The sequence below is a fragment of the Giraffa tippelskirchi genome, chromosome 4 (genome assembly GCF_054371585.1).
Source record: "Giraffa tippelskirchi isolate mGirTip1 chromosome 4, T2T-mGirTip1v1.2.pri, whole genome shotgun sequence".
NCBI lineage: Eukaryota > Metazoa > Chordata > Mammalia > Artiodactyla > Giraffidae > Giraffa > Giraffa tippelskirchi.
The window spans coordinates 170,157,935-170,230,023 of NC_137278.1; the positions used below are offsets into that span (position 1 = coordinate 170,157,935).

The 72,089-nt window shown below is 43.5% G+C and overlaps 1 long non-coding RNA gene across 1 annotated transcript; it reads left to right on the forward strand.

Annotated features, from left to right (window-relative positions):
• The first annotated feature begins 5,821 nt into the window (after nt 1-5,821).
• Nucleotides 5,822-56,725, forward strand: LOC145545955 (uncharacterized). Its single transcript, XR_014082365.1, has 3 exons — nt 5,822-5,960; nt 31,466-31,586; nt 56,588-56,725. It is a non-coding gene; the product is annotated as an uncharacterized LOC145545955 (long non-coding RNA).
• The last annotated feature ends 15,364 nt before the right edge of the window (nt 56,726-72,089 follow it).

The window sequence follows — 72,089 nt, forward strand, 5'->3', positions numbered from 1 at the left end:
TAGTTTATCCACTTCCTAGGAAGGAGGAGAGGTGTGGTTTCACAAATCTCTAGTTTAATCACAACCTAAGGATGCCTTTGGGCTTCATTGGTGGCCCAGTGGTAAAGAATCCACCTGCCAATGCAGGAGACCTGGGTTCAATTCTTGGGTCAGGAAGATCCCCCAGAGAAGGAAATGGCAACCCACTCCAGTATTCTTCCCTGGAGAATTCCATGGACAGAGGAGCCTGGTGGGCGACAGTCTATGGGGTCACAAAGAGTTGGACCCAACTGAGTGACTAAAAAACAACAATAAGGGATGCCTTTCCTGCTTTTCTTGCTCGTATTAGTAGTTCAGTCATGTCTGACTCTTTGTGACCTTATGGACTATAGCCCACCAGGCTCCTCTGACCATGGAATTCTCCAGGCAAGAATACTGGAATGCATTTCCATTTCCTTCTACAGAGGATCTTTCCAACCCAGGGATTGAACCCGGGTCTTTTGCATTGCAGGTAGGTTCCTGCCCTTCTGAACCACCAGGGAAGCTTATGTCCCAATTCTAGAAACCAGACTTCTGCCAGCTTCTATACCCCACCTAGTGCCTATTACCTGGCACCTGAGCCTTGCCTGGGTGATCTGCCATGTCCCAGCTCCAGAGTCTAAGATATTCTGCTTTGAAGCCTACCACTGAACTTAAGCCACCATCCCCATCTCCACCCTTGTTGAAACCTGTTAGTAGGCTACCTATTTCTCCTGGACATTAAGATACTACATGGGAAGCTCAAGGTCCTACAAGAACTGGCCCCTGCTCACCACCACACCTCACACCACACCCTTCAGTGCCCAGATGCTCTGACTTCTCAGTTCTTGGAGAGCACCTCCACCACAGGGTTTTTATACATCAAGGTCTCTCTGATGGAGCCTCGTCTTGGAAATACCAAGCTGGGGGTTGGGGAGATATTTTAAGGTTGAGAAAGTAAGGCCAATTGCTCACAAAAAGTCACAAAGTTTATTTACTTTCTTCCTGTGCCAACATGCATTTGGGAGTATGGGAGGCAGAATGACAAGTTTAGAAAATGGAGACAGAGTAATGGAACTATTAGACACCTGACTCAAGAGAACACCCAAGGGGAGAGCAGGTCCCTGAAGTATGATTGTCCTGCCACAAAGCAGCTGTTGACCCTCTCCTCTGTTTTGAGGTGAGATGATATATAAAGGCATCTTCCTTTTGGTTTTTGATATTATGGGGACTAAGGCAAGCTGATGCTGGGAAAGACTGAAGACAAAGGGAGAAGAGGGTGGCAGAGGATGAGATGATTAGATAGCATCACCAACTCAATGGCCGTGAATTTGAGCAAACTCTGGGAGATAGTGGAAGACAGGAAAGCGTAGCATGCTGCAGTCCATGGGGGTCACAGAGAGTCAGATGCAACTTAGCAACTGAACAAGGGAAGCTGATTCCAGCCACAGCAGGTGGGAGGGCCAGCTCCCCTTCCCACTCCATCTTGCAATTAGCTTAGTCAAGCTCTTGGAGATTTATGAAATCTGTCTATCACACTTAAAAGACACTAAGAAGAGAAGAGAAAGCTTTTAGCTGCAATGTGATCTGATAGGCATTTTTTTTTTTACCCCTTCTATCTGATCTAATGGAATTTAGAAGAAAGTTATTGCTTGGCAGAGCAGAGGATGAAAATTGTGGAACGTCCCTCTAGAAGGATCTGTTGAGTCCCTATTCTCCCTTGCATGCAGAAGCCCAGAGAGGGATAGTTCCTTGCCCAATACCACACAGCATGTTGGTGACAGAGTCAGATCCGAAGTCAGATCAGACATTCCTGACTGGAGAGCCCTTGCTGGCGGTGGGTTAAGTTCCTAAAACTAGTGGGCGATACTTTGCATCTATGGGTCCATGTGCATTTGCAGGGCAGGAGCAGCCATATTTTTCATTAGATTCTTAAAGATGTCTATAACCCAAACCAGCTTAAAAGTCACCAGCATCCCAATGAACAATTCTTAATGTTAAAGAGTTTGTAAAATGTAATGGAAGCGACAAAACTAACCCATAAGAAACAATCAGAGAAAAACAGCAGACAGTGGTTTGGTATTAAAATGTATTGTGTGGACTATTAATACCCTGAAACAGAAGGAAAGGGGTCACTAAGAATTATAATGACTAACAGTGATATAGAGCTTCTCCCTGCCAGGCACCATTTTGTCTTTACATTTATTGGCTAAATTAATCTTCATGGCAACCCTATTAGGTATATACTATTATCCTTCCCCATTTTACAGATGAAGACACTGAGGAAATGGAAGTTAAGTCACTTGCCTAAGATCAATGACCAGTAAGAAGCAGAACCAAGATTGGAATCATCCTGTTAAATTGTCACATGTAAGATTCCACACAGGACACAGGGCATAGAAGAAATTAGATCACATAGCCCTTGCCTCTGCGAGTTAATGGTTTTTTGGAGGAAAGAAAAAGTGAAAGTGATGTTGCTCAGTCGTGTCCGACTCTTTGTGACCCCATGGACTGTAGCCTACCAGGCTCCTCCATCCATGGGATTTTCAAGGCAAGAGTACTGGAGTGGGTTGCCATTTCCTTCTCCAGGGGATCTTCCCGACCCAGAGATCAAACCCAGGTCTCCTGAGTTATAGGCAGACTCTTTTACCATCTGGGGCAAAACACTGATGATGCTTATAAAAGTTCTAGCTCTAAGCCACTTCTTCAGATATAGTGGATGGGCAGGGTAGAGAGGAAACGTGGACACAACCAGAAACCCAACAGGCAGGTAGCAGAGAGACAAGAGTTTAAACTAGTTATGCAGGACAACCTGGCCATGTTCTGTGGCTTCAGTTTGGGCAGCTAAATAAGCCTTGTTTTCTGAAACAGACCATCTCTAGCCAGCTGATGAGACAGGCCAAGTAGCAAGCCCAGCCAATGGCCTAACACCTAGGAGCTGGTGGTTCTGTTCTCATTCCAGAACACCCGTCTCTGCAGGCAGCAAAATTTGGGACAGCACAAAGACTGGCAGTTGGGCTACCTGAATCCCAACCAAATGGTCTGAGATCTGGCCAGAGATGGATAGTGAGTAAGGGAAAGGAATTTTCCTGGCTTAGACTGAGACAAGAAAATGGTACCACGTAGGACCTGCCCCTACTGGCTGTGAGACCTTTTGTGATAGAACGTGCACCCACCTTAGTTTTCTCATCTGTGGACTGGGTGCTCCTATCACCTCTCATAGGACGGTTGTGAGGCTGAAATGAAATGGAGCATTCATCACAGTGAGTGGCACAAATAAAGCCCTCAAAACACTTATTTCTTCACGGAACAGCAATTTGTTGAGTATCGATTATGCATCAGGTTCTGGACCAGACACTGCTGGTACTCAAGTTTATAAACTAGTGTGGCTTCTGCTCTTAGAGAATTCAAAATTGATCATCCTTCCCATTGAGAATGGTTATCAGTGGTAAGTGTACTGTTATCACCATCTTTGTTATGAATAAATAAGGAGGACTCACTCTCTCTCCGTTCCCCTTTTTCTCTCCATTCAACCTCCAAGAGTGTCCACATAACAGAATACGTCACCATCTTTTTGTCTTCACCTGGCACTAGGGCAGGCCTTTTATTCTTATTCATTCCTATATTCCTAAAGCTGCATCCTATTCGTTCCTACATCCTACAGAGTCTGACCCAGAGTAAGACCCAGGTGTGTGGATTGGCTTGGATTGGATGAAGCGTGGACAGGGGCCCAGACCCTTGATCACAGCCAATCTGGTCAGGATTGGGGGATAGACTAGTGGGGTGCATACATGTTTGGGGGAGGGGCTGCTGCCTTCCTAAATTTTAGGGTTCATCTCCCCACTGCTAGATTTAGACCTGGATGGGATGTGTGGAAGCTCTGGGGCAGCAGAAGACTCCAGTCATCATCTGGAGCAGATCTGAAAGTGGGATTGCACCCCAACTTCTGCAGACATGAGGAAGGGCAGCAGCTATTACCCCTGCTGCTGGGATTTGCTGAGCCTCAGGGCTTGGCTGCAGGCTACCATGGAATATTTTGATGGTCACAGCTGTGATGTGGCTGGATCCACACTTTATGGGATGTGGACAATTTGGGCCTTCTTTAAGAAACAGAATGCAAGATTAGGTTAAAATGGAATTAAACATTTAAAAATGGTACAAATTAACTTATTTACAAAACAGAAATACAGTCACAGATGTGGAAAATAAACATATGGCTACCAGAGGGGCAAAAGGAGAGAGTGATAAATTGGGAGACTGGGATCGACATTAACAGACTACTGTATATGAATTAGAGGACCAACAAGGACCTACTGTATAGCACAGGAAAATCTACTCAGTACTCCGTAATGACCTATATGGGAAAGAACTTAGAAAAGAGTGTATATATATGTGTAGCTAATTCACTTTGCTGAACACTTGAAACAAACACAACATTGTAAATCAACTATACTTCAATAAAAAAAAAATTTAAAGACACACATGAAAGACACCACAACATCAGAGAAATCACAGAGTATTTCTATGAACTGACCACTGCTACAATTCTCCTTTTGTTCTAAACTTTGGGCAGCGTACACTGCTCTCCGGGTGGCAACAGTTTTGTAGCATTATTCTGCACAAAGAACAGGGGAATGATCGGGCTTCACTTCAGATCAAAAAAATTTCATTAATAGTTGATGAAAAGGCTTCTAACTTCACAGCACAATGTTGTTAATGTCATGTAAATTATTATGATTATAGTCTAAAATGCAGTAAATCTTCTGTCATGTGCTGCATATATGAGCTGCTAAGGTTGCACTCACTGTGGTACTGCTATAGGTTTTCTCCCTAAAAATATGGAAATTGGTCTTTTAAAATATTTATTTATTTATTTGGCTGCTTCAGGTCTTACTTGCAGCACACGGGCTCTCCAGTTGTGGCGTGCAGGCTTACTTGCCCTGCAGCACGTGGGTTACCCAACCAGGGACCAAACGGGTGACCCCTGCAATGGAAGGCAGATTTTTAGCCACTGGACCACCAGGGATGCCCTAAAACATGGGAGTTGTGGTAAAGCACATTTACCACAAATCCCTTCCAAGAATAGAAGAAGATGGCATCCTGAAATGTGGAAGAAGGTCTTTACCAAAACTCAGAACAAACAACTCCCTCCCCAAACAGAGTTGCGTAGTGTTTATAATTGTATGTGCTGAGTTATCAGGTCTGTTTCTGACAAGGGGGCTTTCATGCTGAAAATGCATTCATAGGAAAGGAATCAATCCTTCACTCAAAAATTTACATCCTCTGATGAAGGGAAGAATCTTCCACACACTAATTTCTGACTTCGTACATTTCAAACCTGTTTTTTGCTTCCATCACCATGCACCTCCAGAATCCAGTGCTGCAGGACACTTTCATTCACAATATGCCCCAGTCTGGGTCTCCTGGTTACACTGCAAAGTGAACTGACACAGCAGGAAACCATTCCTACACCAGAATGACCAGCACTGCTGTGATTATATACACTAACGGTTGCAACCACATCAAAATACCTCACTGGTACTGACCAAACATGTCCCTTCATCCTAGCACTCCCTTTGCCAATGCCAGAGATGTTCAGGGTCCCTCCAAACCAACAAACACCCAGCATGAGGGGATATCAGTCTTAACCATTTGTGGCTAATACTTCTTACTTTCACAAATTTTACAGCAGTACATTTCTATGAACTCAGTGTTCGAGTCCTTCCAAATCCCTGTGTTGAAACCTATTCCCCAATGTGATGGCATTGGAATGTAATTAGGTCACAAGGGTGGAGTGGTCATGAATTGGATTAGTGCCCTTCTATGAAGAGGTCAGAAATCTACTGGCTTGATTTCCACCACCTGAGGACACAAGATGTCAACAGCCTGCAATGCAGAAGACAGTCTTCACCAGAACTCAATTGTGCTGGAATCATGACCTTGGGCTTCCAGACTTCAGAATGGTGAGAAATGAATTTTTTTGTTTATAAGCCACTTGGTCTATAGTACTTGGTATGGCAGCCTTAACAGATTCAGACAGCAATACTCATGCAAGCATATCGCAAGGGCTTCCTCCAAGCCTCAAAATGATCTTGGGCAAGTAGGGGTCCTGAATCTTTCATTTCATTTACTCCCTTTGAGGTAAACCCACCTCTGGTTGTAAACCCTAGGGAAGAAAGAGGCTTAGGCTGGCACCAGTGAGGTGTGACTCCTTAGCATGCAAGCACCAGGTAAGGGCTACTCAGGACAGTCTGTGCCTTTTGTCTGTTGTGTCCCTATTTGTGACAATCAGAACCCACGTGTCCAGAAGAAGACAGTAACTCTGTGCCTCCTGAAAATAAGACAGGAAAACAATAAGAGAAGAATTCCTCCTGTTCACAAAGGCATCTTCCACATTTGCAATAGATATTTCCATTTCTCTAAGAAATGATGAACTAATGATAAGGCCAATGGTGGTACCCACTGACCCTCCCCCAACTGCTAAGTCTGAAGCTTATAACCAAGTGGCCAATTGACCACCAGTCACCATTATTAAAAAATCATATTAGTTGCAATAGGGATAAGGTAGAAGCCTGTAAGTTGGGAAAACAAATGCAGTTAATGTTGAAAAATCTGTAGGGACATCCACTGTCACAATCCTCTAGGAATCAGAGCCTCTGCACTTTACGAGTCTACCATTCTTCAAGCTGCCTTCTGAGTCTTCAGTGCAGAAGCTGAGTTCAGAGGGAAACAGAAGCAGAAATCTGATGGAATACCTTGAGTCCAATGGGCCAGCCCAGTACCATCCCTAAGTTCCATGTTTTTTGCAAAAATATGAGTTTTATGTCGAGAACAGGAATCTGAGAACATAGATAGGACCCCTCCACACCTCCAGCCTGCTCCAGACACAAGAGGTCAAAAGCAGGACTGAGCAAGCCTGACCTAGTACCCTCTGGGACACTCAGTGCTGAAAGAGATGATGCTTCCTGATCATCCTTTGTATACTTCTCATCTTCATGGCATCCTATTAAACCTCAAAGAATCCCACAGAGCTCTGATTACTCCCCATGATAGCAACTTAGAAGCATCTGTTGAAATATTGAAATAACTAACTATTTGGAAAAACAATTTTTATTGCTGCCCATTTGTTGCAGCTGCTCTATGTAGGGTTCAGCTCACAAATTGAGTGCTAAAGCCCTGGCAACAAGGCACCTGCCAGGAATTTCAGAGTTCATTCAATGCCATGCCTCCTTTTTTACAGAGAGGATAAGGCCCAGAGAGGGGGAAAAAATGACTTGGCCAAGATCATAGAGTAAGATGGTGGCAAAAACAGTGTAAGTACTTAGATGGCCAAATTCTTGATCCAGAATTCTACAAAAACTGCATTTTCCCCATCTGCTCTGCCAGAAACTTAGCCAGTATTCCTTGCAAAGACCTGGCCTCCCACACAATCTCCTGGACAAGGTCTGTGGTCTTCTGAGCAGCAGAGAGTCCTTCAGCCTTTTGCCATAAGCTCTAGTGCCTCATTCACTCCAAAGACACCTGGTTACATATTTGCTCCCTGAAACTTGGCCCCCAACTCTGACAGAATTAGGAAATACACGTTTAGCTGTTCAAAGCTCAGACTGCATACGTGTATCATTAAGTTCTCAGCCAGAGCACCAGGCCAATGAATATTAGCCAGAAATGGCTGGGACCTGGGGAGAGGGGTTGCAGGCTGGAGCCCAGGACAGCTATGCATTGAGGTGGGGTCCGGCATCTTGCCTTGATACCACTAAGGCTTAAGTCTCCTTTGAAAACATCTCCAGCCCAGCTCTCCTCTGACCTGGGCATTCAGCCCCGGAGACAAACTGCATTGTTATTGCTTTTCTCTCCTTCACTCTCAGTGGCCCAGTGGAGGCCATTAGACCCTCGTGCTGGGACCATTTCACGCCAGATCTTCCTCATCATTCAGACCTCACTGGAACATCACCTCCTGAGTGAGGTGTTCCAGAGCCATCTCGTCATACTGACACCACTCCACCCTTCTCTTCACTCTCTATCCCATGGCCCTGGTTTGCTTTCTTCATGGCGCATCTTATTTCCTAACATTTCTCTATTCAATTAGTGAAGAGGTCACTTGACCTGATTGTGAAGACCTTTATCTCTGAGCTCCAGCCATCTAGGCTCAAATCATGGTTCCACCACTTGTTAACTGTAAGATCTCAAGAAAATTATCTAACTTTCAGCTCCATGCCTCAGTTTCCCATCTCCAGAAGGAGCTCCCAATGAGCTTCAGGGATAAACTTTGAGTCACTCAAAAGCATGAGGCCACACGGAGCCAACCTGCTTGCTGTGAGCAAAGGAAATATCATAAAAAGAAGTTACAAATATCAACTACTGTCACATGACCAGTTGAGAAACAAAGGCTGTAATAGTGATAAATATTTATCCCTTATTTTGATATGAATATCATGTATACATATTAACCATTTTTTTCCTTCCCTTGCTCATTTCCCTACCATATAATATAAAATGCATTTGTAGTAATTTATCTTATATCTCCGGAGAAGGCAATGGCACCCCACTCAAGTACTCTTGCCTGGAAAATCCCATGGACGGAGGAGCCTGGTAGGCTACAGTCCATGGGGTCGCTAAGAGTCGGACACGACTGAGTGACTTCACTTTCACTTTTCCCTTTCATGCACTGGAGAAGGAAATGGCAATCCACTCCAGTATTCTTGCCTGGAGAATCCCAGGGATGGCGGAGCCTGATGGGCTGCAGTCTATGGGGTCGCACAGAGTCGGACACGACTGAAGCGACTTAGCAGCAGCAGCAGCAGCAGCATCTTATATCTCAATATTAAAACTACAAATGGACTTAACTGGAAGAAGAATGGACATCACTCAAAGGTGGGCAAAGCAATATACATCCTTTTTAAAGGAGAAGGTTAGTGTGTTTTCAGTTCAGTTCAGTTCAGTTCAGTCGCTCAGTCGTGTCCGACTCTCTGCGACCCCATGAATTGCAGCATGCCAGGCCTCTCTGTCCATCACCAACTCCCGGAGTCTACCCAAACCCATGTTCATCAAGTCGGTGATGCCATCCAACCATCTCATCCTCTGTCGTCCCCTTCTCCTCCCGCCCCCAATCCTTCCCAGCATTAGGGTCTTTTCCAATGAGTCAACCCTTCGCATGAGGTGGCCAAAGTATTGGAGCTTCAGCTTCAACATCAAACCTTCCAATGAACACCCAGGATTGATCTCTTTTAGGATGGATTGATTGGATCTCCTTGCAGTCCAAGGGACTCTCAAGAGTCTTCTCCAACACCACAGTTCAAAAGCATCAATTCTGCGGCCCTCAGCTTTCTTCACCGTCCAACCCTCACATCCATACATGACCACTGGAAAAACCATAGCCTTGACTAGACGGACTTTTGTTGGCAAAGTAATGTCTCTGCTTTTAAACATGCTGTCTAGGTTGGCCATAACCTTCCTTCCAAGGAGTAAGCGTCTTTTAATTTCATGGCTGCAGTCACCATCAACAGTGATTCTGGAACCCAAAAAAGTAAAGTCTGACACTGTTTCCACTGTTCCCCCATCTATTTCCCATGGAGTGATGGAACTAGATGCCATGATCTTAGTTTTCTGAACGTTGAGCTTTAAGCCAACTTTTTCACTCTCCTCCTTCACCTTCATCAAGAGGCTCTTTAGTTCTTCTTCACTTTCTGCCATAAGGGTGGTATCATCCGCATATCTGAGGTTATTGATATTTCTCCCGGCAATCTTGATTCCAGCTTGTGTTTCTTCCAGACCAGCGTTTCTCATGATGTACTCTGCATATAAGTTAAATAAGCAGGGTGACAATATACAGCCTTGACGTACTCCTTTTCCTATTTGGAACCAGTCTGTTGTTCCATGTCCAGTTCTAACTGTTGCTTCCTGACTTGCATACAGGTTTCTCAAGAGACAGGTCAGATGGTCTGGTACTCCCATCTCTTTCAGAACTTTCCACAGTTTGTTGTGATCCACACAGTCAAAGGCTTTGGCATAGTCAATAAAGCAGAAATAGATGTTTTTCTGGAACTCTCTTGCTTTTTTGATGATCCAGCAGATATTGGCAATTTGATCTCTGGTTCCTCTGCCTTTTCTAAAACCAGCTTGAACATCTGGAAGTTCACGGTTCACTTATTGCTGAAGCCTGGCTTGGAGAATTTTGAGCATTACTTTGCTAGCATGTGAGATGAGTGCAATTGTGCAGTAGTTTGAGCATTCTTTGGCATTGCCTTTCTTTGGGATTGGAACAAAAACTGACCTTTTCCAGTCCTGTGGCCACTGCTGAGTTTTCCAAATTTGCTGACATATCGAGTGCAGCACTTTCACAGCATCATCTTTGAGGATTTGAAATAGCTCAACTGGAATTCCATCACCTCCACTAGCTTTGTTCGTAGTGATGCTTTCTAAGGCCCACTTGACTTCACATTCCAGGATGTCTGGCTGTAGGTGACTGATCACACCATCGTGATTATCTGGGTCGTGAAGATCTTTTTTGTACAGTTCTTCTGTGTATTCTTGCCACCTCTTCTTAATATCTTCTGCTTCTGTTAGGTCCATACCATTTCTGTCCTTTATTGAGCCTATCTTTGCATGAAATGTTCCTTTGGTATCTCTAATTTTCTTGAAGAGGTCTCTAGTCTTTCCCAATCTGTTGTTTTCCTCTATTTGTTTGCACTGATCGCTGAGGAAGGCTTTCTTATCTCTCCTTGCTATTCTTTGGAACTCTGCATTCAGATGAGAATATCTTTCCTTTTCTCCTTTGCTTTTCGCTTCTCTTCTCTTCCCAGCTATCTGTAAGGCCTCCTCAGACAGCCATTTTGCTTTTTTGCATTTCTTTTCCATGAGGATTTTCTTGATCCCTGTCCCCTGTACAATGTCATGAACCTCTGTCCATAGTTCATCAGGCACTCTGTCTATCAGGTCTAGTCCCTTAAATCTATTTGTCACTTCCACTGTATACTCATAAGGGATTTGATCTAGGTCATACCTGAATGGTCTAGTGGTTTTCCCTACTTTCTTCAATTTAAGTCTGAATTTGGCAATAAGCAGTTCATGATCTGAGCCACAGTCTGCTCCTGGTCTTGTTTTTGCTGACTGTATAGAGCTTCTCCATCTTTGGCTGCAAAGAATATAATCAATCTGATTTCGGTGTTGACCATCTGGTGATGTCCACATGTAGAGTCTTCTCTTGTGTTGTTGGAATAGGGTGTTTGCTATTATCAGTGTGTTCTCGTGGCAAAACTCTATTAGCCTTTGCCCTGTTTCATTCTGTACTCCAAGGCCAAACCTGCCTTACGCCAGGTGTTTCTTGACTTCCTACTTTTGCATTCCAGTCCCCTATAATGAAAAGGACATCTTTTTTGGGTGTTAGTTCTAGAAGGTCTTGTAGGTCTTCATAGAACCGTTCAACTTCAGCTTCTTCGGCGTTACTGGTTGGGGCATAGACTTGGATTACCGTGATATTGAATGGTTTGCCTTGGAAACGAACAGAGATCATTCTGTCGTTTTTGAGATTGCATCCAAGCACTGCATTTTGGACTCTTTTGTTGACCATGATGGCTACTCCATTTCTTCTAAGGGATTCTTGCCCACAGTAGTAGATATAATGGTCATCTGAGTTAAATTCACCCATTCCAGTCCATCTTAGTTCGCTGATTCCTAGAATGTCAACGTTCACTCTTGCCATCTCCTGTTTGACCACTTCCAGTTTGCCTTGATTCATGGACCTAACATTCCAGGTTCCTATGCAACATTGCTCTTTACAGCATCGGACTTTGCATCTATCACCAGTCACACCCACAGTTGGGTATCGTTTTTGCTTTGGCTCCATCTCATCATTCTTTCTGGAGTTATTTCTCCACTGATCTCCATTAGCATATTGGGCACGTACTGACCTGGGGAGTTCATCTTTCAGGGTCCTATCCTTTTGCCTTTTCATACTGTTCATGGGGTTCTCAAGGCAAGAATACTGAAGTGATTTGCCATGCCCTTCTCCAGTGGACCACAATCTGTCAGACCTCTCCACCATGACCCATCCGTCTTGGGTGGCCCCACACGGCATGGCTTAGTTTCATTGAGATAGACAAGGCTGTGGTCCGTGTGATCAGATTATCTAGTTTTCTGTAGTTTTAGTTTTAGTGTGTCTGCCCTCTGATGCCCTCTCGCAACACTTACCTTTTTATTTGGGTTTCTCTTACCTTGGGCCTTGGGTAATTCCTCTTGCCGCCGCCACCGCCGCCGCCGGCCCCAGCCCTCGGCCTGGCCTAGCCCCTCTCGCCTGCCACCCCCGGCCCCCCGCCCCCAGCCTAGGCCCTGTCAGCCGCTGCCCCCAGCTCCCGGCCCACGGCCCGGCCTAGCCCCTGTCGGCCGCCGCCCCCAGCTCCCGGCCCCCGGCCCGGCCTAGCCCTGTCGGCCGCCGCCCCCGGCCCCCCGGCCCGGCCTAGCCCCTCTCGGCCGCCGCCCCGGGCCCGAGTGTGTTTTCAGTTGTATATAAAAGCATGTTAGATGGGAGCAATTTTCTGCTATTGTCATTGTTGAAGAGTTAACTATGGCTAAAAGAGATATGAGTGCATGACAGGTTGACAAAGGATGGGGTCTCCTTTGAGCTAGTAAGCTAGAACTGGGCTTCCCAGAATTCCCTGTGTATCTCCAGGTCACATTGACCATCAAAGGCACGTGTATGAGACTGAGAAGTGGAAGGGGAAAAAAATGGTAGCTCTTTTTTCCTTTTCTTACCCCATGAAGATCTGTATGGAACCCAGGTGTTATTACTGTTCACATAAATGTTGTTCCTGGTCTGCTGCCTCACCTAACGACATGGCTGGGCCAACTCCAGCACCCACTTGATGCTTCCTTTAGCTCCTCCAAACCCTGGTCCAGTGTGTGCAACTCCATGGCAAAGGGTGCCAGCTGCTGCTGGTCACATACGTCCCTGCTCTCTCCCACTTCATGTCCACCTTTCCTTCCCACCTGTCCTGTTGACTTCAGACCCAATACCAGATGTGGAGTAACAGCCTTATACAAACTCTTCAGTGAGATCCTACAATTACACAAGGTTAAGTCCCCATAATAAATGCTCTGGCTGTATAATTCTCAGTGTTTCTGCTTCTCTGATCAAAGGGGCCTTTGTGACCCCTCTGACATGATGCCACAGCCACAGTGGCCTTTCTCTTGCCCCTTGAGCATGTCAAGTTTATTCCCACCAAGGACAGTTCACACTTGCAGGTCATCTACCTGAGACACCTTTCCCAGACATCCCCAGGCCCAGCTCCTTCCTATCAGGACTTCTCAAATGTCACCTCTATTGTGAGGCTTGCCCTGATCACAGCAACTAAAATAAACCCCCAGTTATTCTTAATTACATTCCATCATTATTGTTTCCATGGCACTGATCACTCTCTAAAATCACATTTGTATATCTTTAGATACTAGCTGCCTATCTGTTGAAGCATTTTAACAGGGAGGATCTTGCCTAATTTGTTAACCATGGTATCCCCTTGCCCAGGGCCAAGCCACACGCTGAGGCTCTACATAGAATGAATGGATGACCTTGTTCCAGCTAATTACCTCTGCTGCTGCTGCTGCTGCTAAGTCACTTTAGTCGTGTCCGACTCTGTGCGACCCCATAGACGGCAGCCCACCAGCTCCCCCGTCCCTGGGATTCTCCAGGCAAGAATACTGGAGTGGATTGCCATTTCCTTCTCCAGTGCATGAAAGGGAAAAGTGAAAGTGAAGTCACTCAGTCGTGTCCGACTCTTAGCGACCCCATGGACTGTAGCCTACCAGGCTCCTCCGTCCATGGGATTTTCCAGGCGGTAACCTCAATTCCCTGCGGGGTTCGGGGTATGATCAGGCCTTTCTCACAGAGCCTCAGGGCACTGGTCGAGCCTGCAGATGAAGAGCCCCAGCTCAGCACCTGGCAGGGAGTTGGCTCTCAGAGCCTCCCTGTATTCATGCCCTGCTGGGCACCTCTAGGGCACCTGAGAGCTGAGCTGGACTCACCAGGGTAGCACCAGACCTCTCAGATTCCTGGAGGCCAGAAGGGTACTTTTACTTTATGTTCTTATTATTTTTTTACTGTTTTCAAAAGATGTCAGAATTGTCTTCTGCCAATAGGTCTAGTGTGCTGTGTGCCTTCATGTTAAAAAAGACTTTGGGGACTTCCCTGGTAGTCCAGTGGGTACGACTCTACTCTTCCACTGCAGGGAGCATAGTTTTAATCCTTGATCAGAGAACTAAGATCCCATTCCTTGTGGTGCGTGATGTGCCAAAAAAATAGAAGAGGGAAAAAAAGACTTTCTCAGCAACCATGCCTGGTAATTCTTATTTCTCCTCCTTTTGCTTCCTCCTCCACACACGGAGCCAGTGACAATACCCCAGCCTCTGCCCAGAGCCCACTGAATCACGCTGTCATTGGGCTCAATTGATTTCCTTGCCTTACAGACTTGGAGAAAGAAACACTATTTCATCTGGCCTGGAGGGATGCTGGGTACTGCAGGAGACATGCAGAGGGATATTTTGGAAAAGGATGCAGAGATCCTGCACATCAGTAAAATCCGAAGAGCAGGGTGATTCCTGCTCACATATCCTAAGTTGGATCTCAAAAAGTAAAAGATAAAAAAATCCCCATACAGACATATAGTTAAAATAAGAAGCCCCAGTCAGTGATACTACAATTTACTTTCAACTCCTAATTTGGGAAGTGATAACCTCATCTCTGGGCTTCCTTGGTGGCTTAGTGGTAAAGAATCCACCTGCCCATCCAGGAGATGCGGTTTTGATTACTGGGTTGGGAAGATCCCCTGGAGAAGGAAATGGCAACCCACTCCACTATTCTTGCCTGGGAAATCCCATGGCCAGAGGAGTCCGGTGGGGTCACAAAGAGTTGGATATGTCTTGATGACTAAACACACACAAAAAAATAGTACATTATTTATTTCCTCCTCATTCTCCTCCTCCTTCTTCCTGACAGAACCCATTAAGTTCATTCCACAGCCAGAACTAATGGGTTGTGACTGTACATTCTAGATTGTAAGCCCACAAGAGCAAGGATCAGAGCTATTTCACTCACAGCTCTATCCCAAGAACCTACTGAAATCCCTGACATATATTCATTACTTAATAAAACTTAGCTGAATTAATGAATAAATACATTTATCTAGTTTCTTTTGTGGCATCTCCTAACAAGTTCTCTCTTCTCACAACTAAAGCTCTAAGACCAACTCTATCTTTTTTTCCTGACCCTTTTCAAAGTCTCCTGTCTTCAAAGCTAAGTAAGTAGATTGCATTCTTTCTATATTCCTCTTAATTGAACTACACCAGGCAGTTCATCATCCCTCCATACACTATGACATGCTTTCGTGTCCATGCCTCTGCCAAGCTTCCCCCTCCACTCGGAATTCTTGTCAATCCCTTTGCATATCTCACTCAGTTGAAGTAGAAACTCTTATACATTCTAACAAGGAAATTTTCAAATAGAGCCATCCCCATAGACAATGCCACCATGAACCCAGATATAGCATTCCTTACATTACTTTTTAGTTACCTATAGCTGTCTATTTTCTCCTTGGGTTGTGAGCTCCTTGAGGACAGAAATGAATGGACTGTTATTAATCTTCATCTTGTATCACTGGCACTGAGCACATAGTTAGTGTTGAAGGAAAAGAGAACAGGAGGGAGGAACAGAGGGAAGGACTCCAACAAAGGGCCTCTACTTCCTTACCACTGCCCTGCTCTGTGTCCATCACTGCTAAGTTCACTGCATCCCTCTTCTTTATTGCTTATTCCAGCCTCTGAAAAATGAAATGATTGTTAGACTTTTACAACAATTTACCAGTTGATGCATTTTCACAGGGTTAGACATCCAGCAGATGTCTGCCTGGTTGAAATTCCCACTGGTAGGAGATCTTAATTCTTTGAAGATTTTGAAATCCACATAGAAAAAGCATCATCTGTTATTTTGAGTCTGAAAATCTCTAACCCCCTAACCTTCTTTTCCTGTTGAAATGATACTTAAACAACTTGATTTTTTTATCACATGAAGTTTTTCAAAAACATTGCATTCCTGTTCCAAAAGAACAAAGTGCATTGTCTCTTTGCTTTCTTTGGATTCTACACACTGTTCCCTTGGTGTGGACTCTTCTCACCCTCCTGTATCCTTCCTCCCCACCCCTGCTACTCTTCAACTCACTTGCTCCTATTTATTCCTCATGTCTTGATCTGGCCAAACGATCTCCTCCAGATTCTCGCTAGCCTTCATCTGTTCCTTCTTCATTTAAGCCTCATCAAAAATCTCTTCTGTCAATTCACTCATTCAATCAGCATTTTTAAGATCATTATTGTGCTTCAGTTCAGTTCAGTTCCATCCCTCAGTTGTGTCCGACTCTTTGCAACCCCATGGACTGCAGCACACCAGGCTTCCCTGTCCATCACCAACTCCCGGAGCTTGCTCAAACTTATGTCCATCCAGTCGGTGAGGCCATCTAATCATTTCATCCTCTGTAGCCCCCTTCTCCTCCTGCCTTCAATCTTTCCCAGCATCAGGGTCTTTTCCAATGAGTCAGTTCTTCGCATCAGGTGGCCAATGTATTGGAGTTTCAGCTTCAGTATCAGTCCTTCCAATGAATATTCAGGACTGATTTCCTTTGCTTGGTGTACTGTAAACAAGACACTTCCTCTGTCCTGGTTATTATAAATAGTCCTGCAATGAACATTGGGGCACATGTGTCTTTTTGAATTATGGTTTTTTCAGAGGATATGCCCAGACAAGGAGAGAAGGGGAAGGTGGGACAAACTGGGAGATTAGGATTGACATATATACACTACCATGAGTAAAATAGATAGCTAGTGGGAACCTGCAGTATAGCACAGGGAGCTCAGCTCGGTGCTCCGTGATGACCTAGATGGGTGGGATGGTGGGTGTGTGGGCCCAAGAGGGTGAGGATGTATGTACGTATATACTGACTTACTTTTTATACAGTAGAAACTAACACAACATTGCAAAGTAATTATGTTGTTATTCAGTCACTAAGTCGTGACCGACTTTTTGCGTCTCCTTGGACTGCAGCACACCAGGCTTCCCTGTCCTTCACCATCTCCCAGAGTTTGCTCATACTCATGTCCATTGCATTGATGATGCCACCCAACCATCTCATGCTCTGTCGGCCCTTCTTCTACTGCACTCAATTTTTCCCGGTATCAGGGAAGCTACTATACTTCAATTAAAAAATACTTTTCCTAAAAAAGACACAGCCCATGACATTTGGGAAGGTGACATCTAGTCCAGAATGGATGGGCAACATGTAAATACATAATAACCTGCTGTGATAAGCTCTGACCTTGGAATGGAGATGGGAAAGTTTTCCCAGGAAAGTGACATCCAAGGTAAGACCCTGCATAGAAAAGAAGGAACTTGTTACATCACAAGTCCTATGTTCACCCTTCACTCTCCCACAAAACATAAAAGATGTATTCTTGAGAAAACACAAATTTATCAGGAAATCATGTTTTAATAGCAATTGTTTCTTCTAGGAAAGAAAGAAATTTGAGTAGAAAATTTCAGACTCAAAATAACAAAGCTGTTTTTCTTTCAAAAATTTCAGAATGAAAGGTGTTTTTCATAGCTTGAAGTTGGTCTTGTTATTGCAAGTTAAAAATAATAAATAGGTTGGAAAAATGTTTTAAAACCAAGCACCAATGTCATTTTGTCCTTCAATTCACAGTCTCTCTTATTACCCTTGACCATGACCTTACAGTTTTGCATGCTGCATGCTGCTGCTGCTGCTGCTGCTAAGCCGCTTAAGTCGTGTCCAACTCTGTGCGACCCCATAGACGGCAGCCCACCAGGCTCCCCCGTCCCTGGGATTCTCCAGGCAAGAACACTGGAGTGGGTTGCCATTTCCTTCTCCAATGCATGAAAGGGAAAGTGAAAGTGAAGTCACTCAGTCGTGTCTGACTGGTAGTGACCCCATGGACTGCAGCCTACCAGGCTCCTCCGTCCATGGGATTTTCCAGGCAAGAGGACTGGAGTGGGTTGCCATTGCCTTCTCTGTGCATGCTGCATACACCTGAGTAAACTAGAAGACCAAAGATCACAACAGTTTTTTTGTTTTTTTTTTAAAGACAATGGTGGCACCTCAACCATTATTATTTTTTACTATGCAACTGTAATTTTCAACTGTGTTATAATCAACAGAAGTCTATGTAAGTTGTGTATATAATTAACTCATTTATGATTTTATAACCAATGCTTTTAACAAAACCCTTTCTTTCCATTGCCTCTAGTACTAGCAAACTCTTTATCCTAGTATTTCAAAACACAGTCTAGAAGGCCAAAGCCCATTTCTTTGACATTTTTTACAAGTTTCATTCCACATACCTTCCTTCCTCCTCTAAATGATCATCATTTCATGGGGAAAAAAATGTCAATATCTTGTGTTGTGGGGAGCCTTCAGTCTTCTTCCCCAGACATCAAACTATTAATACTGAGACAAGTTTCAAGCTACATAAGGTTGGATCAATTTTACCCACACATCCTGAAAGAAGTGGGTAGTTATTGCTAAGTCTGACACATCTTGGCAGACACTCAGCCACTGCAAGGAGCCAGCTCCCCTCCAGATCAGGCATATCCAATCTGCGTGCACACACCCCCATACAGCTCGGCAGACTTCCAGACCACCCCTGGTGTCTTTTTCTCCTGGACTCATTGTCTAAGACTCCTTGATCCTCTTTCTTCACTGCTCTCAAGTGTGAGCTGCTGCAGTTCTTTCAGAACATACAGCATTACCTTCGGCAGACAGAGTCCCAGACCTACCAGCACTCCAGTTTCAAAGTCTTTCCCTTCCCTTGCTCTTCCACAATGCATTCTTCCTCTGGCCAGCCTTGTGGACAATGGTTTTAATTTCTCTTCTGCCTCCCTTGAATCATTTCTTTTCTTTGACCTTATTGGACTACATCTCCCACCCAGACAGGGACTGTTTCATCCTTACTAATAAGAAGCAGCACAGAAAGAAATCCCCAAAGCCCTGTAACCTTCTCCCCAGCAGGGTGCCAGTTTACATTTATAGAACCCATAACTGACAAGAGCCTTCAGGTAGAAAAACAAATATAACTCATTCCTCACAGGTCACCAGAGTTCCATCCACACCTCTTAGTCAGCAAGATAAATGACAATTTTTTGTAGCACCTCTTAAAACTCTCATGCTCTTAACTGCAAGGCAAACTCTGATTGTTCATTCTCTCTGCCACTGGGATCCCAGCAGGGACTCACTCACGGGCTCATAATTTGTAGATAACCTCACCAGCCCTTAGCTACTCCCTACCTACCAGCCCCCACTCATCTGATAGCACTGTATTTGCCAACTATTAAAACATTTGACACTTTGAACACGGTCACAGCTTTTATGCACTGATGGAATGCCATTGGCAACTCATGTATTATAAGGCGCAATTGTTTGTTTTCATTTGGAATTGTATTTTGAGGGGCTTTTTGGTTATCCTTTTTTTGTTTGTTTGATTCAGATAGTTGCAGTACATGAGACTCACAGTTGACTAAAAGCTTCCTTCTTTCTGCCATAGATCCATGGGGAATATGGATCCAAGTAAATATTTACCATGCAATACAATTTAAATACTATATAAACATGTATTAAGATGATAAGACAATATGTTAAAAAGGATGACATTAATGTTATGACATGATACATTTAAAGGTAGTTTATCACATAATTATTGAGATAATTCCATAAATGTATTTAGCTATTTATATGAAAAAGTGGTCAAGGATACTCTGAAGCCTAGAAAAAGTAAATTTTGTTATCATCTTGTTAGGTTGAGGAGGTCAACACTACATTGTTAGTTACTCAGTCATGTCTGACTCTTTGCAACCCGATGGACTGTAACCCACCAGGCTCCTTTGTTCATGGGATTCTCCAGGTAAGAATACTGTAGTGGGTTGCCATGCCCTCCTCCAGAGGATCTTCCCAATCCAGGGACCGAACCCAGGTCTCCCACATTGCAGGCAGATTCTTTACTGTCTGGGCCACCAGTACATTTAGTGGTTGGTAAGAGAACACTTTCATAAAAAGAAATTAACATTTGCTTTGTCAGTCATCCTCCAGAAGTAGCTAATCTGGGGAGAGGAAATAGGATAGTTTTTGGAATAAAGCAAAGAGGACTTCCTCCTCTCTGGGGCTGGAAGCAGTGGAGACATGTGGAGAGGTGGTCCAAGTGGTTGACACCTCAATGTGCCCAGGTGTGTGCAGACAGCTAAGGATGAGGGACACCATTGAGCATTCTGCTTTTTCAGGCACTCTGAACAGGTGGCAGCATCAGCCCCAGAAGTAGAAGAAGTGGCTGGTTTCTGAGACAGACAACAGTTGTAAAACCCTCAGTTTCAAGGGGGCAGGTCTCATTTCTTGTTCCAGGGAAGCAATGCAAGCAACCAGGATGACACTGTGGCCATGAGGAAAGCAATGCCTTCTCACTGGGGTCGGGGAGAAGTCATCAGGGTCAGTCCAGTGGAATCACCAGAGACTAGCTGTTCATTGTGGAACCAGTAACAGAAGAGGCAGCAAATTGCAGCAAGAAAATTGACATGGTGGGACCAGAAAGACTTAACTTTCCAGATAAGAATTTCAATATCACAGAAAAAAACTCAAATGACTAGAAGTAGACACTGTGATGTGAAATCATCTCTAACAATAGGCTGCTGGGTGCTCATTGTGTAACAACGCTGTAAAAAAAAAAGCATAAGACCAGGTTGCTATTATCAGTAGGCAAGACCAGTCACCAAGACGTTATACTTAAATATCCATAGCCAGTCAACTGAATGAGCCAAACTCAGTAAGATGGGAGCAGAAACTCACAGTGTTTCTCACACATTTCTCTCTCTCTTAATTTGTTTTTCCTTAGCTATGAAGAAACCTCAGGAAGAGCTCATAGTTTCATGGCAATATTATTAAACAAATAGCCTTTGGCCGGGTATCAAAAAATAGAGTCCAGCAAAATATCAAAACTCCAAACTTCAGACAATTTGAAATCTTTTACTGCCCCCAGTTCAGGCCAACCTTAGGCTGAGAAGCTGAGATGAGAAGGAGAGTTAAAGTCCCCTTTTCTCTACTTCTTCACCTTCTACTACCTTCTCCTCCACTTCCCAACTGCTGTTTGAGACCCCCAAAGTTTGGAGAGGGTGGGAAGATCTGATCTGACAAACACTGTTTGAATTCACTGTTGGAAACTTACAAATAATATGCATGCCCAAAGGTGACCCTTCTGTTCTTACAGCATCTTTGTTGGGTCCCTATAAACTTCCTTTCTCACTGCATCTTCTTAGCCACTGCCCCTTTGATGACTTTTCCTACAGTTCCCTGGTTTCCAGTAAACCACTCCTCTATCTTAATCAACTTACCAACCATATTCTTGCCTGGAGAATTCCATGGATAGAGGAGCCTGTCAGGCTGCAGTCCATGGGGTTGCAAAGAGTCAGACACGACTGAGTGACTAACACTTTCACTTTCACCCCCTTCCAGGTGGTCTTTTCAGAGAGCGTCCCTCTCAGGACCCCCAAACCCCATGCCCTTCCTAAGGGTCCAAATTTGATTTTACATAAATATGAATGCATTCAGTGCCCCACATTCTAGCAGTCAGGACCCTTCCCAGAGCAGTTCAACTTGCTCTCATGCCAGCTGGGGAAGCATCAGCCCCAGTTATCATGTTCAGACTTTACAAATATGAGTCAGATACCAGGCCCTGCACTCCTCAACTCCAGGGAACACATGTCAAGTTCTTGATATGTCTTCTTGAAGTTCTCCTTGCTTGGCTGGAGTTGTGGGGGAAGCACCCCCTGCTCTATGGTAGAGAGAGGACTGGGGATTCTCAGCTCCCTGATAGCCCTTTCCCTGAAAAGCCTTCAGTTTTTAATCTCTCCAAAGTTGTGTATCCCACCCACCTCCCCTAATACCAAGGCTGGAAGGGGTGTTGAGCCAGTGCAAGCCAAGATGCATTCACATCCTTGGAAATGTAACTCTTTACCATGTGCCAGTACTAAGGACTATGGTATTGCTCTTGACCTTTGAGTCCTTCAAGAAAATAGGAAATACCTCATTTAATATTCTTTAATTAAAACTATTGTTGCATCATTTATGTGTGCATGTGTGTCTGTATGGGTTTCCCCAATTTGTCTGTATGGATTTCCCCAGTGGCTCAAGTGGTAAAGAATACACCTGCAATGTAGGAGACACAGAAGATGCACGTTCAGTTCCTCGGTTGGGAAGATCTCCTGGAGGAGAAAACGGCAACCTACTCCAGTATTCTTACCTGGAAAATTCCATGAACAGAGGAGCCTGGTGGGCCAGAGTCCACGGGATTGCAAAGAGTCAAACACAACTGAGCATGCATGCATGCAATGTGTGTCTGTGTGGGTATAAACCACATTAATATCTTGCAGAAGTCTATTTGAGAAACCTGGGCTAAGAAATTTCTGATTAACTTCTACCAGATAGCATCAGTCCAACTTTCTTGTGAGAGCAACACTTACTCAGAGAGTCTTGGGCTGAATGATCCAAACCACCAACGTTTTGCTGAAATCAAACTTTAGGCTGCAAAGTTGCCACTGAAATTTGGCACGTCTTCCTAGCACAAGGGATTGGATTGGAATCGTTCAGCTCTGTTTGGACCCAACAAAGCACAAATATACACCAGTCGTTCTGGACTTCTAAATGATGTCAGAGGATGGGGAACACATAAAACACAATTGTCCCATTTAGGGAAATTACCTAGGACCCCAACCTCACCATCATGAAGCTAACCAGCTTATTCATGCTTAGTCACTCAGTCATATACAACTCTTTGTTACCTCATGGACTGTAGGCTGCCAGGCTCCACTGTCCATAGGATTCTCCAGGCAAGTATACTGGAGTGGGTTGCCATGCCCTTCTCCAGGGGATCTTCCCGACCCAGGAATCAAACACTAGTCTCTTGTGTCTCCTGTATTGGCAGATGGATTCTTTACCACGGAGCCCCCGGGAAGCCCCGATCAGCTTATTCATCATCTCTATATCCTGAGATTACAGTATTCTTCATAAAATTTCCATGAGGATTAGAAAATTTGCCTCCTCTGAAAGATAGATTAGAAAGAGGTAGAATTCTGGGAAGGTGACCTCCATGCCATAGTCAAGCTTGGTCTAGAATTCAGCCCCAGCTGATCCCTTCAGTCAGGTGCCATGAGCAGTGTGCAAACCCCACAATTTCAAATCATGAACCTAAACTTATTTTAAATAAAGTTGATATTTTCGCTGAACATGCAATATTTAGTCATCAAAAATTATTTTAAACATATACAATTATACATGTAATTAAGTAAAATTAACTCCTTTTCCCACATCCCAAAGTCATGTATGCTGTTTTTTAAGTGTTCATTTTATATTTTAAATGGTTGTGACATATTGTGTATATGGCTGTTAAAAGGCATCTTTTAATATAACACTGTAATACAAACTCTTTCCATCTTCTACAAGTTCTCTAACAAAGTCAGTTTAAATAGTTCCTCCAAAGATATCAATCAGAAAGATACCACTTTATCTTAAGCAACTCAGAGAAAGGCCAGAGATAGCTGAAAATGAACAAAGAACTCCAGAGACTATCTTTCTGGAAAAGATTAAAAGAGAGAAACATACCCACAGATGGTAACTCTGAGACCAAGATTTTGGCAGGTACTTTCCCAGGGTCAGAGTGAAAGTCTTTAAGTGGTTTGGGATAAGGCTCAAGAAATCTGGTACTCACCATAGTCCATGATTCTCTCCATTTGAGGAAAGTTAGATCAAAAAGTGCCTCACGGGGCCAACTTATGCCAACTTCTCAAAGCCAAGGATAGTACTTTATCCAAATATGTTGCTTTAAAGTCAACTGAAAGTCAAGCCTTAAAAATAGTCAGAGGCAGATGGAAAGTAACCTCTAAAAATTATACGAACGTTAAAAAAAATTAAATATAAAATAGAAGCATTTAGCACACCTAATTAGTCACCTCTGAGATGTTACGGACATGGAGTAGCATCAGCCTGCGTTTGGCAAACAAGAGTGGAGGAAGGGGAGTAAAATCACCCACTGTATTTCCGCTCACATGAGGGCCAGGCTTTGGTGGATCTTAAGGGAACCAGCAGACAGCCACCCCTCTCCCTCCCCTGCCTGGGGGAGACTGGAGTTGAAGTTGAGCATCAGCCTTTAGCAGCCGTCACTTGCAGAAAGTTGTGTTTAGCGCTCCCAGTCTTTTCATGTACCCTTTCTGAAAGTCACTCACCAGAGAAGATACTCATCCTCAGTGCTCTCTCTCTCTCTCTCGCTCCTCTCTCTCCATCAAAATAAGTTCTGTAAAGGGTCAAATTTGGCCAGTTCCCCCTTTAAGGAAAATTCAGAACTGTGTGCATCATGAACTCTGGCCGGTCACATCTATCCTTCCAGACTCTGGCAGTGACTCGTTATTAATATATTTGAAAGTTCCTTCGCTTTTGTCCCTATGGTATTTCAGGTCACAACTCATACATTTCATTCAGTAAGTGTTTATGGAACATCCTTTGTGAAACACAAAACAAATTTTATCATAAACTGTACTAAATAATTCATGAGCATACACTTCAATTGCATAGATCTTCTGAATGAAAAAGGAAACCAGTATTGTTCATAAAAATTTCTAATGCATCACTGTAACTGAACTGATCATAATTCCAACATGAAATAGATGGTTTGCACAAAAGGAATGAAGTTTAAGAGGGAACTATTTATAAAAGTGAGGGCAGAGTTAAGAGAAACACACGAATGAAGCATCCTGAAGCCAGCGGTAGTGAAAATCTTTTACCTCCCCTATACCAGCAGGGGCAAAGGAAGAGGCTGTTACCAAAACTAATGAGAGCTTTGGATCTAGCAGAACATGGTCTTCTAACTGGAACTGTGACTTTGACTAGAAGAAAATATCCATTGCCAAACTGTGATGCAGAAGGGACACAGGGAGATAAATACTCACATTTTCTCCCCTGCCGTCTCTAATCTTATGCCAATGACTCTCTTTGACTGAATCCTACAGGAATCCAATGATCCTTAGAGGTCAGTCTCTCAGGGCACAGAGCAGTGGTAGAGAAGTGTAGGGAGTGGATCTGGGAGAGAAAATGCAGAATATTCAGCATAATCACCTTCTTTTGTCCCTTTGCATTCACTCTTAGCTTAGGGTAGAAAATTCATGTCCTTCACAGGTAGAACACACAAAATTCCATCAGCTATTCTATCATCACCTAATAATGCCAATTCAGTCATATCCCACCTTATACCTAAAATATTAACACAGAGCTCTTTATATGAGGTAGTAGAGGGGTGAGGAAGAAGGCAAAAGAACTATGAATTCCCCTAAAACTTAGCTGCTACAGCTCACACTTTTGTAATTAGTCACAAGCATGAATTGATAACCACAGCTTCCTTCTACCATGCTACAATTACTACCTACAGAGCATCTCCTGCATTTTCTTTACTAGGTGATATGACCAACCCTCATCTCTTTAGGGTCTTAGTCATTCATCATCTTTCTTTACTAGACTGTAATAGTTTTCCATTGACCAGGGCTATTGGAAAAGGAAGTATGAAGAGGGACCTAGAGAATTCCCTTGGGTCCCATTTGACCTTCAATTTAGTCCTTTTGTGTGAGAGGGCACAAAGAAATAAAGCCTATTGGTTCAATTATCTTATCATACAATAAGCAACTTGAGGCATGCAGCCTTCTTTTTAAAATTTTTTGTGTGTGTGTGCCAGATCTTAGCTGTGGCATGCAAACTCTTAGTTGCAGCATGTGAGAATCTAGTTCCCTGACCAAGGATCGAACGTGGGACCTCTTCATTGGGAGCATGGAGTCTTAGCCACTGGGCCACCAGGGCAGTCCCTGTTCAGCCTTCTAAATTGACCTCCTGTGGTCTCTACCTCCTGGTATTTACACCTTTGTGTAAACCTCTCCCCTGATTGTGCAGGTATGGTTGAGACTTAGTGACTTGATTCTAATGTTTAGAATATGGCAAAAATGATGCCATGTTACTCTTGAGATTAGGCAGTTCAGAATTTCATCTCCTTTTCTCTTTTTCTCTCTCTCTCTGTATCCACTCCCCATCTTTCTCTTGCTCTTCTGGTATATCTGCTCTGATGAAGAAGCAAACTGACATGTTATCAGGGACCGAATGAGAAGGAACTGAGGCAAACTTTAGTAAATAACCGAGATAGTTCAATAGCTATAGCAGAACTGAATTCTGCTGACAACCTTGTGAGTAAACTTGGACTCCCCAGTTGAGTCTTCACATGAAACGCTGCCTTGATTGTGGCATTGTGAGAAATCCTGAAACATAAAGCTCCACTAAGAAATGCCTACTGTTTTAAGCCACTAAAGTTCAGAATAATTTGTTATACAGCAATAGATAAATGGGCTTCCCGGTTGACGCAGTGGTAAAGAAGATGCCTGCTTGTGCAGGAAACTTAAGTTCAATCCCTGTGTCAGGAAGATCCCCTGGAGAAGGAAATCGCAACCCACTCCAATATTCTTGCCCGGAAAATCCCACAGACAGAAGAGCCTGGCAGTTTACAGTTCATGGGGTCCCAAACAGACAGACATGACTGAAGCAACTTAGCATGCACACATGATACCCTGGAAGTTCTGACCTCGTAAAGTGTCTTCTCCCAGCTAGCACTGTAAGCATTTCAAACAAGGCTTTCCATCTGTCTATCAAGTCAGCTTCTCCTCAGTGATGGGACTCAGTGGATTTAAGTCTAACGATGTACTTTCTTCTTTCACCATAAAATAAGTGCCTATGTAAGAGGCATAAAGTATGGGATAACACGGCAATAGATAAAACATTTTTAAGTCCATGACTGGTGGTGCTGGCAGAAGCATTGCAAGCAGGGAAGGTTAGTTGATATTGAGAATACCTGTATCTAGCTAGCTAGCCAGCTATCCATCTATCTGTTTTATGCTGGTCTCAGCCCAACAATGGCTATCAACTAGAAATACCTGGGGGCACTCACCCAGGCCCTGATGAGCTTCCCAGAGACATCTCTTCAAAACAGTGTTATGAGTGGACCGATGTTTGCGGTTCTTATTATGATTGCAAGACACCCTTTAGCAATGACTATTAGGAGACTCTGAAGGAGCGTTTGTTTCTTATAGACCCTAGAGCATACACGGCACAGCAGAGGGTGGACAGCTAGGTCATAGGGAGAGAGAGAATGCAAACTCAGGACCTGGGATTCTGCTTTTATTGGGGTCAAGGGTGGGGATCTAAAGTCTTGCAAGCTCACTATTGGTGAATTTAAAGCATTGGAGGGGACAGAAAGAAAGAAAAATGGGGAGTCTAAATGGCCGGTTATCTAAAGCAACCAGAATCTCTACACAAAGGAGCTCCATGGTGTGCTTATGGAGGTGGGAGGCTGAGAACATGTCCTGCTCTGCCCTTTATCTAGTCCTGTGGCTCTCAAGTGTTATTTGAGATGGCCTGCACTGAAGTGAATGCTTCTTTAAAGTGGATGCCTGGGCAATCAAAACTTAAGTCAGGCACTGGAATTACAATAACAAAAGCCAGCTGTCAGGGTATACACTACACTATCTATAAAGAATACACATGTGTGCATGCACGCACGTGCACACACACACACACACATTCCCTTGAAGACAATAGGCAGATGTTTGTATCTTATCCCTAAATGAAATTTTTCCAAACCACTAGATGCCTAGAAACTTTACCAATATAATAGGCTCTTGAATTTTCAGTTTTTCTCTCATCCTCTGGCATGCCATATGTCTCAGAAAGTATATAAATTTTTAGTCCAATTAGCACCATGTCCTTTATGTAGTAGAACTAGCGTGGTATTCTATAGGACAAAAGATAATTGAGTTCCCTCATGACAATATTAAAACAATAAGCAGGAGAACTGACAATGCTGACATAACCCTGTCTTAATAGCATGGATTCATGTCCTGGCCATATGAGGGCAAACTGCTTCTGATTGCCTCTGTCAGTGGATACTAGGAAAAAAATAATAAAACATTTGCCTCATCGATAGCTGTGTACTAGGTCACCACAGAGCACAGACCACCAAGCTAAGCTCTCTGTGTATACCAAAGGTTCCAATGGAAGGGAGGCCCAAGAGGGAGGGGATATATGTATACATATAGCTGATTCACTTCAGCGGAAACTAGCACAATATTGTAAAGCAATTATACTTCAATAAAAAAAAAAAGAACTGTATTTTAGGTGACAGAGACTTGATTTCTTCTAGCTAACATCTCTCACTTTGAACTATTGTTGATATTGGCATCACTGTCTGATTATATTTGTGATTATCTGGTTATTCTCAAGCTACTTGGATTTTGCACTAGACAAAGACTCAAGTTAAACAGGGAATCATCACCCCTGAATCTTTCAGGTCTTTTATGGTGGTGTTTATGTCCACAGTTGCCCCCAGAGATATAGTGTTGCTTCTTTATTTGGAAAAATAGGTGGGCAATTCCTTCTTATCAAATATCAAAATGTCCCTCACTTAATGGGTCAGTAAATTGGAAGGATTCTGCCAGTTACTAAGTATGTCTATTCCCAATGTATTTCTAATTTTCTGTCACTGAGTAACAAATTACCACAAATTTAGCTGCTTAAAAAAAATACCTATTTATCACCTCGCAGTTCTGCAGGTGAGAATTCTGAATGGACTCGACCAGGTTCTCTGCTTGAGGTCTCACAAATTCAAAATCAAGGTTTGGCTGGGTTGGACTCTTATCTGAAAGCTCTGGAGAAGAATCCATTTCCAAATTCATTCCAATTGTTTGCAGAATTCTGTTCTTTGCAACTGGAGGGCTGAGGTGTTAATTGTCCTGCTAACTGCCACTGAAGACTGACTTCTGTGCCTCAAATCTCTGACTTCCTCTTCTGCCATTTCTTCCTTTATTTTGCTGTAAAGGATTCATGTTATTAGATTAGGCCCATTCAGATGATGTGTTTCTTGATACATAACATAACATAATCATGAGTGACAGCTCATCACATTCACCGATTCCACACGTGCTCAAAGAAGAGGATATTACACGAGGGGCAAGAGTCACTGGGAGTCATTCATAGAAATCTACTTGCACAGCAACATACATCTGTGGTCTGGGAATATAACCACAGTGTGGGTCCACAAATCCTTAGTCCCTGTGAATTAGACTCATGCCAAGACTTATAATTCATCATCTGACTTCCAAAAACCTCTAGTTTGCATGACAGGACCACATTATTATATGCCACGTCTCTGAGGCTTCCCTGGTGGCTCAGTGGTAAAGAACCTGTCTGCAATGCAGGAGACAAGGGTTTGATCCCTGGGTTAGGAAGATCCCCTGGAGAAGGAAATGGCAACCCACTCCAGTATTCTTGTCTGGGAAATCCCATGGACAGAGGAGCCTGGCGGGCAACAGTCCATGGTGTCGCAAAGAGTTGGACATGACTTAGCAACTAAGCACATGTCTCTGAGGAACAGACATCATCTTAGAGCCAATAATTTCTGGGACGTCCAGATACTTCCCATTCCCTTGTTCACTTTCACCCTAAAAAATGGCAACAGGTCCCTCTGAAGAAACTGGGGAAATATTCATCAGGTAAGCAACCCGAGAGTCTTTTCTCAAGGAGACTTGACCTCCCCGTCAATGGATTGGCCATGGATAGTTGAGCTATCCTGGATCGGGGAGCTGGAAATAAGACCATGAATCCTCACTATGGTAACTTGAGTCAGATTGGTATGCACTAAAGGTAAAAGTTTTCTATCTATAAGTCAAGATTGCATATCTATTTCATTACTAGGTACCCATTGATCAATTAGCCATCACCACAGTTTCCTGTGGGTCAAAACACTCTGATTGCCATTTCTCCCTGGGGCTTAATTTTATAATTGCACTCACTTATCTCTGACAATTAAGTTGCACCACAGGCCTCTACAACTCCTGGATCCCATTATTCCCACTGAAATTTGTGAGACCAATTTTCTTGTAGCATCTCCCATCATGGGTCTGCAAAGCACAGTCATCACAGAACTTTTCAAGAATTCCCTCCTTTTTGCCAGGAAAGTTCTAGCATTCAAATCTATTTGACTCTAGGGTCCTTTTGAATAAAGTCTTCAATTACCAAACCTAGTATTCTGTTCATGCCAATCCCAGCTGTATTTACATCAATACGTTAATCCCAAATCTTAGATGAATATCCTCCATTGACAAATTTGTTCTGATTTCATCATATATTGTGATCTATTACTTGATCTTTACTCTTAGAATCAACTCGCATAATCTCTAGACCTCTGTTGATAACTGCCAGCAAGACACTGCAAATCTAACAGCTTATAGATCTGGTAAAGATGGCTACAAATACTTTGTTATTTGTATTAGTGTGCTATAGGACTGCCATATAAAGTTCAATAGACCGTGGCTTAAACAACAAAAATTTATTTCCTTGGAGTTCTTAAGGTTGGGAGCCCAATACAAGGATATTGACAAGGTCAATTTTCTATAAGGTTCCTCTTTGGCTTGTAGACGGTCATCTTCTCCCTAAGTTTTCACATGGTCCTCCCTCTGTACATGTCTGGGTCCTAATAGCTTTTGCTTGTAAGAATACCAATCATTTTAGATTAGGGTGCAACTTACTGACATCATTTAATCTTGATTACTGATTTAATAACCCTATCTTCAAATACAGACATAATCAGGAATTCTAGGGATTAGGACTTCAACATATAAATTTGGGAGGGACAAAATTCCATGAACAGAGGAGCCTGGTGGGCTACAGTTCATGGGATCACAAAGAGTCGGACGCAACTGAGTGACTGAGCGTGCGCACACACACACTTCAGCCCTTAATACTATTCATATTTATTCATAAATAAGGAAAATGGTCATTCCTTCTCTTGAATATTGGGCTGACCCTGTGATCTGTTTTGGACATCAGGATGTGGTGGAAGTAATATTACATAATGTCGGAGGCTAGACCTCAGGAAATATGCAACTTGTGCCTTCCCCTAGGACCACATCTTCTTCAAAGCCACTTGCATGCTAAGTTGTTTCAGACTCTTGTGACCTCATGGACTGTAACCCATCAGGTTCCTCCGTCCATGGGATTTTTCAGGCAAGAATACTGGAGTGGATTGCCATGCCCTCCTCCAGGGGATCTTCCCAACCCAGGGATTGAACCAGAATTTCTTACATCTCCTGCATTACAGGAGGGTTCTTTACCACTAGCGCTACCTGGGAAGCCCAAAGTGAAAGTCGCTCAGTCATGTCAGACTCTTTTCGACCCCATGAACTGTAGCCCACCAGGTTTCTCTATCTATGGAATTCTCCAGGCAAGAATACTGGAGTGGGTAGCCATTCCCTTCTTCAGGGGATCTTCCCGACCCAGGGATTGAATCCGGGTCTCCTGCATTGCAGACAGATTCTTTACCGTCTGAGCCACCTCAAAGCCACTTACCATGGAAGAAGACCCACTACTGCTGGAGGAAGAGGTCATGTGGAAGGAGATCCCAAACAATCTCAAACATTCCACATGCAGGTAAGCTCCCAACCAAAAAACTGCCAGATTGAGCCCTAACCAAACTGGAGTGATGTGAGAGGTAATATATAATGGTTCGTTCAAGTCACTGAGTTTCAAGGTGGATTGTCACCCAAGGCTAAACTAAAACAATAGGCTAGCCCCTTTTGGAGCAAGTCTTCTACCTCTATCTGAACAGAAATTCTGACTGTCCTGAGGAGCCTGGAGGCAGAGATAGTAGGAAGTCCTAAGAATTCATCTTTTGCCTGGGTGAAGTTAATGAAATGGATTTATGGATGGGAAGCCTTCCTCTCACACAGGGACAGCAAGGAGTTTTCAAAGGGTGTTGTCAGCTGCTGCTGTGTCCATTCAAAATTCCCATCCCATGCTTCGGGGTCTCTCTCTATGCCCCAGCCTTCTGCTTTTCCAGAAGAAAGACACCAGCCTTTGGCTCTGCAACTCCACAGCCCTTACAATCAGGCCCTGAGCTTAACCCTCAGCTGCTATTACTGGGCATTACACACTCATTCAGAATGACCACAGGGGCTTTCTGATTTTACCCCTGTGCCCTCTCAAGGACATTCAAGTCTTGCAATTTGTCATTTGTCCTTTTCTCTGTATATATTCTCCAGTGCCCCCAGATGCAAGCTGCCCAGATGACTTCCCTGAAATCTCTGTTGTTGCCATAGTGACTAAGTATCTCAAACCTTTGATTTCCCAAGGTCTTGGCCTCCACCAGCACTCTCCTGTGCTACCACCAGTAATAATTTAGGTAATTGACACCAACACATGGCACAAATTACCAGCATCTCATTTTCCCCAGCAAGGAGGTGAGCAATCCAAACCCTGAGTCCTATTTAACCAGCTCTGATACAATCACTGTATAAGACAGGATCTTAACTGAGAGTTTATTTTATTTTTTTATAATTTTATTTATTTATTTTTTGCTGTGCTAGGTCTTTGTTGCTGTGCTTGGGCTCTCTCTAGTTGCAGTGAGAAGGGGCTAGCTACTCTCTATTTGCACTGTGCGGGCTTCTCATTGCGGTGGCTTCTCTTGCTGCAGAGCATGGGTTCTAGGACATGCAAGCTTCAGCAGTTGTTCTTCCCAGACTCTAGAGCACAGGCTGTATAGTTGTGGCACATGGGCTTTCTGGGCTTTGTAGCTCCACGGCATGTAGGATCTTCCTGAATCAGGAATCAAACCTGTGTCTCCTGTATTGGCAGACATATTCTTTACCACTGAGTCACCTCCAAATAGGGAGGAACTATTTGCAAATGCATGGACAGAGGTAAGGAGGCTGAAGAACTTGGACCATCCACCGTAGGATGCTATATACACTCCTAGGTCTAAATGGAACAAAGGATGGGACTAGTCACCAGAACCAGCAAGAGCTGAAACTGTAGGAGAGATCTGACCCATTAGAGCCGTGGCTTTCAAGCAAGATGTACAAGCACTCAGAAGCCTTCTGGGTAGGAGTCCAGGGAAACCAAAACCCCAATCTCTCTCTCTCTTCCAACCTGCTCTCTCCTGTCAGCTTCTTCTATTGGCCTGAACCATTAAGGAGCCAGGGGGCAAGGGAGCCACGTGAATGCTGTTCATAGATGTCAGCCTCAGGGCTAGGAGCAGGTGGAAATGGGAGCAGAGCAGACCTGGAGAGGCCCAGCACCGTGACAACAATCCAAGTCTTCTTGTTGTCTATCTGGACACTCTCTTCAGTTCAGTTCAGTTCAGTCACTCAGTCATGTCCAACTCTTTGCGACCCCATGAACCATAGCACTCCAGGCCTCCCTGTCCATCACCAACTCTGGAGTCCACCCAAACCCATGCCCATCGAGTCGGTGATGCCATCCAACCATCTCATCCTCTGTCGTCCCCTTCTCCTTCCGCCCTCAATCTTTCCCAGCATCAGAGTCTTTTCCAATGAGTCAGCTCTTCGCATCAGGTGGCCAAAGTATTGGAGTTTCAGCTTCAGCATCAGTCCTTCCAGTGAACACCCAGGACTGATCTCCTTTAGGATGGACTGGTTGGATCTCCTTGCAGTCTCTCTACACAAAATCTAAACTTACTGTCACTACATTCTAATTGTGGCCCTAATTAGGACATGCTTCCTATTTTCTCTGCGTGTTCTGAATTTCACCAGAACACAGACGTAACGTCCTAAGCATGGGTCACTGACTGTGGGCAAAGTTCTTGGGTTTGCTTTTGTTGTTCTTACTCCATTTTTCCCTTATATTGATTCGCTTATCCTTTTAAAAAATTTCATTCCCAACTCACTTTGCCCCCCCTCCTAAACAGCTATGCTAATGCATTTGTTAGCTCTTCTTGAATTTACTTTGTAAGTATGCAATTTTATTTTAGGAGAATTGGTGTCTTGAAATCACAGCTATGGTATTGCACTGTAGGGTTCATTCTTTTCTTTAGCTTTTTCTGTGTGTGTTAGTCGCTCAGCAGTGTCCAACTCTTTGCAACCCCGTAGACTGTACCCCACCAGGCTCCTCTGTCCATGGAATTCTCTAAGCAAGAATACTGGAGTGGATTGCCATTTCCTTCTCTAGCGGATCTTCCCAACCCAAGGATTGAACCCTGGTTTCCTGCATTGAAGGTAGAGTCTTTACCATCTGAGCTATTTAAGTCAGCATTGTATTTTTAAGATCCATTCTTGTTACTATGTATATAACCAGTGGCTTCCCTGGTGGCTCCGCAGTAAAAGAATCAACCTGCAGTGTAGGAGATGCAAGAGACATGAGTTCCATCCCTGGGTTAGGAAGAACTCCAGAGCAGGAAATGGCAACCCACTCCAGTATCCTTACCTGGAAAATATCATGGACAGAGGAGCCTGGTGGGCTATGGTCCCTGGGGTCGCAAAGATTTGGACACGACTGAAGTGACTGAACACGTATAACTAGTTGGCTGTTTCTGACTACTGCTAACCAGTACTCTGGAGTTGATATCTAATCATTTCACTGAGGCATTCCCTCCAGTGGTGAATGTCTACATGGCTTCCATCTCCCAGATACTGCAAACAACCCTCTGATGCATACCCTCTACCTGTGTCCTCAGGAAGCAGTGTGAGAATTACTCAGAGCTGTATATTCCAGATTATTCTCCTAGGTTGAAAGAAATCTTACTTTTGGATCTCCTGTACATGAGTTCTCATTCTCATTTTTAATGTCACTCGATTTTTTAAAATTTCACATTCAAAAAATGAAGATCATGGCATCTGGTCCCATCACTTCATGGCAAATAGATGGGGAAAAAAAGGAAACAGTGACAGGCTTTATTTTCTTGGGCTCCAAAATCTCTGCTGATGGTGACTGCAGCCATGAAATTAAAAGATGATTGCTCCTTAGAAGAAAAGCAATGACAAATCTAGACAACGTATTGAAAAGCAGAGATATCACTTTGCTTACAAAGGTCCAGATTAGTCAAAGCTATGATTTTTCCAGTAGTCATATGTGGGTGTGAGAGTTGGACCAAAAAGAAGGCTGAGCACCAAAGAACTGATGCTTTCCAATTGTGGTGCTGGAGAAAACTCTTGAGAGTCCCTTGGACTGAAAGGAGATCAAACCAGTCAATCCTTAAGGAAATCAACCCTGAATATTCCTTGGAAGGACTGATGCTGAAGCTGAAGCTCTAATACTTTGGCCACTTGATGCACAGAGCCAACTCGTTGGAAAAGAGCCGACTCATTGGAAAAGACCCTGATGCTGGCAAAGAGTGAAGGCAGGAGGAGAAGGGGAGGACAGATGATTGGATGGCATCATTGACTCGATGGGCATGAATTTGAGCAAACTCCAGGAAATAGTGAAGGACAGAGGAAACTGGTGTGCTGCAGTCCATGGAGCCACAAAGAGTAAAACATGACTGAAGGACTGAACAACAATTGTTTGTGATACTTTTATTCGATCAAGATTTTTTTTATTATGAACTGTATTTTAGCATTGTTTACATCAGTCTTTTTACCTAAATTTCTTAACTATAATCATAACATAGAATAATAGAAATGAAAGACACCTAAGTTGGCCAATTCTCTTATTTTCTGAATGAGGAAAATGGAGGCTAGAAGGAAACTTCTAATTCAATTGAAATTTTGTTTAGTTCAGTTGCAGGTAAATTATTGAATACCCTATTTCTTTTTCTTCCATTTTTTATTGAAGTATAGCTGATTTACGATGTTGTGCTAGTTTCAGGTATAGAACAAGGTGATTCAGTTTTACATACATATGTATCTTTTTTGGTCAGATTCTTTTCTCTTGCAGTTTATTACAAAATATTGAGTATAGCTCCCTGTGTTATACAATAAGTCCTTGTTGGCAATCTATTTTATATGTAGTAGTTGAGTACCCTATTTCTGATGTCCCAGGCCTCTGAGAGAAGGTCTATATTGACTCTGGCTGCAACCTGGCGAAGCTGGTGTTACTACACTCATGTCACAACATGTTAACTGGGTCACATAGAGTTCCTAGCATGGCAGGGTTGATGAGCCCAAAAGCTGTGCCTCCTGACTCCAAGTCTCATGTGTTTGCCTACAATGCACTGGAAGCTCTGTAGATGGTTTGAGATGCCTCTGCTAAAGCTGAACCAACAGAAACAAATATTGATTGCATTATAAATCTAGGTGTGTCCCACTGTGTTTCATCATGTCTCCCAAAATAAATCAATTTATCTCATTTCCCAAAATAAATCAGATGCCTTGGCCTCATCGAATGGCTATAAGTAGACTACTGGTCACTGGTCACACTTATGATTTCACCTCTGCCTTTCTAAAGCATGCTTTTGAAAGTTAAATGTATTTGGTGAAAAGGAAGAGGTTCTCAATATAAAAGTAGATTTAGGAAAATATTTGCCTTCTCTAAAAAAGCATGATCCTAAATCAGATTATCAATCATAATAGTTAACAGCTACTTTATTTTTTTTAAATAAATTTATTTATTTTATTTGGGGGCTAATTACTTTACAATATTGTAGTAGTTTTTGCCATACATTGACATGAATCTACTTTAAATTGAGTTTTTTACCCTATTCTGGTCACTGTAAGGCTAAGTTCAAAAAGCATAATCCTTTGCCATGTGCCTTGTGCCTACTCTCTTTAAGATTCAGATTATGGGCACGAATAGTATGTCTCGCTTGGCCTTGGTGCCTGTGCCTCTCAGCTCTCTAATATCACCCCCACCTGGGTGCACAAGTTCTCAATAAAAGCAGCTCCCTGGCCCTCACGTGGTTCTTTCTCCCTGTGTGTACATTCCTCCTCAGAGAGAAGAGATCATTGTAGCATAGTCGAAACCTCACCCCGAACCCCTGATACTTGAAACCACTCATGTATATGTCATTTGCATGTCAGCAATTAGGTAGCAGTTTGGGAGATTTTCAGTGACATTCCCAAGTCACCTGAGTGGTGGAGAGGAATGCCCAGCTATCCTGTGCTCCACTCGTTGATGGGCATTAGGGCTGGTCTGTTGGGAAATGCAAGTGATCAGTTTCTTCCTAAAGACAGAAGCATAATAGCTGGTGCTGCTGTTGGGAGATACTGGTGAAGAGATTTTTGACTGCTAGATTATAGGTTTGCCGACACTGATGCTTGCTTGTAAATAAAATATACCCACGCGATAGTTCTTTGGCATTCTCTCCTAGCTTTCCTTGCTAAACCCAGTTCACCCCCCATGCTATCCCAAGTCTTCTCTGAATCAGCAGTAGGAGACCTGAGGTCTACCTCCAAGCCCTTCCCTTCAGTCTGCAGAGGGCAAAGCTTGGTCTCGGGGCTCAGAATCCTCTCCCACATACTTTTGTCACTCCTGTCCCCGGGACACCCAGTTTCTTTTCGGAACCTCAAGACTCTTCCATTCTTCTCCCTCACCCTCTATAAATCAACAAGTTCCCAGATAGGCATCAGGGATTCTTGTCAAGTCTTAGACAAGGTCAGACACTTAGAGATTATCTTTTCAAAAGCCTTTGAAGGGAGGAGGCTGTCTCCAGCACTCTGGCAGACAGTCCCTGTCCACTCCCTTCTCCAGGGGATCTTCCAGATCCAGGGATCAAACCCAGGTCTCCCACATTGCAGGCAGATTCTGAGCCACCAGGGAAACCCACTTTGCCTCCGTTGCTCACTTGTGCGTCGCCCCTGTGTTGCTCCCTCATTGGGAAAGAGTGCCAGCCTGGCTGTGGTCCGAAATCACCTTCCTGCATTTCCTCAACTTTGAGCAACAAGGCAGCTCCTGGTGTCACCCAGTTCAGAGTGCACCTCCTGTCTCTGGACAACTGTCTGGGCACAGTCACTGAATCTTGACTTCTCCAGAGAAGCAGCACCATCCCCTGGTGGTGGTGTTGTTCAGTCGCTCAGTTGTTTCCGATTCTTTGCGACTCCAGGGACTGTAGCCCGCCAGGCTCCTCTGTCCATAAGATTTCCCAGACAAGAATACTGGAATGGGTTGCCATGGCCTCCTCCAGGGGATCTTCCGGACCCAGGGAATGAACCGCAACTCTTTTGTCTCCTGCATTGGCAGGTGGATTCTTCACCCACTGAGCCACCTGGGAAGCCCCTTGTGTACCTTTTGCAAGTAAACTTAGGTCAAAGGCTTTTCTCTGTAAGGGGTATTTCCCTCTTTACTCATAAGCCTTCTTGTAGAATGAAGGACTCAGCCCTAAAAGGCACCTCAAGAATTCGTGCAAGTGTTTAGCTGCTGCTGGGGATTAATAGCACCTTTCATGGTCACTCAAAGGAGACCAGGTAAGCAACCACGTATCTCTCTCACCCTGTGTGTGCTGTGGGCTCCAGAATGACAGTGACAGAATAAATAGGAGATGGGAAGAGCCCCCCAGCACACAGGCAGGCACACAACAGGAAGGACCTTGGGCTTTGCCTTGGGCAGGTGGCTAAGATTCCTGCCAAGACTCCATGAAAGGAAAATAAAGGCTATAATGCAAGGAAGCCTGTCCAGGATAAACTGCCCTAATCAGAAATAAAAGGGACGAGACTGAGGGCTGGAGGACTGCGCTCCATGGGATGCTGGATCACCCGACCACGCTGAGAGAGGCTGCTCCTGCCAGAGAATTCGTTGCTTCATTAGCCAGAGCCAGGTTCAGTCAAGAAAGTTAATTGAAGTCTGTGGCCCTGTGCTTTCACAAAGGACCTCAGCTGCCACACATTGTAGTCGCAGACAAGACACATCCTGGTATTACAGCCCTTGCTTCCCCTCTCTCCAGCCAGCCAGAGGAGCCTGAGAACCTTTCTTAAAGGAGCGGAACTGGATTTACTTGGAAACGTCCATCTTGGGTCCTCACAAGGCAAAGGGTTATTATTATAAAAAAAAAAATTAACAGGAGATAATTTCCTGAGTGTATATGTATGGGTGTGTAGGAGTGTGTATGTATGTATGTTAGCATGTGTATCAACAATTAAATGAATCGTCATCCCAGGAAGCATGTGAATGGCATACAACAATAGCTGCAGAAGCTCAAGCATTGGTCTTAGAGTCAAGGAAGACTGCACCTTAGTCTCTTGAGGTCTGATCTGGCCTTTCCAGATTGGGTATTTCAAGGACTTCGAGACCATAGATGATCTATGTGAGGATGATTCTATTTAAGATTGTATACAAATGAACGTGTGACTGATTCACTTCACTGTACAACAGAAACTAACATACCATTGTAAAGCAGCAACTCATTGTATACAAATGAGTATATTTATAAAACAATAATTAGTCCTGCAATTTGAAAAAATGTATATATGAATATATGCCTGGCTCTGGTCCAAAATCTATCTATTTACCTGGATACCTATCTATCTATCTATCAGTCATATCATACCCTTCTGGAAGAAGGCTGAGGATAAACATTATGGCCGAGTTTTCAACCCACAGTGTCAGTAGCAGAAACGGCACCATTTCCTCCCCAAACCTCCCAATTGCCTCTAAAAAACCCATGTAACCATCAATACTATTCTATGAAGGTCCTTGTCAATTGGCTTAACAGATTCCAGTTTTCAGGGTCTGGCATCTTTTTATGCTTACTCTCAACTGGGATTGGAGCTTCCTGGAAGATCTTTCCTAAAACTGTGTGTAGAATCTTCAGATGAACTCAAAGTTTAACAGAATTGCTCTCCCAGATGAATGCAGCTATTACATACCACCACCCCTCCTTGGGAGCCTGCTGGGATTCCCAGTAGAGATCAGACCATGGCCACTGGGGTCATTGCACTTGCCACACCATCCCCCATTGACTTGCTCTCTTAAAATGGGCCCCCACCTCACCCCTACACCTGCTAGGCCCATTTTCAGGAGGCTTCAGAGAAGTTAAAAATAGCTCCTCATCAGAAAAAGCTTGAGCCCCCTGCTTTAATGTGAAAACTTTGAGAATGGCCTTTTCAGCTTCAAAGCCACCACGGTGGGTGATGCATCAAAGACAGGGCAGTGTTAGCCTTTGATGGTCTGGTGTCTTTAAAGCAGTGGTCCTAACCTTTTTCTAGGTCATAGACCCCTCTGGAAACCTAATGAAGCCTATGGAGCCACATAGCATAAAAATACACACGCTTAATGAAAAAATTGCCTGTAATTTCAGTGAACTGGTGGATACCCTAAACACTACTCAGAGACCCCAAGATAAAAATTGCTAGTCAAACATCATAGCTAAGAGACATCAAGATGTCTTTTCGAGTCTTCTCTAAAGGACCTCAATGGGCATTGATCCCTCTGATCTCGTTTCTCAGTATTTTTATTTTTCCCTATTTCTCAGGGATCTGCTACATTAATCCATTCATCCTGGATTGACATTCAGTAAACACATATGGTTTGGGTTGTATTGTTTTTATGGTTAGTATCCATTCTGATTGGTACATGCCCATGTCTCATAGGTTTGTTTTGAGTATTACCTCTGTATTCATCATTCATCCATCCATCTAGAGATCCTTCCATCCAACTACTCATTCAACCCCAGTCAGTCCTTTATTCTCAGGATCCTCCATGTCCTAGGAACTGTTCTAGGCACTAGAAAGACAAGAGGAAACAGACATTGATTCTCTGCCTTCGTGTCATTTACAATTGAAAGAAGAGATGAACAAACAAACAAAAAATATAATGTAATGGGATAAATGCTCAGAACATTTTGAGAGCATATAGAGGGGAATTTTAGTCCAGATTTGGGGCAGGGGATAAGGTATACTTTCCAAAGAAAACTTACGTATTCTGAGAATAAAAGATAAGTATAATTATCCAAATATAGTGCAAGTGAAAGAGTAGATGAAAGAATGTACAATTGTTCAGAGGTTTGAATTTTATCCTGAAGGCAACAGAGAGTAACTGCAAGGTTTTAAGCATTGAGATTTCTAGAATTGAGTTTTCCAAAAATCAATCCAGTTCTGCAGAGAAGAAAATGGATTAGAGGAATCAAGTCTACAGGCAGGAAACCAGTTAGAGACCTGTTGCAATATCCCAAATGGTGGTCTAGACTTGATCATGGCAGCTGGGTTGGAAGAAAGAGATGAATTGGTAAGATACAGAGGGTAGAAATGATAAGATTTTACGACTAGCTGAGAGAGGAGAACTAGCCAAGGATGATGCCCTGGTTGCTCAAACAGGCAACAAAATAATTGGGTCCACTGCTTACGGGAATAGTAGAAAAGAAGCCAATTTGGCAGGGAGGCAAGAAGATAAGACACATGCAGCTTTTGACACATTGAGTTTGAGCTGCCCACAAGACATCAAGTAGATGCTTCAAGCAGAGGCATCTAGCAGCCAGTTGGGTCTAAAATGCAAGAAAGGTCCAGCCTGGCAGTACAAATTTGGAAATCACTAGTGCACATATGGTCCTTACCTCCTGGAGCAGAGTGTGAGGAGTGGAGATTTGCAATAAGGGAAGTGTTGCTTTTTTGCCTGGAGAATTCCATGGACAGAGAAGCCTGGCAGGCTACAGTCCATGGTATTGCAAAGAGTCGGATACGATTGAATGACTTTCACTTTCTCAGTGTTGCAACTCTGGGAACTCTTCAGAGATGTGTGCATTTTTTTCATTGTCACAATGACAATAGGAAGCAATAGTTGGCTTTTATTGGGTGGGGGCCAGGCATGCTAAATGTCCTCAGTGTTGGAGACTTTTCCATACAAAAAACCCTTTACCCTGAACGTCTCTCTTGCTGTTTATAGCATTCTGAGCTTAGACTCTGACTCCAAATAAATACTACACACCTTTTACATGGCTTTCATATGCACTGAATTTCATATACATTGAATTTAACATACATCGAATTTTCCAGGAAAGTAGCTATAGGTTAAGGTGAGGGAAGGTTTTTTGTAAAGATGAAGCCCATACTTGTATTTTCAGCTCAAGCTTCTCTCCTGAAACCCTACCTTGTCTAACCATCCACATGCTCAAAATCTCCACTTGGAAGTGTAACAAGCTCTGGGTGCTCGTGCGTGCTCAGTCGTATCTGACTCTTTGAGACCCCATGGACTATAGCCTACCAGGCTCCTGTCTTCAGGGGATCTTCCAGGCAAGAATACTGGGTTGCCATTTCCTTCTCCAGGTGATTTTCCCAACCCAGGTATCAAATTCACTTCTCTTGTGTCTCCTGTATTGGCAGGCAGGTTCTTTACCTGCTGAGCCATCAGAGAAGCCTCATCCTTGGGACATTCTTTGGTTAAGCCACACAGTCTTACTTACTTCATCACTTGACCTTGACTCTGTTTTCTAGAAGGAAAAAGGACAAGGCTCCGCTATTCTGTGTGGAAAGCTTTCAGAAGTTGGAAGACAGGTTAAATCCTCAGACTTGGCATTTCCTTTCATTGTCCTTGTCCTCTCATTTAAACATCCCCTGGTCCTATATCCCTTCAGTGTCCTCATGGTATCCTCTGCATGGGCTCCAATTTGCTTCTATGCTTCTTACAGTCAGGCCTCAAGACTGGACACGACATTCTAGATGTAACATGGCAGGTGCATGGTTGAACAGGAGCAGAACCCGATGTTTTATTTATTTATGCAGTCATTTCACATTGGTCCAAAGCTTTGAATGTTATCCTAAGGGTAATGGAGGCTAACTGCAGGAGAATGATAATTAGAATTGAGTTCATCTAAGGCCACCCCAGCTCTCCAGGGAAGAGAATGGTGGGGAAGAATCAGGTGTAAAGCAGGAAGTCAGGCAGAAAGCTGTTGCCTTGTTCCAGGTGCCAGCGGGTTCATTCGGAACTTCTCGCCTGTAAATTCTTTTAACACGTGTTCTGCAAGGCTGGATTACCTCTGTATTATGCTTTTGAACTCAGATTTCAGCTTCCTTTATTCAAAGATTGGGAGACAAGAGTGCTCATTTTTTTCTTAATCCTTTATCCATTTGTATTAAGGTAAAAGGCTTCCTTTTTGTGCTCCTTTAACATGTGTTTTAAATTTTTTTTTAACATTTTTCTGAGTATTCAGGTTGTTTATATTCCCCCACCCCCACGAAAGAACCTGTAAAGGGAGACCCTGGGCCTTTTTCATTTTATATCCTCCACAGCACGTAGCCAAAGGCCTTATATGTAGCTAAACTCGTCATATTGGTTGAATTAAGCTAGGGGGGAATAGGGCTGAATTAAAAGCTGCTGTTAAAATGCAAATATGCTATCTGGGCTCCACAAGACATTAAGGTACCCATTAAAACCTTGGCACAGAGTAATTTATTGAATCAGTTAATAACCACCCAGTAAGCAGTGAAGGGCTGAAACCCAGGAAAGTATTGACTTGAGAGAGAGCTTCTCGAGAGAGGGTTGTGGGGTGCAGAAATGAAACACAAACCTAGCCAGGCTGAAGGGTAAGCTTGAACCCTGCATCCAATAAAGTGAAAAGGAACGCTGAAAGTGAAAATGTTAGTGTCCAACTCTTTGCGACCCCATGAAGTGTAGCCTGCCAGGCTCCTCTGTTCATGGAATTTTACAAGAGAGAATACTGGAGTGGGTTGCCCTTCTCTTCTCCAGGGGATCTTCCCAATCCTGGGATTGAACCTGGGTCTCCTGCATTGCAGGCAGATTCTTTACCATCTGAGCCACCAGAGAAACCTTGAAGCCAGCGTAAACAGAGTTCTGGTTCCAATGATGCTCAGTGACCTTGGGATCAACCCTTCTGGATCATGGTCTTGTATAGTTGAATGGCAAAGACTTTTCCAGCTTGTTTTTCATTTCTGACGGTTACAAGCATTACCATCAGGAGCAGGTGTTTCCCTGATGTGCTGTAGGCTGATGCCTGGCACATAGTAGGCATTCATAGAATACTGGTTCTGATTTGAATGAATGAAAGTAACCATGGGGCATTAGCCTGACATGGGTTTGAAAGCCAGTGCCACTGTTTCCCACCAGCTTGCTCTAGTTAAGCTCACAGTCTCCCTTTTTCAATCTATGAAATAAGAAGGTGCCTTTCCATTGCCTGGCTCTCAGTTTATCACAAAGATTCAATGAGAAAGTCTACAAAGCATCTTGCACATAGCAGTTCAATAAGGACTGATTCCTGAGCAGCTAACGCACCCAGTGCAATTGCTACACATTTCTGGCCAGAAAAGAAATTGCTTAGCATCTGGCTTTATCTGAAATTTTTCCCTTCCAATTTCTGACCGAATATGACATGCACCATTTTGGGTAGACTTTTCCTAACTCTCTGTATGTGAACTTGGGCTGAGGTTTTATGCGCTCAGGTGTCTCCTCTTGTCTTTCTCCCAAAGAAAGAAACTAAAACATGCATATGTTCACTCATCCCTTTGGAGCAATAGCAGTAAACAACCAACAGGCTGCAGGAACCAAGCGCCAGCCCCTATGTGGCAATGAATTTCTAGCAGCCCTTGCATAAAAGGGCAAGTGGCCCCCACTGGAGGGGAGAGTTTACAACTCACAGGTGCAAGAATGATTTTTCAATTAGGGATAATATTGTTCTTCATCATGTTTTCCTGGAGCCTTGCAGGAGGAGGGGCTCCAGTCAGGTGGGAACTCAGCACCGCGGTTACAGTTTAGCCATCTGAGATGTATTTTCCAAGCTTCTGATCTCATAGCTTTGCATTGTAAAAGTCCATGGTGATGTTTGACTCCACTTACATGAATGGGCAGACTCAGGGGTAATCTTTTTAAAATTCTTGCAAATGTACAGACATATTCAAAGGTCCTTTTTGAGCTAATCAGGCTGAACTGTCCTTTTGGCTCCAAATCTACTGTCCAAATCTACTTGATTTTCCCTTTTAATGTCTCGCCTATCCATCTTATCCTTTCAAGCAAGCCCTTGCTCCTACTGGTTAGGATGAATAGCCAAGGTAGCAGAGCCTGTGTTCTACCTGAAATGAAGGAGTTCAGATGAACAGAGGGGAAGTAGCCAGGTGTTCCAGGTTGTGACAACCATGTGGGTGTGTGTCCAGCGTGGACGGAGGACAATGAGGAAACCATTGTATGTGAAGTGGAGAATTTGTCCAGATGCTGAGGAAGAAGTTGGAGACAGGTGATTGTCAAACTGTTGAGAAGCTTGACTGTCTTATCGATGTATTTTTTATTTTATTATAGATCCTGTGGGAAACCACTGTTTGTTTTAGAAAAGAGGAATTTTGTCATCAGTCTGGTGTCCACGCAAAGACAGATTGCAGCAGAGACTAGAAACAGTGAGATTCATCAGGTTTATTCTGGATTCTTATGTGGGGGAACAAAGTGAACGTAATTCAACTTAACATGCTTTAAACCCAACAGTGTAACAGGCACAGAGGCTTCCCTGGAGGCTCAGATGGTAAAGAATCTGCCTGCCAATGTAGGAGACACAAGACATGTGGGTTAGATCCCCTGAGTCAGAAAGATACCCTGGAGCAGGAAATGGCAACCCACTCCAGTATTCTTGCCTGGAAAATTCCATAGACAGAGGACCCTTGCAGGCTACAGTCCATGGGGTCCCAAAGAGTTGGATATGACTGAGTAACTAAGCAGGTAACAGGCATAGCGGTGAAGGCTGTGGGGAGCCAAGATGTGACTAAAGCTGAATTTTACCCTCAAGATACACAAATGCAATGCAGATTCATATTCAGCAAATGCTTACTGCATGTCCATGCCATCAGTTAGGAACGCTTTTGATCACAAGTACCAGAAGACCCAAGTAACTGTGGCTTAAACAAAAAGACTTTATTTACCTTATATGACAAGCCTGGAAATTGCATTAGTGTGTTAGCCCATTGGTAGGCAGATGATCACCATCTCCCAGCCCTCCCAATTCAAACCTGCTCATCATCCTCTTCACTACAGTTACCACATAGTTGTAGACCATGCCTCCAAGCCAGCCAGGAACCTGCCATTGACGATTTTGTTGTTGATTTCCCAGAATTTCAACTTTTACAGCTACTTTAGTTCATACATAAAACTGGTCAGCATCCCTGAGAGGAGAATACCTTTTCTTCTCAGCATTCCCCATGCCCAATCCCTCAGCTGGCATTTCTCTTTGTATATCTGAACTTGCTTCCTGTAAGCTTCAAGTACAGACTCATATAAAAAAGTAACAAGTAGCCAACTTCCTCCCCCATGGTAGAAGTCATATATTCAATAGTCACTAATTGAGGTACCTAGTGGCTAAAATCTGGGTTGAATTTAGAGATGCCATTGAATGAATTTCTGCCTTCTTGGTCAGAATTTCACATGTGCGGTGATGACTCTATATTTAATAAAAAAAAAAATGAGCATGTGAATTTGTGAGACATTGTATCTATCTACTTTACAATTCTGGAACATTTGTAGATTTGAGAACCCTGAATAATAATTCCATTGTTTCTGGGAGGTGTCCAACCTCTGGTTTAAAGCATTTTCTCTTTTTGACTTCACTCTGTATGATAGACTATAGGTCCATCTACCTCCCTACAAATGACCCAATGTGTTCCTTCTTATGACTGAGAAATATTCCATTGTATACATATATCTTCTTTATCCATTCCTCTGTTGATGGACATCTAGGTTGCTTCCATGTCCTGGCTATTGTAAATAGTGCTGCAATGAACACTGGGGTGCTTGTGTCTTTTTGAATTATGGTTTTCTCCTGGTATACACTCAATAATAGGATTGCTATGTCATATGGTAGTTCTATTTTTAATTTTTTTAAGGGGCCTCCATATTGTTCTCCAAAGTAGCCATATCAATTTACATTCCCACCAACAGTGCAAGAGGGTTCCATCTTTCTCTACATCCTCTCCAGCATTTACTGGTTTTAGATTTTTTTTTTTATGATGGCTGTTCTGACTGGTGTGAGGTGATACTTCACTGTGCAATGTGTAAAATAGAAAGCTAGTGGGAACCTATGCAGGGAGCTCAGCTCAGCGCTCTGTGATGACCTAGAGGGGTATGGGATGGAGGTGGGTGGGAGGAAGAGCCAAGAGGGAGGAGATATATGTACACTTATAGCTGATTCACGTTGTTGTACAACATTGCAAAGCAGCTCTACCTCAATAAAAATAAATAAAACAAAACATTTGGTGTTTGCAACAACCCTATGGAGACTTTTTAAACAAGGAAACCAAGACAAGTACAAAATAAGAAAAGCAGATTCGCCGAAGCAGGGACACCAGTGTCAAGTAAATGTGTATTCAAATCCTGAAAAGTGAAAGTGTCAGTTGAATTAGACTCTTTCTGACCCCATGGACTGCAGCCAGCCAGGCTCCTCTGTCCATGGAATTCTCCAGGCAAGAATACTGGAGTGGGTTGCCATTCCCTTCTCTAGAGGATCTTCCCAACCCAGGGATCGAACTCAGGTCTCCTGCATTGCAGGCAGATTCTTTACCATCTGAGTCACCTATCCCCATGCTAACATGGTTTGGGAATTCATTCTTTTTTTCCTTCTACCCCCAGGACCCTTAGCCCCACTGCTAAACTGAAGCTAACCTCTGTTGTTTTATTTTCAACCTTTTCTGTACCCACACGTGCCGCTGGACACAAGGTTCTGGCCTGGAATGTGCAGGGGTGATTTGTCATTTTACAGAACAAATACAGTTTGGGTGAGAAGAGAGCCAAGTGATAAATAATCTCAAACCAGAAAGCTACCATGGAAGTTTTGAAGCAAAAGAGAAAAACAAAAACAAACCCCAAGAAAGCATAAAAGCTCAGGATGATTTATTTCATAATTTAAAAATCAAAATCGCCTTCGGGTGGTAGGTCTTATTTGCCCAGTTCTCCCCTAGAGTGAGTCATAATAGCTAAGTCATATACCCTTGGAAAAACCAGGGCTTTTCTAGTGGGAAGACTGAGACATCATTAAGCTCAGAACTGTGTGTGGTGGTGCCAAAATCAAATGTCCTTTGAAATGAAGACCAACAGAGAGAAAGCCTCAGGGTCTGTGCTACATTCCTCCAGACCAATATGGTCCCCACAGTCTCATCCAGGAGGTGGCAAGGAAAAAATTATGAGGAGTGGAAAATCACTTTGGCCTTAGGGATAAGAGAAATGTGGGGGAGATTTATAAATTCAGAGCTGGGTGGACAAGGGGGAAGGATGATAGTAATGATAAGGGGTAGGATTAAATTGTCTCTAACAGGGACATGGTTAGATACAGCCACCAACAATCCAGACCTGTATCAGTTACCTACTGCCACAGTAATGCAGCATAACAAACAGTCCCCAAACCTCAGAGGCATATAGCAGGAAGCATTGATCTTCTCTCCCAAGTCTATGGGCCAGGCTTAATCTCAGCTGATCTTGTTGCTATATCTGTGGTCAGTTGCTGGGTCCACTGGGGGATGGCTGATGTAATTCACTCCCCTGTCTGGCAGTTGGCTGGCTATTAGCTGAAGCAATGGACGTGGAGGTGGAGGAAAAGCAAAAGTTTTCTTTGATGCTTTTAGGGTCCCTGACGGGGTCTGAAAATTAAACTGACAAAGACAGATTAACAGGAGAAACGCATATACATTTATTTCATAGAAGTGCTACATGACATAGGAGCCTTCAGAGGAAATGCAACACCAAAAAAGCAGTTAAGCCTAAGTATTTTTGTGCGAGGCTTGATAAAGAGGAGTTTGTCATAGGAAAGTACGATCGGTGAAGAGTGAGAGGTAAGTGCAATAAACTGAGGGAAACTTAGTAAGACTTGTTTGTTCAGATGCTTCTCAGCATCCCTTTGTCTTCAGAGATAAGAATGCTCTATTCCCCCTGGTGTGGGGAGGACAACTCTCTCAGGAGAGTTTTATGACTTGCTTCAAAGGGGAAGAGCATGGGAAAGGTCAGAGTCACCTTCCTACTTTCTGCTATTTTTCTCAAACTCCCTCAACTTAAAATATTCAACATGCCAAAGTGCCTTACTTGGAGGTAGTAAGTCCTGAAACCCATCATCTAGCCATCTTCCCATACATCTGCCATCATCCAGACTGAGCTTGTTCCTATGGTGATGACAAAGTTCCAGGAAAGAACGGAAACATGAAAGGCCTAGTTCCAAGGCCAGGTCAGATTCGCAGGACTGGAAAACAGATTCTTACTCTTGACAGGAGAAGCCCAAAGGCAAAGGGCACAGATGCAAAGACAAGGGGAGAACTGTGGACATGTCTATAATCAATACTCCACAAGAACGTTCCAAGGGGTGATGCTGCAGGAGAGAGCTTATGGAGTCACCAAGAGTGGGGTGAAGATCTGCTTGTTAGGGGGCAGATTTCATCTCAGAAGATAGGTGAAAATCATCCAAACTGTCCCATGATAAAATAGGGCTTTAAAGGCTAATATTTTACGTTGTAATAATTACTAATGCTGACCGAGTACTTATTGTGTACATACCAGACCATGTTCTGAATAGCTCTCAGGAATTAATCATAGCAGTGACACTTGTCAGCACACAGCTGTGGTATGTCCTACAGAAAGGGGCCTGCCTGGCTGAGAGCGCACACTACTGCCAAGTCTTGAGCCCAGATGTAAAGCTGTGTCCACTTGCAGGAAGGAGAATCTTTTCCTAATTCACATACAGGTAATGTGAAAACTCGCAGTAGCCCTACCTGCTTAGGAGGATAGCATTATTCTCCCTTCATTTTAGAGCTAAAGAAAATGAAGCCTTAAAGAATTTAGGTAAATTTCCCAGGAATAGATAGGCTTCAAGGAGAACAGAGATTTGGACACAATCTGACTCCACAGCCCATGGTTTTGACCATAGAACTATCCCATCATACTGTTGCAGCTGCTGCTGCTGCTAAGTCGCTTCAGTTGTGTCCGACTCTGTGAGACCCCATAGATGGCAGCCCACCGGGCTCCGCCGTTCCTGGGATTCTCCAGGTAAGAACACTGGAGTGGGTTGCCATTTCCTTCTCCAATGCATGAAAGTGGAAAGTGATAGTGAAGTTGCTCAGTCGAGTCCGACTCTTCGCGACCCCATGAACTGCCGCCTAACAGAAAAGAAGCCAATTCTGACTCCATGTTGGAACTTTTTCTTGAACTTGCTTTTCGTTGTCTTTGTTGTTATAATCACACAGAATGGACTGCCTCAGAGAATCCTGCCCCTCTTCCTGACTGTTTAATTAAAGTGCCTTTGTTCAGTATCCTGTCCACCTGTGGATGGCAGGAAGAATGAAATTAACACATCCTTTGCCCGAGGCTTGCCATTCTAGGAGAATGTTTACAAGACTAATGGCCTTTTTCACTTTGCTTCCTCATCCCCACCCCCCCATCTCTGATCTATAAAAGAACCTGGCATCCAGATCTGATAAAATGGTTATTTTCAGGTGCTAGCCTGCCATCTTCTTGGTCAGCCAGCTGCCCAAATAAGGTCTCTTCCTTTCCTCAACCCCTTGTCTCAGATTCATTGACCTATCGTGCAGGCAACAGAGCAAGGTTTAACTCAGTAACAATACTAGATCCTTACAATAACCAGCTAGGAAGAGAGCGGCATTCCCATGTTACAGGAAAGAGATTTGAAGTCAATAATGTAGGAATTTGCTAAAAAATTAAGGGAACAGGAAATGAATGGGTCAGCTAGAGAATGCTTATTGTCTTTTAACCTTTGAAATTCTCTGAATATGACTGGCTGAGAAAACTTTCTTTGTTGTACCATTCTTGACTTGGTCAATCCTCAATGTTCAGAAGTAAGACCAAGGCAAGAAGCCCTCTGAGATAGAAACAAGAATCCAAAGCTAAGAAAGGCACCAAGCTCTGGTCAGGACATTCATTTTATCTTTCATTATTTACCTGCTCCATGCAAGGGGAAGCTGGGAAGCCACAGGATCAGAGGTCTCACTGAGATACAATTATTGTCTGTTATATCCAATGGGCCCAGGTAGACACATTTCCTTTCTGGAAATATCCCCAAACTTGCTAAAGCATGCTGATGCCACAATTATGTCATATAAATGAAGCTGAATCTGGCTTCTGTACTCCAACACTGAATTAAATCTTGAAGACGAGTTTTGGGTGAAGTAGAAAGATAGCTTTATTGCCTTGCCAGGCAAAGGGGGCCACAGAGGGCTAATGCCCTTAAAACTGTGTGTCCCGACCTGGAAAGGGTAGTGAGGAGTTTCACAGTAATGGTTCAAAGAGGAGGGCATGATCAGCTCAGGGACATTCTTCTGATGGGTGGTGGTGAGGTAAGAGGGAGTCAGCATCGTCAACTTTGTTCCAATCGATCTGGGATCTATAGTGTAGTGAGCAGCACAGTTAGCCTCTCACACCTGGTGGGTGTTTCAGTATCTGGGAAACAGTTCAAAGGTATTGTCACATATATCCCTTGAGGGGGATTCAGAACCCTGACCCCAGGCTGCACTTTTACTTCTTTTCTGCTCCTCCTTTGTCTCTGCTTCCCCTCCTTTCCCCAGTTAGCACCTGTTTGAACCTGCAGTTGGAACTCAGGGAAGGTCATGGAGGCTGAATGAATTCTATTTCCTGTAATCAAGAAATGGGGGACACAGAAAAGCTTTTGTGCCCAAGAGCCCCACAGGGTCCTGCTCTATTTCACAGAGAAGAATTAAAAGCAAAATGTCTAGCTCTGCATGTTACTCACCAGCATGGCTTTGGAGTTCTCATACCAAGAAGGAAGCAGATGTTGAGCCACCAAAGGCCAGGGTCTCTCTGAATCCCTGTTTCCCTTTCCTGCTTTCATCATTCCTAGACTCTAATTCCATCCCTGATTAACAGCTGGCTTACAAGCATATGATCCCTTTGGGATCTGGGTACCTAAATCACCCCACCAACCCTAACTTGACAAGCTTCTTTGACCCTGCAGATTTCACTGACCCTGCACCGTCACTACCACAACAAACCTGCTTTGACTCCTAACTTCTGTCTCAATGCAGTTGAACAGTTGATGTAGCATAACCCTAGTTGAGTGGTCCAATTGGAGCAATGCCCACGTTTATCCTAGAGTGACATTGTGTTTGAGACTTGGTTCTACCGTTGATTCATTGTATGACCCTGGGCAAGATGCCTGAAACTACTTAAGCCTCAGTTTTCTCATCAATAGAAAATATTATCTCCCAGGGTAGTGTTAAGAAATCAGTGAGATAAAGTATATAAGATTCTTAATATAGTACTGACAATTAGTAAGTACTCCCTGAATTTATATCTCCAGTCCAAACCTCCCCCCACCCAATCTGCCTACATACACATCCAATTATAGGCTTGCATAAATAACTGTCTACTTGGCTTCTCCAGTTGGATTTATATTGGCTGTTTCCAATGTAACATGTCCAAAATGGAACTAGTGATTTCCCTCTGAGCCCTGTTCTCTGAAGAGCTCTCCTAGTCTCAGTGGATGGTAACAACAACTTTCCAGGGGCTCGAGCTAACCTCCTGGTCCTCCTTTTCTCTCAACTCCATATCTGATCCATCAGGATATTCTTTGGTTCTAGCCCCAGAGCATCTTCAGAATTTGTCCGCCTCTCCCTACTTTGCTTCCCGGAGCTCACCCAGTCACCGTGGTCTCTCATCTGGATGAAGGCACATCCTCCTCTCCCATCTCCCTGCTTCTACCCTTGGCGAAATTTGAGAAGCATCCTTTCTAGTCCTATGTAAGATCATGACCTTCCTCTGCTTAAAAACCTCCAGCAGCTTCCCAGCTCACTCAGAATCAAAGTCAAGTTCCCGCCAATGGTCTACAAGGCCCCCACACTGTGTTCCCCCTTTTCTTCTTTGGTCCCAGCCCCTCCTCCCTCTCCTCTCTTTCCTCTCCAACCACCTAAATGTGCATAGGTTATTCCCTCAATTCACACAGGCCTCATTCTCTCCTTCAAGCTTTCCTAAAAAATATCTAATTCACTACCCTATTTGCAATTGCCACCCTCTCTCTCATCCCCAGCACTCTCAGTCTCCTTAATGCTGTTCTTAATATTTTTCCATTTTCTTTAGCATTCATCACATTCTAACATATTATGTAATTTACTCACTTATTGTGTTTGCTATTTACCAGTCTCCTGACAGAATATAAACCGCAACAGGACAAGGTTTTGTCTGTCCTATTCACTGATAGATTCCATGTGCTTGACACAGTGTTTTGCACACAGTAGGTACACTGACAAATATTTATTGAAAGAAAGAGCAAACTAATAGTGGTGAGTAGCATTATGTTTTGAAACTTTTAAAACCAGCAGCTATATCATCCCTGTCCTCACAGGGCCCAGCACTACTGAGATGCTCAGTGTAGCTTTGCAGAATGAGTGAAACCAAGAAGCTGACCCTTCCTTGAGACAGGCAGATACCCAGGCAGATACAGGTAGATACTAAGCTCACATTGGCTTCCCTGAAAGGACAAGGTCTTATATCACTTCCAGAGAGCGAAATTGCCTCTGACATGTAATTTAAAACTAGAGATGCCTGGGTATAAAGTCTTATTCAAGTAAATGGGATCAAACATCAGGGCATTTCCACTCTACCAAATTCTGGATTTAATATGGTCTCACATTCCCTCCAAGGCTGCGCCTCTCGGGGGAAGGAGAAGATGAATTTGGTAAGAACTGCCATCCAGAGGTTGATGGTCTGACTTCAGTCAGGTGATCCCAAGTCCCATAAGAGTCTCGCTTTAATATCTCATCAGTGAGAAGGCATTACCTCTCCCAATTTCCATTCTGAGCAGCCTCTATCTATCTCCTCCTCTATCTATCCTGGACCTAGAAGAACCTACAATCTTCTAAGACACCCTCAATTCTGCAGGATGTGGATTCCACCTGAGGCCACGGCAATTCTCAGACCACTATGTCACAGTTACTTATAGTTGTCAGGCAAAGGGAACAACATTGGCTTCAGTTTCAATCTCCAGTCTGCTGGCTGCTCACTGTGTGACTTCAAGCAAGTAGTTTAGCCTCCATGAGACTCAGTTTCCTCATCTGAAGAATGGGCATAATAAAACCTGTGCATGCTAAGTCACTTCAGTCATGTCTGACTCTTTACAACCCAATGTTGGACTGTAGCCCGCTAGGCTCCTCTGTCCCTGGGATTCTCCAGGCAAAAATACTGGAGTGGGTTGCAATGCCCTCGCCAGGGGATCTTTCTGACCCAGGGATTGAATCCACATCTCTTACATCTCCTGCATTGGCAGACAGGTTCTTTACCACTAGCGCAACCTGGGAAGCCCCATAATATAACCTACCATTAATTATTTTTGTGAGACCTAGATGAAATCAGTGTTCTTTCTCTATTAGACCATGAGTTCTCCTGGACAGAGATCTTTTTTTTTTCATTCTTTTAATCTTTTATTTATTGAGCACCTACATTTACTGTGATGCACACAAGATCTCAAAAAGACAAGCATGAAGGTGCTGTACTTTCTTTGGAGGAGCTCACAGTCCTATGTAATAAACCATCACAATCTAATGTGGCAAATGTTCAAAAGAAAGCAAGAAGAAATGTCATGAGAACAGAGAGAGAGTATTATACATAGATGGATGGGGAAAGGCATCAAGCTGAATATGATGTGTGAAAAGAGCTTTGAAATAATGGGACTTCCTTGGCTGTCCAGTGGTTAAGACTTCACCTTCCAATGCAGGGGCTGCAGGTTCAATCCCTGGTCAAGGAGCTAAGATCCCATATGCATGCATGCTTAGTCATGCGTGACTCTTTTGCAACCCCATGGACTGTAGCCCACCAGGCCCCTCTGTCCATGGGATTCTCCAGGCAAGAATACTGGAGTGGGTTGCCATTTTCTCCTCCAGGGGATCTTCCCAACCAGCAGATAAAACCCAAGTCTCCTGCATTGCAGGCAGATTCTTTACCATTGAGCCACCTGCGAAGCCCACATCCCAAATGCATTTTGGTGGAAAAAACGAAAACGTAAAACAGAAACAGAATTGTAACAAATTCTATGAAGACTTTAAATGTGGTACACATAAAAAAAAAAAAAAGAAAGAAATATCAGTTTGCCAGGCAGACAAGGGGGTTAGGAGAAAGGGTGTTCAGTGTAGAGGGAATAGCCTGGGCAAAGACATGGCATCATGGTGATTCTCCAGCATTAAAAATTCCACACACAGAGATTCTAAGTAAAATGTGCTAAATGAACAAATAACCAGAAAGTCATTATGGACTGTTCAGGGCATTCAAAGAGCTCAGTTTTGATTCACATCCAACTTTTCGGTAGTAGAGGGGTGTGTGCCTGCATGCTAATTCATTTCAGTCGTGTCTGACTTGGGACCCGATGGACTGTAACCCACCAGGCTCCTCTGTCCATGGGATTCTCCAAGCAAGAATACTGGAGTGGATTGCCACGCCCTGACTCAGGGATCGAACCCACATCTCTTATATCTCCTGCATTGGCATGTGTGTTCTTTATCACTGGTGCTACCTGAGAAGCCCAGTGGAGGGGTATTGGCACTTAACTGTCTTATCACCAATTTCTTGCATTGTTGAAAGAGTTGCTGGGACCCAGGAGGACAGAGAGTGTATCTTGAAACATCATGAATTTACATGAGGAGTAGCCTCTGTCTTCTTTAATTAGCTATGCTGGGAGAATGTTTCAATCTTTGTTTATCCATATATTTGGCCTTCAAACTCTGCCAGCTTAATTCTACCCTTACTGATAACCCTAACCTGGGATAAAGTAAAACTTGGCACTCAGAGAATGCTGGAGAAATGTGTGAACTTCTTTCTCTTCCAAGGGAAAGAGAAAGTGACATCGCCTGAGCACTCAAATATCCCTTAGAGCTGTCACACATTCTCATATGCCCATTTTACAGAGGGGAAAAATGAGCCTTGAGGGCTTGGAGAATTTGTTTTTTATTGGAATATAGTTGCTTTACAATGTTGTGTTAGTTTCTGCTGTATAGCAAAGTGAATCAGCTATATAGTTACATACATCCCCTCTTTTTTGGATTTCCTTCCCATTTAGGTCACCATAGAGCACTGAGTAGAGTTCCCTGTGCTCTACACTAGGTTCTCATTAATTATCTATTTTATACATGGTATCAATAGTGTACATATGTCAATTTCAATCTACCAATTCATCCTGTCCCCACTCTGGTATCCATACATTTGTTATCCCTCTGTGTCTCTTTTTCTGCTTTGCAAATAAGTTCATCTGTACTATTTTTCTAGATTCTATATAAATACACATTAAAAACATCATATATTAATGCATAAATATGGCTTGGAAAATTTATGTTTCTTTCTAATAAATGGCAGAGCTGGGATTCTAAATTGGGGTATGAAAAGAATAGGCTTATTTTCCTTGTTATGAGATAAACGTGTCCCCTGCAAGTGCATATGCTGAAGCCCTAAGCCCAGTGTGATGGTAGTAGGAGGTGGGGCCTTTGGGAGGTATCGATAAACAGGCTTGAATGAGGTCATAAGGGCGGGGCTCCTGTGGTGGTATTAGTGTCTTTATAATAGCATCTGCAGTAGCATCTGCAGAAGGGGCTTTCCAGGTGGCTCAGTGGATAAAGAATCTGTCTGCCAGTGCAGGAGACTTAAGAGACACAGGTTCGATCCCTGTCTGGTGCAGATCCCCTGGAGGAGGGCATGGCAACCCACACCAGTATTCTTGCCTGGGAAATGCCATGGACAGAGGAGCCTGGTGGGCTACAATCCATGGGATCTCAGATTCAGACACAACTGAAGCAGCTGAGCACACATACATGCAAGAAGCAGAAGAGAGACCAGAGCTAACTTTCTCTCTCTGCCAGGAGCGGACACAACAAGAAGACTGTTGTGTGTAAGCTGGAAAGAGGGCCCTCAGCAGGAGGAACCAAACCAGTCAGCACCTTGAACTTAGACTTCCCAGCCTCTAGAAGCATGAGAGATAAACATATGCTGTTTAAGGCTCCTGGTCTATGGTTTTTTGATGTTACCACCGGCTGAGCTGAATCAGACACTCACCCCTGCTGGATGCGTATGCCTGGTGGCCTCTGAACAGAAGTACCTGTCTCACCTCGTTCCACCAGCAAGTACCAAGAGCTTCTCAGGTTTCCTGGAAAGGATGGAATAGCTGGGTCTTCTCCCCTGTCTCTTGTGCCTTCCTTAGCCTTTCTCAGTATTGGCCACTTAGTCACTGAATCTTCTAGAGTGTCAGCTAGTCCTGGGGAAGATGACCAGTCTTTAAGATGTCTGTGCGCATTAGAAATTCAGAAATCAACCCCTACTGAGAAGACAGGGAATGACTTGACCAAGGATAGGGTTCCCTGGGGCCAGGTATGAATAGCAGTGTTTATGGGAATCACCGGGGAATACCTAACCAAAAAGAGCAAGGAGAGTCAAAAGCAAACCTGAAAACCGGTAGAAGATATAGCCATAGAAAAGACAGCTTTCTGGCTGTATGTGTGTGTGAGAGAGAGACAGACAGATAGAATGAGGCCAGGGAAGGAGATGGATGGAGGAGAGAAGTGAATACACATGATCACATGCAGTGAAAAGAAATAGAGTATAGCCGTGAACTTAAAAAATGTGAACGTGACAGTCACCCAGTCATGTCCAACTCTATGTGACCCGATGGACTATACAGTCCATGGAATTCTCCAGGCCAGAATAGTAGAGTGGGTAGCCTTTCCCTTTTCCAGGGCATCTCCCCAACCCAGGGATCAAACCCAGGTCTCCCACATTGCAGGTGGATTCTTTACCAGCTGAGCCACAAGGAAAACCCAAGAATACTGGAGTGGGTAGCCTATCCCTTCTCCAGGGGATCTTCCCCATCCAGGAATCGAATCAGGGTCTCCTGCATTGCAGGCAGATTCTTTACCAACTGAGCTATCAGGGAAGTGAACTAAAAAAGAGAAGGGTTCAAATAAGTAAATGTTTCCAAGGGGAACCTCAAAGAATTCTTCTTCCGCAGACATTTTTAATACCCTCATATGCAATATCCATTCACTCCATTAAGACCCTCTAACATGCTCTAATTTCGATTAACTGGACTGTTTGCTTCTCCAAATACCAGAAAATTATTCAAACCTGTGTTAGTGAATTAAAGGCTTTATAGCAAATACAGCATAGGCTTTTTTTTAACCAATCATTACATATAGTAATAATCTTAGTAATGACATTCTCAAGGTGATGCAAGTCGTTTTCTCTGGTATTGAAAATGTCATTTTTTTCATGCACATCAATGAAATATCAGACTGAGGATAAATAATGTGGTTTGTGGGGCTTCACAAGTGACGTAGTGGTAAAGAACCCACCTGCCAATGCAGGAAACACAAAAGACTTGGGTTTGATCTCTGGGTTGGGAAGATCCCTTGGAGTAGAAAATGGCAACCACTCCAGTATTCTTGCCTGGAGAATCCCATGGATGGAGGAGCCTGGTGGGCTACAGTCCATGTGGTAGCAAAAAGTCATACTCGACTAAACAACCGAGCACAGGTGATAGACTACAGCTTATTATTCTTTAGAGGTTCTCTGTTAAAACTGCTCCTCCAGTTTCATTCTCTTCCTGGGAGGAAGCATTGGATGACAGAATCAGGAGGGACAATTTCATTGGACAGTGTGGGGAATTAAATGTCATTGTATAGAATTGTACAAGGTTCATTGTTGGGTTCTGCATTGTGTCCGAAAAACAAGCTGTCCCTTGTCCTCCTAGGGCAGTGAGGACAATAAGATAGAGCAGCTCACAGAAGGCTCAGAGTAAACCAACAATGCTGAGAATATACTAAAGCTGTGCTTACAAGCTCCAAGCATCCCTGAACACAGAGTAAGCTGGGAAAATGTTTCTTGAATTTAGCATCAAGATGAATGAATAAGAAGGAGTCTTCAGAGCTTGAATAATCCCTTCCCCAACCCTTGATCAATGAATAGTTTCTTCTCTGTTTCAAAAAAAAAAAAAAAATGAATGGAAACAAGCATAGAAATGTTGGTCTCCAAGTTGAGCAAAACTCCTGTCCAAAGTTGGAATTTGTCCTGAATCAGCATGCTTTGAGGACTATAGACACGCTGGGATATTGGTACCTGACTCTCAAAACAATGCTATATGAAGGAAATGGAAGGGTGGAAGGATGGGTAACATTTAGTTCCCAAGAGCACTCGTGGGGCATGCTCCTTGTATTTAGAAAATGGAAGACTCTGCATGTAGGAAGGGGAATCACGATTGCATCATATGGCCACAGGGAGAATGGAACTCTGCATGTGAAATACTGAGCTACAGGTACCTTAGAATTTAAGTTTTACCAACTTTCTAATGATAGAGCCTTTAAAGAAAGAATGAGCTGACTCAACAGAAAGTAAGACAACCACAACTTAAGGTCTTCAAGAGATAATCTACCAGGTGACACATTCAGAAGTTAGCCTAGGGGACTACATTGGTGGTCCAATGCTTAAGAATCCACCTTGTAATGCAGGGGACGCGAGTTCAATCCCTAGTAAGGGAACTAAGATCCCACATGCCGCAGAGCAACCAAGCCCAGGCACTGCAACTACTAAGCCCAAGTGCTCCAAAGCCTACACACCACAACTAGAGTCCATAGGCCGGTGCTCCAAAGCCCACATGCCACAAGCAGGGAGTCCATGCACCACAACAAAAGATCCCATATGATGCAACAAAGATCCTGAGTGCCACAACTAAGACCTGATGCAGCCAAATTCTTTAATTTTTTAAAAAAAATGTTAGTCTAGATTACCTTTCAAAGAAAAGACTTCTTGATTCTCTGAGAGGGAAAGAAAAATCACTATGTTGTTTGGAGTAAGGGTTAGGCTGCCGTAAAAAAGAGATTCAAACAGTCACTTAAAGAGTAAAGAAATTTATGACTTGTACCTATGAGGGTAGGGGCAGTCCGGCAGCCCCTGCTCCATAAAGTCACCATGGGAACCAGGCTGCTGTGGGCATGGCTCTGCCTTCAGCCTGAGACTCCCACAGAGATCCCAGTCATCTCCACATCAGTCAGTGAGAAGGAAACAGGCAAAGTCCAGGACAGATACTTCTTCCCCGATGTGCTCAGTGACTGCCTCACTGCAAGGGATGCTGGCAAACATAGTCTGAGCTTAGCATCCAAGAAGAAAGAAAAGGGTTGTTAAACAGCAGACTCTACCATGATCATCTATCAAAGTAATGATCTGTCATTATCCATCAACTAACTTGTTTATTAAGCTATCAATATTAATAACTTCAGTTCAGTTCAGTCGCTCAGTCGTGTCTGATGCTTTGCGACCCCATGAATCGCAGCACGCCAGGCCTCCCTGTCCATCACCAACTCCCGGAGTCTACCCAAACCCATGTCCATTGAGTCGGTGATGCCATCCAACCATCTCATCCTCTGTCGTCCCCTTCTTCTCCTGCCCCCAATCCTTCCCAGCATCAGGGTCTTTTCCAATGAGTCAACACTTTGCATGAGGTGGCCAAAGTATTGGAGTTTCAGCTTCAACATCAGTCCTTCCAATGAACACCCAGGACTGATCTCCTTCAGGACGGACTGGTTGGATCTTCTTGCAGTCCAAGGGACTCTCAAGAGTCTTCTCCAACACCACAGTTCAAAAGCATCAATTCTTTGGCGCTCAGCTTTCTTCACCGTCCAACTCTCACATCCATACATGACCACTAGAAAAACCATAGCCTTGACTAGACGGACCTTTGTTGGCAAAGTAATGTCTCTGCTTTTAAATATGCTAGCTAATCCAAAAGCCTACAAGCAATAAATGCTGGAGAGAGTGTGGAGAAAAGGGAACCCTCTTACACTGTTGGTGGGGATGCAAACTAGTACAGCCACTATGGAGAACTGTGTGGAGATTCCTTAAAAAACTGGGAATAGAACTGCCATATGACCCAGCAATCCCACTGCTGGGCATACACACCGAGGAAACCAGAATTGAAAGAGACGCGTGTACCCCAATGTTCATTGCAGCACTGTTTACAATAGCCAGGACATGGAAGCAACCTAGGTGTCCATCAGCAGACAAATGGATACGAAAGCTGTGGTACATATACACAATGGAATATTACTCAGCCATTAAAAAGAATACATTTGAATCAGTTCTATTGAGATGGATGAAACTGGAGCCCATTATACAGAGTGAAGTAAGCCAGAAAGAAAAACACCAATACAGTATACTAATGCATATATATATGGAATTTGAAAGATGGTAATGATAACCCTATATGCGAGACAGAATAAGAGACACAGATGCATAGAACAGTCTTATGGACTCTGAGGGAGAAGGTGAGGGTGGGACGTTCTGGGAGAATAGCATTGAAACATGTATATTATCATATGTGAAACAGAACACCATTCCAGGTTCGATGCATGAGACAAATGCTCAGGGCTGGGGCAATGGGATGACCCAGAGGGATGGCATGCGGAGGGAGGTAGGAGGGGGGTCTAGGATGGGGAACACATGTAAACCCATGGCTGATTCATGTCAGTGTATGGCAAAAACCACTATAATATTGTAAAGTAATTAGCCCCCAACTAAAATAAATAAATTTATTAAATAAATAAATAAATAAATAAATATGCTAGCTAGATTGGTCATAACCTTCCTTCCAAGGAGTAAGCGTCTTTTAATTTCATGGCTGCAATCACCATCTGCAGTGATTTTGGAGTCCCCAAAAATAAAGTCTGACACTGTTTCCACTGTTTCCCCATCTGCTTCCCATGAAGTGATGGGACCAGATGCCATGATCTTAGTTTTCTGAACGTTGAGCTTTAAGCCAACTTTTTCACTCTCTTCTTTCACTTTCATCAAGAGGCTCTCTAGTTCTTCTTCACTTTCTGCCACTAGGGTGGTGTCATCTGCATATCTGAGGTTATTGATATATCTCCCAGCAATCTTGATTCCAGCTTGTGTTTCTTCCAGCCCAGCGTTTCTCATGATGTACTCTGCATAGAAGTTAAATAAGCAGGGTGACAATATACAGCCTTGACATACTCCTTTTCCTATTTGGAACCAGTCTGTTGTTCCATGTCCAGTTCTAACTGTTGCTTCCTGACCTACATACAGGTTTCTCAAGAGACAGGTCAGATGGTCTGGTACTCCCATCTCTTTCAGAATTTTCCACAGTTTATTGTGATCCACACAGTCAAAGGCATAGTCAATAAAGCAGAAATAGATGTTTTTCTGGAACTCTCTTGCTTTTTTGATGATCCGGTGGATGTTGGCAATTTGATCTCTGCTTCCTCTGCCTTTTCTAAAACCAGCTTGAACATCTGGAAGTTCACGGTTCACATATTGCTGAAGCCTGGCTTGGAGAATTTTGAGCATTACTTTACTAGCATGTGAGATGAGTGCAATTGTGCGGTAGTTTGAGCATTCTTTGGCATTGCCTTTCTTTGGGATTGGGATGAAAACTGACCTTTTCCAGTCCTGTGGCCACTGCTGAGTTTTCCAGATTTGCTGGCATATTGAGTGCAGCACTTTCACAGCATCATCTTTCAGGATTTGAAATAGCTCAACTGGAATTCCATCACCTCCACTAGCTTTGTTTGTAGAGATGCTTCCTAAGGCCCACTTGACTTCACATTCCAGGATGTCTGGCTCTAGGTGAGTGATCACACCATCATGATTATCTGGGTCATGAAGATCTTTTTTGTACAATTCTTCTGTGTATATTAATAACTAATATAGTTAAAAATGCAACTTCGGAGTCAGTCTGCTTGGTTTCGACATCTACCTCCACCATTTAATAGCTGGCAGTGGGCAAGTTAAACTCTGTATCCTTCCATTTTTCTTCTTACATGGGGATAATAAAATCATCTACCCAATAAGGTTTTCATGAAGAGTAAAGGAAGCGATGCAACTAAAGTTCTTAGAACAGTGTCCTGTGCTGTGCTTAGCTGCTCAGTCGTGTCCAACTCTTTGCGACGCCATGGACTGTAGCCCACCAGGCTCCTCTGTCCGTGCGGATTCTCCAGGAAAGAATACTGGAGGGGGTTGCCATGCCCTTCTCCAGGGGATCTTCCCAACTCAGGGACTGAACCCAGGTCTCCTGCATTGTAGGCAGATTGTTTACCATCTGAGTCACTAGGGAAGCCCAGAACAGTGTCCAGAACCTCATAAAAGCTCAATACATATTATTACTTATAGTTACATAAATATAAGGAGGAAGAAGTACATTTTTCAGGGAATCTTCTAGGTACAGATTTCCCATGATGTATAGGAGCCAAATGTGAAATATGTTCATGGTATGTAACTGAAAGGGATGACTCAGCTTCTTCACTTTCAACAATGGATCCACTCAAATCCTCTGGCCCCCACTTATTTACCAACTCTGAGAAAAATGGTTACTCTTTTCCATCCACTTGACTTCGTGCTTTGGAAAAGGAAAGCAGACTAGAAAAACTGCAAGATGCCAGCCCTGACTATTCTATAATGTGATTAGATTCTAAGCAAATAAATGCTCCCTACTTGCTGAATGGGCTCCAATCCGTCTTTGGAAGAAGGATAAAAACATCATTGCAAGAACAAACACGAACCCAGAAATAAATAAATAAAAATCTTACCCCTGTCTCAGTGCCAGCTTGCATTAGCATACGGGTAGTCAGAGTTTTCAAATGGAAACACACTTTTGCCATCTCATTTGGATTTTTATGATGAATTTTGCACGATGCCTGAGGCTGCCTTACAGGAGACCTGGGAAGTCCTCCTCTGATTAATGGGGCTGACGATCCCCTCTGAGAGGTTAAGATTGCGCAAAAAATTCAACCCATTAATTAGCAAGAACCCTGGTTGCCTGGGGTGGCCCAGGCACTATGAGGAATTGTGGAGTTGGTCACCTGGGAAGATTCATAGCAGTTGGGGGGGCGGCGTGCAGAAATGGAACTGAGAGGAAGGCGAGATATAATTGTTTTGAGCACCTCTCTGTGCTGAGCACTTTAAATGCAATCGCATGACTTCCCTAGTGGTCCAGTGGTTAGGAATCCACCTGCCAATGCAGGGGACATGGGTCCTATCCTGGTCTAGGAAGATCCGACATGTTGCAGGACAACTAAATCCGTGCACCACAACTACAGAGCCTAGGCTCTAGAGCCCATGCTCTGCAACAAGAGAAGCCACGGCAATGAGAAACCCTTGCACCACAACTAGAGAGTAGCCCCCACTCTTCACAACTAGAGAAAAGCCTGCACACAGGAACAAAGACTCAGCACCAACAAAAATAAATAAATAATAAGTTTGTAAAAATGCAATTGCATTTACTCCTCACAACAAACACAAAACAGAAGTATTTTGACTACTGTTAAGGATATTGAGGTCCAGATAGGTTAAATGGTTCACCCAACTTACAGAGCCAGGAAGGGACTAGAACCAGGAATCAGGTTCACCTCTGCTTTTCTCCTCATCCTAAGAGTCACTTTTGCATAATATTGATGTAAAATTGGGGCCATGTCCCATAGAGGCTCATGACCCAATGAATGAAACACATCACCTGAACACTGGGAGACAACCCCAGGAAGCACATTTACAACAATGGGTACAGGTTACATAAAGAAGGCTGAGAGCCAAAAAACTGATGCTTTTGAACTGTGATGCTGGAGAAGATTCTTGAGGGTCCCTTGGACTGCAAGAAGATCAAGCCAGTCAATCCTCAAGGAAATCAGTCCTGAATATTCACTGGAAGGACTGATGCTGAAGCTGAAGCTCCGGTACTTTGGCCACTGGATGCAAAGAGCCAATTCATAGGAAACGACTCTGATGCTGGGAAAGATTGAAGGTGGGAGGAGAAGGGGATGACAGAGGATAAGATGATTGGGTGGCATCACTGAATCAATGGTCATGAGTTTGAGCAAACTCCAGGAGATAGTGAAAGACAGGGAAGCCTAGTGTGCTGCATCCACGGGGTCGCAAAGAGTCAGCCATGACTTAGCAACTGAACAACAACCAACAGATTATAATACACAGGGACTCTGAGAAAGGACATAGTTAGTATTAATAAGTAGCAAAGGTAAGATTTTAACTGAAAGTTATGAGATTCCAACTCACATGGTTTACAGAAGAGTAGACTTTGGCTGAGCTTCAAGGGATTTGTGGGTTTTGGGGAATGGAGAAGATGCATGAGAGGTGGTTGGTGGGGATCCAACACATTCACAGGCTGAAGTGAGTGTTTCCATAAAAATCGGCATCTACTTTTCCCTTTTCTGGTGACTCATCCCTTCCTCTTTCTATCATCTTAAACCCTCACCTGCTCAATTTCTCTTGCACTTTTTCACCTTCACACTTTTGCCTATACTAATGCTTCCTCCTGGAATGCCTGCTTAACTGAATCCCACCCATACTTCAAGGTCAGCCCATGATGTTCCACCTGCTGGAAGCCTTCTGTACCTTCTACCCATTCATTTAGCATATACTATGTTCCCAGCGGGGCTTCCCAGGTAGCTCAGCTGGTAAAGACTCTGCCAGCAATGCAAGACACCCCAGTTTGATTCCTGGGTCGGGAAGATCCCCTGGAGAAGGGATAGGCTACCCACTTCAGTATTCTTAGGCTTCCCTGGTGGCTCAGACAGGAAAGAATCCTCTTGCAATGCGGGAGATCTGGGTTTAATCCCTGGGTTGGGAAGATCCCCTGGAGGAGTGCATGGCAACCCACTCCAGTATTCTTGCCTAGAGAATCCCCATGGACAGAGGTGCCTGGCAGGTTGCAGTCCATGGGGTGGCAGAATCGGACATAACTGAGTGACTAAGCATAGCACATGCTCCCAACAACTCTGAGGTACTAGGGATTAAGCAGTGGACAGTATTAAATCCTGCTTACCTTCTACCTGGAAGAGACAGCAAATAAAAAAACACCTGAAATATGTCAAGTGCTCTAAAGAATAAGAAGTGTGTGGTAACAGAGAGTGAGGGGGTAGAGAGAAGGCAGGGTGACGGGAGCGGGAGGGCTTCTCCCGTGCAATGGTTGACATTTGAGTAACGACCCAGATAAAAGGAAAGAGGGGGGTGTTCAGGGAACAGTTGGAAGGCTGCCCACCTGGAGCAAGGTGAGTAGCAGGAAGACAGGTAGAATATGACGGCCAAGAGGGAGGAGGGCTCTTGCTACCCCCTGACCAGAATCGATCCCTTTCTACTTTCCACCTTCTCTGAACAAGTTGCTCTGAACAACCGGGTTTTCATCCCCTCTACTTTGCTTCACGTCACACTCAGGTCAACTGTGAATGTGTGAGTCCTTCATGAGATTGTGATGTACGGGGGCTGAGAATCTTGTTTAGTTCATCATTGCAGCACTAGTGCCTAGCGCAGAATGGCTCTCATGTCTCTGACTTACACAGATCAGGAGAATGTGCTGAAAGGTATGCAGGTAAGAAGACAAGAAGGGTCCAATACACCATGTCTGCAGGGGCTCAGCATTCTAGTCTAACAGATGTGCTCCCATGAGTGTGTGATACTGCAGGTAGTGTGTCATGTCTGCAGTCCATATATGAGTCATCAGAACAGTTCCAGTGATAAGGACAGGACCCCAAGGGACTGGTAAGAGATAGATAAAGGAGTCCGAGGGCTGGGAATCAGGACAGAGTTCCAACTGTCCCTGCAAAGAGATGTGTTCAATAGGAACCTGGGGCAGGAAGCTTGTCTGTGAGGCTGAGCTAGCCCAGCCAGGTGAGGAGAAGGCTCTAACTTGATGCTCCCAGAGATACCCAGCCTCACCCCCAAGTATATCCAGTCCTATGCCTCTAGCTGCTACAAAAGTAGTTTTCCTGATGGAGTCAGGGACTGGGAGGAGCCTCCATCCAGCAGACAGAGATTTAAGATTCTTTATTTCTGGCCTTTTTAGATACAGAGACCACACCTCAGCCTCTGATATACCAAATGGTTCAACTAAGGATAACTTCCTGTACTGTCATCAGCATGTCTCTCACACACACAATCCCCTCCCATGCCTTGTCCTTGAGTTCCAAGGAGAGCCTCACATGACAACCCAGGAGGTGGTTGTGGGGAGCCCTTCATACCCAATAGGTCTCTCCTTAGAGCCATTTCTGAGCCTGAAAAGCAATTTGTAGCTTCAAATGTCTAACAACATCTGGGCCCACCCCTCCTTCTCATCCTCCCTCCCATGATCAAAGAGCTTTTAATGAGCTCCCTTGGCTTTCCTGTTCTCCTCCAGGCTTGCTGCAGAGACTGGTGAAGCCCCCAGAATCCCTGAAAGTACACTCTCGCAGCTAACGGTCGACTCTTGCCTCTGCCGGCACCAAGCTCTCCAGAGCTCTATGGAGCGACCTGGTGCCTCAAATACCATGAACAATATGAGCAGAGCTCGAAACGGCAGGTCCCGTAGCACTTCCTGGTCTAATAGTGTCACTTTGTAGTGAAATAAACTAAGATCCAGAGAGAGAGAGATTTTGTGGTGCATGTCTTCACTTGGACCTTTGAAGAAATTGCCTGCATCTCTGGTTACCTCTTAGTTTCCAGATTTTTTTTTAATCTCTATTATTAGTCTTTCAGCTAAGATGACTTTATATTAAATAAGAACATTCCAGAGCACTCCTGTGGAACAGCCCCCTCCCCAGTTTAAAATGGGCAGGAACTAGGAAAAAGAGTTACCAAGTGTATTTTCTGTTAGTGTTCATTCCATTTCTGAAGATACCCACCCATTCCCAGGCCCACAGACATCCGGTCCCTATCTGGGCATCTCATGAAGCAGAGGGACAGTGTGGTTATAGCTAGACCAGAGAGGGTGGTCTGGGAACCCTCATGGAGGAGAGGGCATTTGAGCTGTGTTAATGGAAAGAATGAGGCAGCCATAAGGAGAGCTAGGAGCAAAGGTCTCCGAGTTGATGGAGCCTCAAATGCAAAGGTCCTGAGGTAGAAAGAAATCTTACATGAAAGTAGAGAAAGAAGCTACCATCCTGTCTTGCCTCAATTCTTACAAGAACTTCCAAACTGGTTCTCCCTACTTCTATCCCTGACTCCCTCACACACACATTGTATTTTAACACAATAACCAGGAAAAAATATATCATGTAAATCAGATTACTCATTTTTCCTAAGCTCCTGGCCCCTTCATCTAGAGAAAAGAGAATGAGAAAGCTACCCAATATCAGTGTCACTCAACCCAATACCAATCACTCTTTTATATCACCCTATTTTATTATCTTCATAAATACTGAAAGAGTCTTGTTTCTGTATTATTCATTATTTTCTGTCCTTACCCCCTATCAGAACAAGGACCTATCTTTTTCATTGTTTTATTGCCTGAAAATGAGTAGGCATGCCCTAAATATCTGTTGAATGAATGATAAGTGGATGAGGATAAATTTTGGAGGCAGAGATATTTAAGGACTTGCTCCCGAGTTGAATGTAGGGGAAGAGAGAAAGAGAATAATCAAAACACAGCCCCTAAATCCATCTCCAGGAGAGTATTTCTCCAAACTCAGGCTTTCAACATCTTATTGGACATCTCTATCTGAATGTTCTATGATAAATCTAAAAATAAAATCTGTATCTCCTTTCTACTGAAAGAAATGTTCCTCCTCCTTGTCTTTATTTGGGACTTCCCAGGTGGTGCTAGTGGTAAAGAAGCCACTTGCCAATGCAAGAGACGAAAGAGACGCGGTTTCAATTCCCGGGTCGGGAATATCCCAGTAGAGAAGGAAATGGCAATCCACTCCAGTATTCTTGCCTGGAAAACTCCATGAAAAGAGGAGCATCTCTTTTCTACTGAAAGAAATATTCCTCTTCCTTGTCCGGCTCTAGAACTTAAGAGACAGACCCTGATTGGTCCATTAAGATCACATACCCCTTGTGTTTGGATCAAGGGGTTAGAGCACTAGGATTGGTCAGACCTGGGTCACCTGGGTGGGAGAAAGCTGTGATTGGCTAGCTGTCCAGAACAGGTGGAATTCAAAAAGGTATTTCTATCAAAGGAGGGATTGGAGGGAGTGACATCAGAAGAAGGAAATGAAAGCTTGGCAGACAAAAACAGCTACTAATGGCTTGTAGTCATTGTCCTAAAGATGAAATATACAGCCTTTAGCAAGACATGCAAGGGCCTTTACTATCTGGCCCTGTCTACCTCCCCTGCCTCATCTCTTAGATCTGTCGATAACTGTACTATGATGGTACATACTTGGAGGATGTCCTGCTTTTTATTTTAGCTCTGAACCTCCACTGGAAATGCCCCCTGATTGTGTCTTTGCCCAAATCCTGTTTTATTCAGCTTCGATGTGATGTTTTAAGAGAAAGCCCTTCATGATACACAAGCTACCTTGTATTCCGTGCTTCCACCTTTCATCACCTGCAGTCTGTGTATGCACAGGGGTTTAGCTCTGTGTGTGCGCTCAGCTGGAGCTCCTTGAGAAAACAGCTGTGCCTTTCATCTCTATTTCTATCTACACTTCAAATTCCTCTGTGTTTGCTGCCTTAGCGAATAGGAAGGAAACATCAGAGAGAGAGGAAAGGAGAAAGGGGAGGAAGCAAAGACAAGAGTCTTAGCAATGAATGAGAGACCATTTCTTTCTTCTTCTTTTTTTTTGTATTGGGCAATAGTTACTTTACAATCATGTGTTGGTTTCTCCTGTACGACAAAGTGAGTGAGGTACATATCCTTACCCTCTTTGGACCTCCCTCTCAACTCCCTCCATCCCATCCACCTAGGTCACCAGAGAGTACGAGCTGAGCTCCCTGTGCTATACAGCAGCTTCTCACTAGCTGTCTATTTTTCATGTGGTAGTATATGTATGTCCCTGTTACTCTCCCGATTCACCTCACTCCCCCGTCCCCCTGCTCCCATGTCCACACAACCATATTCTACATCTGCGTCTCTATTCCTTCCCTGCAAATAGGTTCATCTGGGCCATTTTCCTAGATTGCACATATGGGAAGGTCAATCGGTTACCTTCAGTTTCTCTTGTAAAAGTGAATTGGATGAAGTCTGTGACTCGAATAGAAGCCAAAAGTCCTGTGCATACCCTGAGGCAGCCATTTGGAAGTGTCCAGCTAACATATTTTTCCCAGAACTCCCGGACGTACTAATAGTCACAGTCGTGCATTGCTGATGAGGTGGGAGTGCGCGTTGGGACAAGACTTTTGAGGAGCAATTTGGCAGCATCTTGCAAAGCTCAAGCTGCACATACCCTGTGTGTTAGTCGCTCTGTTGTGTCTGACTCTTTGTAACCCCATGGACTGTAGACTGCCAGGCTCCTCTGTGCATGGGGTTCTCCAGGGAAGAATACCGGAGTGTATTGCCCTTTCCTTCTCCAGGGGATCTTTCCAATCCAGGGACTGAACCCGGGTCTTCCGCATTGCGTGCAGATTCTTTACCATCTGAGCACATAACCTATGACCCAACTATTTCACTCCTAGGCCTTCACACATTTTGGGACCTGTACAAAACTGTTAGTCTTCCCTAGTGGCTTAGATGGTAAAGAATCTGCCTGCAATGCAGGAGACCTGGGTTCAATCCCTGAGTCGGGAAGATCCCCTGAGGAAGGAAATGGCAACCCACTCCAGTATTCTTGCCTGGAGAACCCCTTGGACAGAGGAGCATGCCAGGCTACAGTCCTTGGGATTGCAAACAGTCAGATACAACTGAGTGACTAACACTAACTAACACGACTGTTAACTGGAATACTATTTGTAATTGTGAAAATTTCAAATTAGCTTAAATGCCACTTTGAAGGAGAACAGGTAAATAAATCCTGATATGTTCATTTATTGGACTAGAATACAAGAGGCCAGAGGAATGAACTAGCCCTACCTTCATCAAAACGGACTCATCCCAAGGGCATATGGAAAAAAAACAAGTTGTACAAAAATATGTAAAGTATGATATAAACCTCATTTAAATGTGCAAAGCATATCAACAATTTGCTTACGGATAGATATATGATACTAGTGTAAAAATGTGCAGGCAATATTAAACTACGCTCAGAAGAATGGTTACAGTGGGTAAGAAAGAGATGTAAATAAGAGGGAGGATGTAGAAAGTGTTTATAGAGAAATGTAGCTGTTTCTATAACATTTTGTTTCCTTTTTAAAAGACTGAAATACACATGAATAATATTTGATAAATCTGGATAGTGAACACAGGGGGCTTTTAAACATTATTCTTCCTAGCACAGTAGACACTAGCCACCTGTGGTTAATTCATTTTGGATTTAAATTAATTAAAATTTTATAAAATTAAAATTTGAGTTCAGTATACTAGCCACATTTCCTGTGTTCCATGCTCACATGCAGCTAGTGACTGCTCTACTGGAAAGCAAGTGGCTGTCATATGGGCCAAGGTAAATTATAGAACTTTCCTGTTATTATAGAAAGTCCTACTGGACAACCCCAATCTACACTCTTATATGATTGAATATTTCATAGTTAAAACTTTCAGATTAATTTGACTAAAGCATCCTCTGCTGTCAGTTATCATAATGACACAGGATCACAGTAGTTAATTATATAAAACCTGCTGCAAAGGCAACAAAAGCAAAAATAAACAAGTGGGCCTATATCACACAAAAGTTTTCTGCACAGCAAGGAAATAATCAACAAAATGAAAAGGCAACCTACAAAATGGGAGAAAATATTTCCAAACCATATACCCAATAATGGCTTAATATCCAAAATGTATAAAAGACTCTTACAATTCAATAGCAAAAAGCAAGATAATTTTTAAATGGTTAAAGAACCTGAATAGACATTTTTCCAAAGAAGATGTACAATGACCAACAAGTATATGAAAAGATAACATCACTAATCATCAGGGAAGTGCAAATCAAGACCATAGTGAGGTATAACCTCATACCTTTTAGGATGTCTATTATTAAAAAGACAAGACATAACAAAATTTGATAAAGATGTGGAAAAATTGGAACTTTATGGATTGTTAATAGGATTGTAAATTAATACAACTATTATAGAAAACAGCATGGAAGTTCCTCACAAAATGAAAAACAGAACTACCATATGATCCAGTAATCACATTACGAGGTATATAACAAAATGAAATCAGTATCATGAAGAGATATCTACATATCCATGTTCATTTCAGCATTATTCACAGTAGCCAAGAAATGGAAACAACCTCAATGTCCCTCTAGAGATGAATGGATAAAGACGATATTGTAGGTAGATAGATAGATAGGAATATTATTTAATCTTTAAAAAGAAGGAAATCCTGCTATTTGCAACAACATGGATAAACCTAGAGGGCATTTTGCTCAGTGAAATAAGCCAGACAAAGACAAATATTGTATGAGATTTGTAGACTGGTGGTTGCCAAGGACTGGGAGTGGTGGAAATGGGGAGAGGTTGATCAAGGGGTGCATACTTTGAGTAATAAGATGGATGTTC